The sequence below is a fragment of the Lucilia sericata genome, unplaced genomic scaffold (genome assembly GCF_015586225.1).
Source record: "Lucilia sericata isolate MDLA Ls3-8-SP2 unplaced genomic scaffold, ASM1558622v1 Contig001403F_arrow, whole genome shotgun sequence".
In the NCBI taxonomy this organism is placed as follows: domain Eukaryota; kingdom Metazoa; phylum Arthropoda; class Insecta; order Diptera; family Calliphoridae; genus Lucilia; species Lucilia sericata.
Genome location: NW_023995339.1, coordinates 1 through 72089, shown reverse-complemented (window position 1 = coordinate 72089; position 72089 = coordinate 1). Strand labels below are relative to the sequence as shown.

General features: G+C 27.2%; 1 protein-coding gene across 3 annotated transcripts; it reads left to right on the top strand.

Moving 5' to 3' along the window:
- Positions 1 to 19800: 19800 nt before the first annotated feature.
- Positions 19801 to 66674, top strand: LOC119611269 (sex-determining region Y protein-like). Of its 3 annotated transcripts, none has more exons than XM_037966797.1 (4): positions 19801 to 20132; positions 28557 to 28747; positions 64449 to 64902; positions 66415 to 66674. In XM_037966797.1, exons 3-4 carry the CDS (start codon positions 64602 to 64604, stop codon positions 66567 to 66569), a joined length of 456 nt encoding a protein of 151 aa, XP_037822725.1. In that variant the 5' UTR covers positions 19801 to 20132; positions 28557 to 28747; positions 64449 to 64601; the 3' UTR covers positions 66570 to 66674. The 3 variants fall into 3 exon arrangements, with proteins under 3 accessions (XP_037822725.1, XP_037822723.1, XP_037822724.1); XM_037966795.1 differs by having other exon boundaries at positions 66325 to 66674; XM_037966796.1 differs by having other exon boundaries at positions 19801 to 20146; positions 66325 to 66674.
- Positions 66675 to 72089: the final 5415 nt, after the last annotated feature.

The following is a 72089-nucleotide window of genomic DNA, read 5'->3' as shown; positions in this document are numbered from 1 at the left end:
AAATTTTCGAGAAATTTTCTTTTTATAGAAAATTTTCGAGAAATTTTCTTTTTATAGAAAATTTTCGAGAAATTTCTTTTTATAGAAAATTTTCGAGAAATTTTCTTTTTATAGAAAATTTTCGAGAAATTTTCTTTTTATAGAAAATTTTCGAGAAATTTTCTTTTTATAGAAAATTTTCGAGAAATTTTCTTTTTATAGAAAATTTTCGAGAAATTTTCTTTTTATAGAAAATTTTCGAGAAATTTTCTTTTTATAGAAAATTTTCGAGAAATTTTCTTTTTATAGAAAATTTTCGAGAAATTTTCTCTTTATACAAAATTTTCGAGAAATTTTCTCTTTATACAAAATTTTCGAGAAATTTTCTCTTTATACAAAATTTTCGAGAATTTTTCTTTTTTTATACAAAATTTTCTTTTATAGAAAATTTTCGAGAAATTTTCTTTTTATAGAAAATTATCGTTAACTTTTCTTTTTATACAAAATTTTCGAGAAATTTTCTTTTTTTATACAAAATTTTCTTTTATAGAAAATTTTCGAGAAGTTTTCTTTTTATAGAAAATTTTCGAGATATTTATTTTTATAGGAAATTTTCGCTAATTTTTCATTTTATAGAAAATGTTTTTTATTGAATTTTTTTATACAAAATTTTCGAATATTATGCTTTTATCTATATTGCCCAATTTCCATTAAAAGTCGCGTTAATTGATTAAAACTTTTATTAATAAACTCCCCAAATAAATCTGAAACAATAAACCTTAACATAAAAAATCATGCTTATTAAACTGTGTTAAAATTGTTTATTTTCCCACATAAAAAAAATTACACAACCCCCCACTTCATAATGAGTAGAAAATGTTTTACAAATTGTAACCATAAGTCACGCAATTATGGTGTCCAGCTTTTTTTCTGTTCTTTTGGGTAGAGGACGAGGCAGAGCCTAAAATGGAACATGTTGACCATTTTTCTTTTAACAAAAAAAAAAAAAAAAAAGAGCTTTATAAAAAGATTTTTGCTAGTATTTAGCTTCATAATTATTGTTTGGTGTGTGAGGGATTTTTTTTTGTAAATGAATTTGATTATGGCAGTGCTGCTCTTTCCGCTTTGTTGTTTAATGTGTTTAAGGTGTTTGTTATGACTTTTTAAATGAGTGTTGAACAGGAAATGTTTTATGACGCTTTTTGCTCTTTATAACATAGATTTAATGTTGTTTTTTTTATTATAATTAGTTGAAAGTGTTAATGGTTATTTTAATAGGAAATTCTAATTGCAAAAGAAATTACTTTAAAAATATTGAAAAAATTCAATATATTTAAAATGACCTTTAAATTCTGTCTGCGCAATTAATATTTAACTTGACATTATAAATCACGTTATCGTTTTGTGCATACACTTAACGTATGTGTAATATTAATATTTCCATATTAATCATACGTAAAAATGTCGTCAACCCTTTTTACCCTTTCCACATTACAAGCTTCCAAAACACATGTTTTAAATTGATAACCAACAACAACAATAACAATAATTTAAAAATAACAAAAAAAAAAAAAATATTTAACTAATCGACTCTATTTCCATTGAATTCACTCACCAGTGAAAATCGATTAATCTTTTAAAATTGATTTTCATTCAATCAGACATAATTTGTCTATTCAATTGAAATAAATAACAACAACAGGAACGAACAACACAAAACAACAACCAAAACAAAGTTCGTTTTTTGTATATCTTGCTCCGCTCAACACACACGACACGATTTAGCATTAACAATTGATTACAGTCATACTCAAACACACTCATGTGCAAAAAAAAAAAGTATCATTGGAAATAGAAGTCTATTAAATATGCAACGCACACACATGCAACAGACATAGAATAATAAAAAGAGCGAAAAATGCTTTTCTTCCTGTTGAAATTGGTTGTTGTTCTTGTTGTTGCTCTTGTTTATCGTTTCGTTTTCATGAAAATTGAGTAGATTTTTACCGTTAAGTGTTTTGTTTAGTTGTTGAGAAGAAAAAAAAAACAAGGACAACAAATCAATAGATTTGCAAATAAAAAAAAGAATATAATGCTGAATATGAAAATTGTTTAGAGAGATTAAGGATTTTCTTTTAACAAGTGAGTGAAAATGTTTTTGGGTATTTTAGTAAGCTGGTATTTTTGTTTAAATTGTTGTAGTGGAAATTAAATTAGCATTTATACAGATATTTTGCTGTTAAAGTGGTTTAAATAAATTTATATTTTAGGAATTTTATACAACTTTCAATAGTTTTACACAATTTTGAAAATATTTACTACACAGAAAAAACTGAAAATGCGTTTTGATTATTAAATTAATTGTATCAGTCAAGTTTTTCATTAACTGAATACATTAAATATTTAATGAAATAAAACTTAAATTTTATTTAGTTTATTAAGCAAATGTATTAAATAGTTTGTTTAGAAATTTATTAAAAATCAATTAAGTCGATGAATGAAATAATCAAAGTATTATTTAAATGCTCACAATGTTAAAGGATTACTTTACCTTTATTATTATGTTCTGTCTGTCTATCTATCTGTCTGTCTGTCTGTCTGTCTGTCTGTCTGTCTGTCTGTCTGTCTATCTATTTGTCTGCCTATCTGTCTATCCACCTGTTGAAAACTTTAATTTTCAACAAATATTCTCTACTGACTGAGAATGAGAAATTTACCCACATTTTATTCCCCTCAGGGGAATAAGAGCTATCCGGGGGGGGAAAGAGCTATCACAAGTAGCTCTAGTCTGCCGGGAATATAAACTAATGGTGTCAAATGTATCGTTGGTCTTTCCTTCGACTGACTTGACCTGAAGCTGATAACCTATCTTATCACGTACCACGGTAAATGTTATCCCGCAGGGCAGAGTTTCGGACATTGTCTTGTCCCGTTTATTTGAGAGGTCCATTCGGGGTGCACGTGGTGGCTATGATTTAAACCCAAAATTACAGTAAGAAAATGTTGGTTGAAAGACAGATACACGGTGAAATCTATATTTCTGGATAAGTTCGGCGATGTTGTCGAAAAGAAAACAGATAGAACTTTAGGGCTAAGGCTTGGGAATGGGTTGGTGTCAAACGAATAATATACGGAATAGATGAAGGGGTATGCGGGCCTCACTCCACCCTTATACCCAGAATGATGTTGTTGGCTGTTTTTCTGAATGAATGTTTCGTATAAATGAGAAGTGCGCTGGGTTGAATGGTCACGGTATCTTATACAAGTAACACCATTGAATTCCCCTTCCTTGCCAGGGTATGTTCATGGTTTAGGCTGATGTCAGAGTGCCTGCTACAAGCAATGCGAAGCTTTACTTGTGTTTTCCTATGTGTCATGTCAGAGTGAAAGCGAAGCTTGATGCGAGAAAACACAAGCAAAAGTTTGTAGCGCAAAGCTTCGCATCGCTTGTAGCAGGCACTCTGACATCAGCCTTACTCTTACCAAACCTTGGCTTTGAATTATTTAATGGATATATATTTCGGTCCACCGATTACTTTTCTAGAAGCCGTCGCCGAATCAACAAACATCATTCGATCTGCATGGTTATAAATGGAAGTTATGTTAAGTTAAACCGTCAGAGGGGCAGTTGCGTGTTTTTTGCAAGGCTCAAAGGGGCGGTGGTGAGTTGTCTCTAGCTCAACTTGTGGTTGAAAAAGTACCAACATGAAATAGACAGTTTGGCAGAAGTTCATGTACCTAAAGCACTAGACTTGTGTACACATTTAAAAGTTACTTAAAACAGGAACCAAAATCTCTCAATCTAATTTCATAAGGATCTATCCATAATTGACCCTATAAACCCATCTTAAACAAAATCCATTTGTTATCAATAAACTGTTTATATATAAATATATCTCCCGGTTGGAAATTTACATTATCAACGATAAAAAGGTTTCTTAAGAAAACCTTCCTGATGCTCATGTCATATTAAGATTCATCTAGGTCTGCAGCATCCCTCGTACTTGTTCATAATTTCAATTGCCATAACTTTAAATTTTAAATATTTCACATTTTACTACCATTATCACAGTTAATAATATGAGTTTTAAATATTTATTTCACCATCATTGAATTCATTTAGGCATTAAATGAAATATTTGCAGCAACTCATTTGCATTGTACAATGAATGTCAATATTTTTATATTGAAAACGAAATGTGAATATCAATTGTTAAGTACAGACAAGTATAAAAATATTCGGTCATTATCGAACATATTATAAGCTGCATTATTAGTTACTGGAATTCTTAATATGATGACTAAGTTCCATAATAAGTCGATGCCAATAGAATACAGAAAATCTTAATATTTAAATAATTTTGTTATATTTTGACATAAATCATAAATTTTGATGATATTTTGTTGAAATATTCATATCTGGTGTAGGGCTTTATATAGTCGTATAATGCTAGTTTATGTTTAACATTTATGTTATGCACACAACTACAGCTATTGTTTTATATGGTTTAAAACTATTTAATATGAATAATATTAAAGTGGTTGGCAAAATACTTATGCCTGCATATAATAAAAAACTTTTATTTCGAATACGAACAAATATATACAGTGTTCAAAAGAATGAAATAATGCATCAAAACTTCGTCAATAATTATTATTTGTTATTTTGTAGCTACAACACATTGATATCTAGCAACTGAAACTGGGTTTTTTATGATGTTAAGCAGTTAAAAGAATCAATTCCTTTACATTCATTTTTTTATATCCCGTTATGTACTGAAATGTTTTCTGTTATTGATCTTTGATTTTATTAACCATTTAACATATTATTTACATTGTAAACATATTTGAGTATTTTTTACTTTTTATTTGTAGTATTCACGCACAATGTGGAAAAATGTTTAAGTACGTTTTTTATTGGAGTGACTATTTAAATAATTTCTTTAACAAACTCGTTTACAAAAGGGAAGAATTTTAACGCTTAAATGTATCGATTTCAAATAGTTTAATAGGGGTCATTATGTTATTTCAATTGTTTATGGTTCAAGTAGTCTTACGTATAAATAACAAACGAAACAAATTAACTTGTTTAATTTGATGTCAAAAAGAAAGCTACATACTGTGCGTATGAGTAATAAATTTGTGTTAAAATTTTATATTTCTTAATACCCTACGATAAAGGTTTTGATGACAAGAAATATTAATACTATTCACTGAAATCAAAATTTTGTAAAACCTAATTTTGTAAAACCCATTATTCTTTAAATTTCCTAACTAAAAAAATCAAAGCTTTAAATTGTATCTACTTTTAACTTCCTTTTTTGCACTATTTTTAAAGGGTACTTAAAAACTGCACAAAGAATGCACCACTCCATTTATCAGTCTGTTTCCGAAAAATGCACAGATACATTTACCAATATACACATATACAAATACATACATTTGATATAAGCTTAAAAGCACGTAATATGCACATATTACATGAAAATGTGTGGCGAAACCTATAAATCTGAACAAGAATTTTTTCCTACTGTTGTTGTATGGACTAGTAGCAGTCGTTACTACAAACATTAGTTCTATGAACTTTGCACTTTATACCAATACTAACAAGCCAACACACACAAGTATACATTTATAAAAGTATTAATTTTTCACTTTTCTAAAGTACATGGATGAATGAAAACTCTACATAAATGAATGAACGTATCAAAACACAAACTAAAAGATATTTAAAAGAAAACAGAATGCAAAACAAAAAGTGAAACAATATTAAAACCACAACAAACATTTGCAACTTAAGAGAGAATTTAAAAAGGCATTTAATGTAACGATACAACGCGAACACAATAGAAATAAAAAAACAAAAAACGAAATTATAGAAAAAATGAAGAATATTTTAGACAACAAGACAAACTCAACAAACAACTTTAATACCAGCACTTTAACAGTTAAAAAAAAAAACAACAACAAAAAAATATGAACGAAAGCAAAGTAAATGAATGCATGCTTGAGCATTTTAAGTACTTCCGACTTTAAAAGCATGTCACATCCGCTTTTTTCGGTTGCTCATTTTTTGTGCTCTTCTTCCTTCACATAAGTATACTTCCATCCCACTATCCAAGTTTCCTTGTTCATGTTATAAGTATTTGTTGTATTTTATCAAACATTTGAAGCATGTAATTTGATGTGAAATATATTAGAAAAAGAGTTGAGTTCAATTAAGAAAATAGTCGATTTTCTTAGGAAATATGTTGTAAAGAAAGTATGTAGTACGAAGATGAAAATAAAAGAAAGCCTACAGTAAAGCTTTTTCTAAGAACTAGAGAAAATTAATATATAACTAGACTTAAATTAGAATAAGGGCTAGACTATAGACTAGACTACAGACTAGACTATAGACTGGATTATAGAATAGACTATAGACTAGATTATAAACTAGACTATAGACTAGATTATAAACTAGACCATAGACTAGACTATAGACTAGACTAGACTATAGACTAGACTAGACTATAGACTAGACTATCGATTAGACTATAGACTAGACTAGAGGCTAGACTATATACTAGACTATAGACTAGATTATAAACTAGACTATAGACTAGATTATAAACTATACTATAGAGAAGATTATAGACTAGACCATAGACTAGACTATAGACTAGACTAGACTAGACTATAGACTAGACTATAGACTAGACTATAGACTAGACTATAGACTAGACTATAGACTAGACTATAGACTAGACTATAGACTAGACTATAGGACTAGACTATAGACTAGACTATAGACTAGACTATAGACTAGACTATAGACTAGACTTAGATAGACTAAGACAGACTATAGACTAGACTATAGACTAGACTATAGACTAGACTTAGACTAGACTATAGACTAGACTATAGACTAGACTATAGACTAGACTATAGACTAGACTATAGACTAGACTATAGGACTAGACTATAGACTAGACTATAGACTAGACTATAGACTAGACTATAGACTAGACTATAGACTAGACCTATAGACTAGACTATAGACTAGACTATAGACTAGACTATAGACTAGACTATAGACTAGACTATAGACTAGACTATAGACTAGACTATAGACTAGACTATAGACTAGACTATAGACTAGACTATAGACTAGACTATAGACTAGACTATAGACTAGACTATAGACTAGACTATAGACTAGACTATAGACTAGACTATAGACTAGACTATAGACTAGACTATAGACTAGACTATAGACTAGACTAGACTATAGACTAGACTATAGACTAGACTATAGACTAGACTATAGACTAGACTATAGACTAGACTATAGACTAGACTATAGACTAGACTATAGACTAGACTATAGACTAGACTATAGACTAGACTAGACTAGACTATAGACTAGACTATAGACTAGACTATAGACTAGACTATAGACTAGACTATAGACTAGACTATAGACTAGACTATAGACTAGACTATAGACTAGACTATAGACTAGACTATAGACTAGACTATAGACTAGACTATAGACTAGACTATAGACTAGACTATAGACTAGACTATAGACTAGACTATAGACTAGACTATAGACTAGACTATAGACTAGACTATAGACTAGACTATAGACTAGACTATAGACTAGACTAGACTATAGACTAGACTATAGACTAGACTATAGACTAGACTAGACTACTATAGAAACTAGACTGACATACTAGACTATAGACTAGACAATATAGGACTAGGACTATAGGACTAGACCTAGACTAGACTATAGACTAGACTTAGACTAGACTATAAACTAGGACTATAGACAGACTATAGACTAGACAATAGACTAGACTATAGAATGTACTAGAGACAAGACTATAGACTGGACTATACACAGGACCTAGACTATAGCTTTTTGACATTTAAAATGTAAAGAATTTAAAATGATTTATCAACCACTGTCGTCGGCTTCATTATTATTATAACTATGTCCTGTTTCGTTTACATTTTAATCATTAAAACTGTAACTCTTGCAGTATAAGTCTATGAGTGATTGTTTTGCAGCAAATTGAAATTTTGCTCCATATATCCGTATCATCGTATGTGTGTATTTCTTTATTATTCACATGACATAATCATTCATATGAAAGGACAGTTATTTTTTAACAAATAACAACTTTCACTTAAACAATAGAAAACGAAAAATAAAACAGAAACATATGTATATAAAACAGAAGTCAACTCATTCAGTTGACTCAGTATTCCTATGGAATTGGAAGTTAAAAAAATAACAATGCTCAATGCCTAAAGGTTTCATTTTTTCCTAATGCTTCTAACAACAATTCACAACAAATCCACACAACAAGTAGAAATCAGATACCAGGAATCATATGTATAGTATATGGCCATACATGGATTCATAGTAGTATGTATAAGTGCATAGAGGAGCGGAAATGATTATAATTTATAAAAACGTATAAACGTTTGAATTGCAAGAGAGTACGGAAGAAACTTAGGTAAATAATGGTAAAGAAATACCGTACTGAGAAATTAAAGTAGATATGGGATGAGAGCTCTTCTTTTGAGTTATATCTTCTTTTTTCTCGTCTTTCATATGTTCGTAGGCTTACATATGTATGTATAAGAAACAAACAAGGCTAGTCAGTTCTTTCGTCCCATTTGGTCTGCAGACAGCAAAACTTTAAATGAGATTGTTATGTATTTAAAGTTTAAGAGAGAACGTAGTGGTATATTTCGAAAACATGTTATTAATTGTTTGATTTTTATTGAAAGAGATTTAGGAATTGATCGCGTTTCTAAACCTTTTAATAAACCAAGTATAACCGTTTCATGTCTAGGCCTTTAAAATTCTAGGATTATAAAATTTTTTTCTTTGTGTAAAACTGAATGAATGACAAAAGGAAACACTGGTTTAAACAGAGAATAACTCTTAGTATTTGATGATGTTGATGACGATGATGAATTGTAATAATAATAGAAACGAACTGTTATAGTTTTGTGGAAATGTCAGGAAAACCACAAATATTTTTTTTTTATTAAATGCAAACAACTGAAAACAATAGAACCAACAATAGAATAATAAAAAAATAGATGAATGCAAACAATATACATATAACAATAAAAATATGAGGGAGAACAAACGACAATTAATGCAAAATAATGACAGTATGCAGTCAGTGTAGGTTGGTTTCCTATTTTTATTCGAATTTCTCATTTGATAAAAAGAATATACCGATGATGAGGAAAATTCTAGTCTAGCAATTAAATATAACAAGAAATAAGAATTCTATATTCGGCTGTACCGAATTTTAAATACTCCTCAGCATTGATTTTCTTATCATATACAATCATTCATCCATGACTCTAACATTGGCTTTAGCAATAATGAGACAATATATAACATATGAACATATATATGTTGTAAACTAGACTATAGATTGACTAGTCTATAGACTTGACTATAGACTAGACTGTAGACTATACTATAGACTTGCTATAGACTGGACTATAGACTAGACTAGACTAGACAAGACTAGATTGTAGACTAGACTATAGACTATACTATAGACTAGACTATGGACTATACTATAGACTATACTATAAACATGACTATAGACTATACTATAAACTTGACTATAGACTAGACTATAGACTAGACTATAGACTAGGCTAGATTATAGACTAGACTATAGACTAGACTATGGACTAGACTATAGACTAGACTATAGACTAGACTATAGACTAGACTATAGACTAGACTATAGACTAGACTATAGACTAGACTATAGACTAGACTATAGACTAGACTATAGACTAGACTATAGACTAGACTATAGACTAGACTATAGACTAGACTATAGACTAGACTATAGACTAGACTATAAACTAGACTATAGACTAGACTATAGACTAGACTATAGACTAGACTATAGACTAGACTATAGACTAGACTATAGACTAGACTATAGACTAGACTATAGACTAGACTATAGACTAGACTATAGACTAGACTATAGACTAGACTATAGACTAGACTATAGACTAGACTAGACTATAGACTGGACTATAGACTAGACTATAGACTAGACTATAGACTAAACTATAGACTAGACTATAGACTATACACTAGACTATACACTAGATTATAGACTAGACTATAGACTAGACTATAGACTAGACTATAGACTAGACTATAGACTAGACTATAGACTAGACTATAGACTAGACTATAGACTAGACTATAGACTAGACTATAGACTAGACTATAGACTAGACTATAGACTAGACTATAGACTAGACTATAGACTAGACTATAGACTAGACTATAGACTAGACTATAGACCAGACTATAGACTAGACTATAGACTAGACTATAGACTAGACTATAGACTAGACTATAGACTAGACTATAGACTAGACTATAGACTAGACTATACACTAGACTATAGACTAGACTATAGACTAGACTATAGACTAGACTATAGACTAGACTATAGACTAGACTATAGACTAGACTATAGTCTAGACTATAGACTAGACTATAGACTAGATTATAGACTAGACTATAGACTAGACTATAGACTAGACTATAGTCTAGACTATAGACTAGACTATAGACTAGACTATAGACTAGACTACAGACTAGACTATAGACTAGACTATAGACTAGACTATAGACTAGACTATAGACTAGACTATAGACTAGACTATAGACTTGACTATAGACTAGACTATAGACTAGACTATAGACTAGACTATAGACTAGACTATAGACTAGACTATAGACTAGACTATAGACTAGACTATAGACTAGACTATAGACTAGACTATAGACTAGACTATAGACTAGACTATAGACTAGACTATAGACTAGACTATAGACTAGACTATAGACTAGACTATAGACTAGACTATAGACTAGACTATAGACTAGACTATAGACTAGACTATAGACTAGACTATAGACTAGACTATAGACTAGACTATAGACTAGACTATAGACTAGACTATAGACTAGACTATAGACTAGACTATAGACTAGACTATAGACTAGACTATAGACTAGACTATAGACTAGACTATATAGACTATAGACTAGGCTATAGACTAGACTATAGACTAAACTATAGACTAGACTATTGACTGGACTATAGACTAGACTATATACTATACTATAGAGTAGAACATAATCTACTATGAGGACTATTTATTAAAAGATTATAGACTATAAAAAGCACCGAAAATGTACTGAATTTCCATGCCAGATATCAGCCAAACAATATTTAAAATATCTCTATTTGTAACGATTTTGAACAAGATAAACTCTAAGGTTTACGTTTATTGAAAATTCTTTAAACAATTTTAAAATATTCAAATATTGTAAAAAATTTTTTGTTAATATTTTCGCTTTGTGCTATGAAAAAAAAAGAAGACAAGAACCATTAAAATTATAATTGGCTCAGTTAAAGATCTTCATTACATTTAATATTCGTTACTATTTGTAAAATAAAAGACCTAAAATAAAAGAAGTTTTCTGTAATATCTACTTGCATCGTAATATCTACTTACGTTATTAATAACGTGTAATAAAAAGAAAAGAAATAAGAATAAAAATAAAAAGTAGAACTTTATAAAATTTAAATTTACAAACCATTAAGAATAATTGAGTAACTTCTTTTGTATATAAATTCACTTCATTCTATGTATCTGAAAGATACATACGAAAAAAAAATACAAATAAGACTTCATGTAAGGAAACAAACTCAAACATAGTTTGGTTTATATGGATGTATGTGTGTATGAGTAACTGTGTGTAAGGTATAACAAGCAATTGTTTAATTTTATTCTTACAATTGTTACAATTTCTGTAATATTACTCCTACGCTACTCGCGAAAACTCAGTCAATATAAAGTTGAGAACAATAAAATAAAGAAAATACAACAAAAATAGAAAGAATGAAAGAACAATTATGCTACAATAACAGCAACAAAAAGTAATAATCATATTTTCTGTTTTTCGCATAAAACGTTGAAAAGAAAAAAATGGTTAAAAACAATGAAAATATTTTAAAGGTTTTTAGTTGGGTTTTTATTTTGAAAAAAGTATTAAACGAATAATATTCAAAACAAAAATTTAAAATAGTTTTACTTTACAAAAATACCTACTAGTTTTAGCTCCAAAAACAATCTATTTAAATTATATTTAAAGCAAACTTTTTGAAATTATCTTCCTTTAATTATTATCCAAAAACCTTCATTTCCATCAAATATATGTATATAGAATTAAAAAAAACATAAATTTTAATGTGAGCAAATAAAAATAAATAAAATTTATTGTTAATAAAATTTTATAGTTAAAAACATAAAAACAAATTTAACTATTTTTGTTAAACAATACATCCTTTTTGACAAAACTATTTGTTTAGAAAAATTTTTTATAATTTTATTTTTATCACACATCCAAAAACCAACTTAAAATTAATGAGTCATTTAATAAGAGAAACCTAAAAAATTTTTAGATAAATTTGATTTGAAACAAATTGTTGTTGGAAATTTACCTTTATATAATAACAATTTATAAATGAGTTGAAATATACATAAACACAAACAGCCTACACACATGCAAATTTATGTGTATTTCTTTGTAAAATTACACCCGTTAGATCTGGGTGCGCAATTTAAGTAAAATTAGTGAATATTTTAAAAGGGTACTTTTTCGGAAAATATTTAAAAACTATTTATCATCATACCAGAAAATTAGACCAAATTTACTAAAATTCTTTTAACATTTCTACACGCAGATATAAAACATTATTCGAAATGTTTTCCGTAACTATACAATGTTCTTGGTAACAATATATTGTTGTTGTTAACAAATAAATGTTATTTGAATATGATAGTTACTGTAAACATTTCTAAGTTTATGGCAATTATAAATTTCAATATTATTCATTAAATCATAAATATTGTTTCAACAACTAAAGAATGATAACTATGCAAACATTAGTCATTTACAACTATTTTAACTTACAAAGAACGATTAAATCTGGATTAGAATTCAATTTATATTTTTAAACAAAATTAGTATCGAGTACTTGAAGTCATTTATATGATTATTATGGATCATAATATAATCATGTATGCCAAAGTTAGGATTATTATAAACATATTATGATGAAATATTGCAATTATATTTAATCATAATATGGTATTTTATAATAGTAACAATAACCATAATATGTTTAAGCTATAATTATAAATCTGACCATAATATGTTGCTCCTACACCAACATATCCTTTGAGGACAAAAAGTTAAAATTTTGCCGTCTTATAACTACCTAGCAAAAATAAAAAGGAAGTACTTCCAAAACAACAACATTTATCGCCACTTCAACAGTAGCACTTTGTGATTTTTTTACCTTCCGAAGAAGCGAAAATAATTCAAGTTTTTCAATGATGAAGATACATTTTTTGTTCTTACATTTTTATGAGATAAAAAATGCTATTTTTGGGCTTTTGTATTAAATGAGTCTATTACCCTAATGTCTGTTAATATTATTTAAGTCAAATAAGTTGTATTCTATAATACTACAATTTCACTTCCGAATAACTTCCAAAATAAAGAGCATACAAATTACTTCTTGAGAATGACATTAGAAGTAGTGAAGTTAGAATCAGATAAAAAGTACATCCCTCCTATGACAAGTCTGTGTTAAAATTATTACTTCTTCAGGTCTTTTTCAGTACTTCTACGGAGTAAACTGTACTTCTTTTTCGCTTATTTGGAAGTTCTAACAAAAGGACCAAGAGGACTAAAGAACTAGCGGGTGAGTCGATTTTATAAAACATATAGAACTGTTTTTAAACCTTTAGTCATATATAAGAGTCTTTTTTGGAAACCTCTTATAATCATGTTAAAAGCAAGACAATAATTTTACCTTTCTCTTCTTGCGTTAAAGACAAAAAGAACAATTTGCAGTCGTGTAAGCGAGTGCACAATGGGTAAATGACAATGAAATATGAAATATTTAAGCTTTATTGCACCATTCGTCAAATGATTTTTTTGTATGTTTTTTGACTGTGGACGGACAGACATTTTGTTACAAAACACTTTTAATTAAAAAATAATTGTGAAAAATTTCTACAAAGTTTCTTCTCTGAGCTCTATTTATGAAATATATGTATAGACGAACATATATAGATAGTCTTCAATATAACAGGAATCCTCAATATAAGTATATACTTTATGGAGTCTACGATTGAGTTTAAATTAAATGGAAAATACAAATTTTATAATCTTCGCCTTTATTGTCATTCTGCTTAAAATTTCAACAGTATAGTTATTCGACCATATAAAGTGTATATAATCTGTAACCCTACAGATAGCAGAGTTGATTAAATTATGTCTGTCTGTCCGTCACTCCGTCTGTATTTTTATTGAAATAAACTTTCAAGAAATTTGTTATTAAAATCAATAAAATCGGTCAATAAATAAAGGATATATTTCTCCATTGAGGAGAAATAAACAAAGACTTTGGTAGCAATCGAATCCTCAGACATATTGAACAGGTGCACTGCGATATAGAACTCATGGGGAAACTATTATTTCCCGTAGGGACTAATAATTCCAAAAATCTAAATTTTCTTTCCTTTTTTAGAATAGATCTAGTTCTACACAGAAAAAAATGGAATTCAAAATCAAACAAAAAATTCATAAAGTCAAGTATTTTTTTTACTAAAATAGGACCTATCACGAAATTCGTAAAATCAAGTACTCAAATTCGTAAATTCTTTATTGAAAAAATTTCAGGATTTTTCTTATTAAAATAATATACTATTTACGAAAAACATTAATAAATAATCGCAACATTTCCAAACAATTATTTTTCTGAAACAATAACACAAGTTATTAGTATTTGTACTGAAATTCAAGCAAATAGGTTATCTGAAACAGTTAAATTATTTATTGTATTTTGGCAATAATAATAAGCAAAATTTTTTATTGAATCTATAAAAATTTTGTTAAAAAATATATACTAAGTTTTAACAAAAAGTTTACAAAAAATATTTAAAACTAAAAGTAGTAAAAAAATTACATATATACTTACAACATTTTTAAGAAAACGTTTCTAATTCTAGAAACTATTATTTTGTACTGTGAAAACTGAAACACTTATACATTAAATGTTATAAACCAAATAAGAATTATATCAATTCATATTACTATATTCCAAAACTGGTTTTATTTTTGTATTCCATATGCTGACATAAAAATAAAACTCAAACAAAAACATTTATTGAATCAGTAAAAATATTTACTGAAAATTAAATTTATTTCAATAAAGTGTTTGTTAGAAAATATTTTCCTTCTGTGTGAACATCAAACAAATTCGTTATAAACCCAAATAAAAATATTTATAAAAATCGAAATTAAATTTAAGCAAACGATTGTTAAGAAAAAAATTGTGCATATTTTTTTCTGTGTATATTAGTAGATTATCAAGAGTATTAAAAACCCTACAACCTCCTATCAAACCACTTGAAATCTGCTTAAAACTTTAACATTTCTATAACCTATATTTTACCATCCTCCCCATTGTGTTATATTACTTTGACACAAACAAACATTTGTATTTTTTGTGTATTTAAATTAAAAGAAAATCTTTATCAAAAGTAATATAAATTTCTAACATCAACACACAACACTTAAGCAACAACATACATAAGTGAGTATTTTTTTTTAGCAATCTCACTTTCAAAAATTCATTTCAATTTCTATTCATTTAGTTAAAAAGGTTTCAGACGAGTGCTGCTTCATCTACTTTTTAAGGATCTTTTTTTACATCTTCTTTTGCCATATAAAATTATCAAAAAAGGATTTCTATTGTTTCAACTCAAACTCGCAACTCTCTTGTTTAACCCACACTACGATACACGAAGACAAAAAAAACAAACAGGAGCAAATGTTTCATGTTGTTGTACACATATGACAGTAATAAACATTTCAAAGTTATTGTTATTGGTGGATGTTGTCGATGTTGATGTCATTACTGTCATTTCATTAAAAGTGTCGAAAATACTTACAAACATACAAATGTATATTCAAGAGTGTTCTGTCTGTCCTTCTGTGTGTATGTTTTTATATCACTTTGTCACCTTATTGTCACCTTTTACTTTATATATCAACCCATCTTTCAACTCTTAAACAAATTGTTTCTTTTTCTCTTGTTGTTGCTGATGATGATGACGGTTTGTTGTTCTTGTTTTTCTATATTAAAACGATGCCACATTTGCTTGCAACAAAAGTGTAGAAAAAATCATTTAGAAAAGTGTGTTAGTTGTGGGGGAGGATATAATGGCAACGATAAGTGGAACATATATTTTTCTTTATTGTTTTATTTCTTTCTTTTTAGTTCTTTTTTCTTTACTACGTTTTTGGTGTAATGTATCAGTTTAAAAATTCATTACTTTTAGTTGTAATATGTTGGTTATTTGTTTGCTGTTACTATTGTTGATAAAAAAAAACTGGTTAAGAGATTTTTCAAAATCAAATACTCAATATCAAGATTAAAAGCGATAACAATTTTTGTAAAATAAAAATTTCAATATATTTGGGATTGCACGATATTCTTTGCTGCTGATTTGATGTCAATTTTAATTTATTAAGTGAATATGGTTCAGAATGTAATGTATTAAGTTTTTTGACCGGTTACAATTGCAACATATTTTTGTTAATAAACGACCTTGTAACAATAATATGAAGAAAAGTTAATAACGAAAAGTGTAACAATAATAAAGTGAAGCTAAGTATTTTATTGTAATTGTAATGTAGGATTTCGAGGAATGTGAACCTCAATAATGTGAATAGCAATAATGGCACAGGAGTCCAAAAATATGATCAGGACTACCACGAAACTAGATGGAACGAACTAACTAACTAACTAACTAACTAACTAACTAACTAACTAACTAACTAACTAACTAACTAACTAACTAACTAACTAACTAACTAACTAACTAACTAACTAACTAACTACTAACTAACTAACTAACTAACTAACTAACTAACTAACTACTAACTAACTAACTAACTAACTAACTAACTAACTAACTAACTAACTAACTAACTAACTAACTAACTAACTAACTAACTAACTAACTAACTAACTAACTAACTAACTAACTAACTACTAACTAACTACTAACTAACTAACTAACTAACTAACTAACTAACTAACTAACTAACTAACTAACTAACTAACTAACTAACTAACTAACTAACTAACTAACTAACTAACTAACTAACTAACTAACTAACTAACTACTAACTAACTAACTACTAACTAACTACTAACTAACTAACTAACTAACTAACTAACTAACTAACTAACTAACTACTAACTAACTAACTAACTAACTAACTAACTAACTAACTAACTAACTAACTAACTAACTAACTAACTAACTAACTACACTACTAACTAACTAACTAACTAACTAACTAACTACTACTAACTAACTAACTAACTAACTAACTAACTAACTAACTAACTAACTAACTAACTAACTAACTAACTAACTAACTAACTAACTAACTACTAACTAACTAACTAACTAACTACTAACTAACTAACTAACTACTAACTAACTAACTAACTAACTAACTAACTAACTAACTAACTAACTAACTAACTAACTAACTACTAACTAACTACTAACTAACTAACTAACTAACTAACTAACTAACTAACTAACTAACTAACTAACTAACTAACTAACTAACTAACTAACTAACTAACTAACTAACTAACTAACTACTAACTAACTAACTAACTAACTAACTAACTAACTAACTAACTAACTAACTAACTAACTACTAACTAACTACTAACTAACTAACTAACTAACTAACTAACTAACTAACTAACTAACTAACTAACTACTAACTAACTAACTAACTAACTAACTAACTAACTAACTACTACTAACTAACTAACTAACTAACTAACTAACTAACTAACTAACTAACTAACTAACTAACTAACTAACTAACTAACTACTAACTAACTAACTAACTAACTAACTAACTAACTAACTAACTAACTAACTAACTAACTAACTAACTAACTAACTAACTAACTAACCTAACTAACTAACTAACTAACTAACTAACTAACTAACTACTAACTAACTACTAACTAACTAACTAACTAACTAACTAACTAACTAACTAACTAACTAACTAACTAACTAACTAACTAACTAACTACTACTAACTAACTAACTAACTAACTAACTAACTAACTAACTAACTACTAACTAACTAATAACTAACTAACTAACTAACTAACTAACTAACTAACTAACTAACTAACTAACTAACTACTAACTAACTAACTAACTAACTACTAACTAACTAACTAACTAACTAACTAACTACTAACTAACTAACTAACTAACTAACTAACTACTAACTAACTAACTAACTAACTAACTAACTACTAACTAACTAACTAACTAACTAACTAACTAACTAACTAACTAACTAACTAACTAACTAACTAACTAACTAACTAACTAACTAACTAACTAACTACTAACTAACTAACTAACTAACTAACTAACTAACTACTAACTAACTAACTAACTAACTAACTAACTAACTAACTAACTAACTAACTAACTAACTAACTAACTAACTAACTAACTAACTAACTAACTAACTAACTAACTAACTAACTAACTAACTACTACTAACTAACTAACTACTAACTAACTAACTAACTAACTAACTAACTAACTAACTAACTACCTACCTACCTACCTAACTAACTAACTAACTAACTAACTAACTACTAACTAACTGACTGACTAACTACTAACAACTAACTAACTAACTAACTAACTAACTACTAACTAACTAACTAACTAACTAACTAACTACTAACTAACTAACTAACTAACTAACTAACTACTAACTAACTAACTAACTAACTAACTAACTAACTAACTAACTAACTACTAACTAACTAACTAACTACTACTAACTAACTAACTAACTAACTAACTAACTAACTAACTAACTAACTAACTAACTACTAACTAACTAACTAACTAACTAACTAACTAACTAACTAACTAACTACTAACTAACTAACTAACTAACTAACTACTACTAACTAACTAACTAACTAACTAACTAACTAACTAACTAACTAACTAACTAACTACTAACTAACTAACTAACTAACTAACTAACTAACTAACTAACTAACTAACTAACTAACTAACTAACTACTACTAACTAACTAACTAACTAACTACCTACTAACTAACTACCTACCTACCTACCTAACTAACTAACTAACTAACTAACTAACTAACTAACTAACTAACTGACTGACTAACTAACTAACTAACTAACTAACTAACTAACTGACTAACTAACTAACTAACTAACTTACTAATTACCTAACAACAGTTGCAACACAACAACCTTAATTCTATTTACATTAACCCATCCAAACATTTCTCATGTTTACAACATGTGGACAAACCTCCACAAACAAAAATGTTACTAACATTAGCAACATTGCTGCTATCAACATTTGCTAAATTATCGAAACATCGACCAGTTTTCGTAGCAGTGTTTATAAGTATGTAGAAGGTTTAACGAAGCACGAAGACGTCGTATTTCGACGAAATGTTATGATTTGTCCCGAGGATTTTCAGGACCTTAGAGTTGCTGTTAATAAACGAAACAATTTAGTTGTCGTGCAACCACTTAACGTAACGTTAATGTTTTTGAACTCGTGCTCGTTTTAAAAAAGAATAAATAATAATAAAAAAAGAAAATAAATTTAAAAAAAAAAATATATTATTAAAGTGCAAGCTAAAGAAATAAAAAAAAGTATATTAAATAATTTACAAATATTAGCAAAAAATTGTGAAAAAATAAAAAAAAAAATAATATATAATTTAAGCATTGAAGTGTGCAAGAAATTAAACAAGTGTAAATAATTGTTATGATAAAAAAAAGTTTTACAAATATAAAAATTAAAAAATAAAAACCAACAAAAGTGCAACAAAACAAGTGAATTTTAATACAATATCCGCTTCCGTTTAAGCCAACTTCCGTATGTCATATTTGGTTTGTTACCATTTCTTTTTTTTTTTTGTAATATTTACTACCATTTATATTACTACTACTACTACCGCATACTACAAATAGTTATTTTTCCTTTCATAGTTGTATACCATTGACATTTCAAAAGTTTTTAGTTTAAATAAAAATTTATTGTAGTTATTTTTACTATTGTTACATTGTATTGTTAAATACATATACATTTTTCTTTTGTACTTTTTGTTGTTAACCTTTTTGTTCTGCATATGTAATTTACAATTTATATTTACATATACACAAAACTATATTTATACCTACTATATTTATATGCGTTTGTATATAATTTCATTATTTACATTTACAACTTGTATATTATTGCAACAAGCGCAACAACATGCAACTACGGTACCATTAATGTATATATCTGCATTGTTGTTGTCATCGTTAAACTGGTGTTACTTTTATGACTCCAACAAAAAAAATTTATATATTTTTGGCTAGAGGTTAAGGGAAGTTTTTGTATAAAAAGGAAACCGCGGAATTTTATATGTTGCTTTCCTCCTTATGACTCTATTACTCAATTTTATAATGAATATTTTGTTAACTTTTTTACTGACACATTAAGTACATCACATGCAACATCTTTATAATTCTTTGTCTTTAACGTATGAATTTATATATAAAATATGACATGTCATAAATGAGGAAAAAATATAATGCATTAAAAAGTTTTTGGGAAAAGTATGGCTTAAGATACATTTTGTTAACCCCTATGTGTTAAGGGGGGAACTTTCATAAAGGTTCAAGTAGTAAAATATCAAACAGTAATCGGAATCGGAAAAACTATTTCATACAAAAAAGTGCCACCACCTTTCCCGTCAAATATTTGATCAATGTTACTCAAGGTTTGATCATGCAGGTTTGATTATGCACTCAAAATGTAATATAGGCTCTAAAAAACTCGACATATAAGTTAAATATGCTTTTAAAATCAAATCATGCAAAATTATGCTCTTATGGGTAAAATAATGTTTTTGCATGTGCTAACGAAACGATGCCAAAATTGTTAAATTGGTCTGAAAGGTTTAAATATCTTATCCATGAGTTCATACTGTGCACCATAAAAAACATGCATTTGCATATTTTTCTCTCGTTTATGAGTTTGTTTAAAACGTGATTTATTATACCCTTCAAATTCGTGAGAAGGGTATATACATATATATAAGTTTGTCATTTCGTTTGTAATTTCCACAATGTAATTATCCGACCCTATAAAGATAGCGGAGTCGATGAAGCCATGTCCTTCTGTCTGTCTGTCCGTCCATCCGTCCGTCTGTATGTCTGTAGAAATCAATTTTATGAAGACCTCAGATATCTTCGGTATTTAAATCTTACTTAATTCTGTCAGATATACTTTCGAAAAGTTTGCTATTATATATGATCCGGTAAATGCGAATCTGAATGAATTTAGATACTCATAAATAAAAAATTTATTGATAGAAAAAAACCGAATTTCTGAAAGAGACCTTAATTGGGGGCTAGAGTCATCTATAAGGGACCTAGAGTTAAATGAGGATCGATTTATATGAAAATAAAACATATTCTTGCCGATTTGTTTTAAATGTAGTACTATATTTGACATAATTAGTTACAAATTTCAAATGGAGAGATTCAGTTAAGAAAAATAATCGACCGATTCTTTTCTTACCGAATTATCTTGCAGTTTGATTACAAAGTTTACATGGACAGAAGTACAAGGTCATGGATTAATCAACTCAGAAAATTATTAGAATTTGTAAATATTATTTTTAATAAATTTACAAGCAAACTGTTTAATTCATAAACACAATTAATTTGAGTAATTAAATTAATTAATTTTTGTTTTATTACAGACATTAGTTTATAAATATAATTTTTGTTTTTCTCGATCACTTGATTAATTTTATAGCAAAATTATTAAGAACGATATTCATGAAGTAATCAAATTCAAAAAAAATATAGGATGAGTTTTGAACCGATTAATATTCTATACCTGCAAAAAAAACTTCCAGAAGCGAAAAAGAAGTAGAAGAAGTACTGAAAAAGACTTGCAGAAGTGATGATTTTAACACAGGCTTGTCATAGAAGGGATGTCCTTTTCATTTGATTCTAAATTCACTACTTCTGAAGTCGTTGTCTAGAAGTAATTTGTATGTTCTTATTTTGGAAGTTCAATAGTAGTATTTTAGAAAACAACTACTTCGATTAATAGTATTAACAAAAATAAAGGAATTACACAAATTTAACATAAAACCCCAAAATAAATTTTTTTAAATAAAAAAAATTATCTTCAGTTAAAAAAAATATATCTTTGATGTGGTGATAAATGTGATTTTTTTTGGAAATACTTAGATTTTTTTGCTTAAAGATATAAAGATACTCCTTTTAAAAAAGTTTAGTTTTTAGTAAAATGATGTGATTCATGTGACCAATAGAGTGATCACGAGAAAGTCATGTAGGAATAGCTCTCAGTGCACGGGAAAAATAAAAAAATAAACAAAATTCGAAAAAAGTCGAAACCCTGAAAAAGAAACGCTATTTTTGAGACGTTATAACAGCTCAAAGACAATTGTTTTGTTTATAAAATGTCGTATGCAACATTAAAATAAAAGCTTAACATTTGACATATTTTCTTTCTTTTTTGAGATATCTTTACCTAAAGTTTCAAAACTCATGGTCTACGGAATATTCATTGTATTTATACCCTACACTACTATAGTGCGTAGGATATTATGTTTTGAAAATATTGTTTATTGTTTATAAGGAACAAAACTACTGGATCTATATCGATTTGAGGATGTTGCAATCGACTGAAAATCGTTTTCTGATTCAACTTAACGATGTCTGTCCGTCCGTCAACTTCAATGGATGATATCTAAGTAATTACAGAAGATTTTTAAACTATTCAAAATCTTATTTTATAGGAAAAAATTAAAAATTGGAATATATAAAATTTTTATCAAATAAAGGCGAAATTTGAGAAAAAATACAGTTTTTGTTAATTTATTGCTGTATTATGCTTATGGTGAATATATCTCGAAGAAGAAAGAAGATATTCAGATGTCTTCAGCCTTCATTTTAAAGCTGACATCAAGGACTTTTAGATGACATTCAACATTTTATAAAGTTGCCTTGGCCCTGTTATAACATCTCAACAAGGGCCAAAAATTACGTTTTTCGAACTTCAGAACACGATATCTTGAATACCAGATGTGATGGGATAACATTGAAAGATTTTCACGCTAATGGAGGATAAAAGAGGACATTAATTTGTCATCAAAATATATTTAAATTTTTTATATGTCAAATTTAAAAAATTTTTTGGTCTTAATTTTAGACTAGTTTTAGTTATGCAAATATTCAATACTTTTAAAATTATCAATAATATTCTTAATAAAAAATTCTTTTTAAATATTGAAGTATCCGCAGCGTATACATGCATACGTGTTATAAATAACCCATATCACTCATACGCCTAAATGTACATATATTTTAGTGATAATACTGATCTAAAAAAATGTTTTTTTGCCCCTTTGAATTTAAGTGATAGACAGATTACTATAGCTCAAGTGCTTTTGAATCGAGATATGGTTTTAAAATAATGGGAACTTGAGCCGCGAAGCTGGTCCTGTTAATTATTTTCCTTTTAATTTTTTTGTATTCTTAAGTGATATGTATCGTATCATTTATTAAAAGAAAATATATATACTTTTGGATTTTTATAGTTTTTTTACAATCAAAGCGTATACAAGAACTTTTTTTATCTTTAATTTTTTCAAAATTTTCAACTTTGAGTGCTTACATCTTACAGATGGAACCATACTTAGTTATGAATTTTTTATTTGATTTTTTTTTTTTTTTTTTTAATTTTTTACTTCTAAAATTCTACGTGATAGAATGTTAATAAAATCATAAAAGAATTCTTACTTCAAAATTGTACTACAACAACGTCTATATGAATAGAACTGTAGGGTATTTAAAATTTACAGTACTTGTCTTAAATCCCCATTATTTACAATTTTTAAATTCAACAACAAAATTGTGTAATAGTAAAATTTATATTTTTCTTTTGGGTCTTTAAAATCATAGTTGCTTTTCACAGATAATGTGCCAAAAAATAACTGAAGAACTAAAGAAAAAGTAAAATAAAACTTTTATTTCTTTTTACCTGAGAATATGAAAATAATGTTATTTTAACGTTTTGAAAGGAACCAAGCAGGAGTAACTAAAAGCAACCTTTATCTCATAATCTTTCGGTGCTTATATATGTATGATTGTGCTATTACAAAATCCCAGCTAGAAGAAACTCTGACAGCCAGTCTTTGTTGAAGAATAGTGTGTATAGTTATGTTTGCAAAAAATTAAAAAAAAAATCAACAAAAAATATTCTTTACTATTACTTGCAAAAATTTTCAGTGTTTTTCCTATGAAAAAAGAAACTGAAAAAATTCACAAACAAGTTTTTATTTTTTAACAACAAACAGATAAAGAAAATCCGAAACAAAATTTCTTAAACAGTTTCGTTTTTTACAACTACTAAAGGATTTTCCTATGCTTTAAAAAACTGCAGATACAAATTTAAAATCAGTTACGTTTGCTTTTTTTGTGAACAGGCATAAGAGAAGCAAAGTCTCGTATAAGTTTAAATAAATTAAGATTTTTATCTAAAGATAAGACATTATTTTAATTGGACTAGGAAGACGTCGCGCCGTTAAAAATACTGCAGAGTATAAATGGAAACTGTTTTAAATTACCTTGTTTTTCATAGAACATTTTGGTTTTTTTATATGTATTTAAATACATAAATTTAATTCGCTAAAAAATTTATGTTTTCCAATTGTAGACAAAGATTATTTAAAATGTTTCATTCTTTAAGGCGCATCGTTATAGAGAATATAAAAGGTACCATTTGAAGAATGGAAAAGTACCAAAGAGTTCCCACTTATAGAATATTATTCAGTTAAGACCCTGTATGTTAAAATTTATGTTCCTATTTTAGAAAATTCAAAAAGTACCATTTATGAGATAAAAAGTACTAAAAAGTTCCCTCATAAAGAATATTATTCAATGAGGACCGTGTATGTTTAATAATCATGTGTTTTGAATTCATATTATAGAACATTCAAAGAGTATCATTTGAAGAAATAAAAAGTACCAAATGTAGAATAAATTCTACCTTAGTGGAAAGTACTAATAAAAAGAGCACAATTTTTTCCCTTTTCTCTTAGAAACATACTTTCTTGAGAATTAAGTTTACAAAATGTTCCGTATTTAAATCTATATATCACAGATAAAACTCATACGTTTCAAATCTGCATTCATTTGTTCCAGAAAAATTGGGCTTTCAAAAAGTACCAACCAATTTACTCGAATTTGGTCCTATATAGGCCTTAGTACTCGAATTCCAAAATAATATACCAATAGCTTATTTTGTGAGAGTAAATAAACACTATTTCAAATTTTATAAAAATTGGCTCAATGAGTTTGAATAAAATTAAATTTCCCGTTTTTCCCCTTTTTGGTACTTTTATCCCCAGTGAAATAGCAAAAATTTTGTTTCAACAAATATTACAGAGTTAGTCCATAATTTAATAGGAATACTTCAATAAATCGAAAAAGTTTTCTTAATGTGCTAAAAAAAGTAGCAAAAATACAGTTTTCTCCCTTTTACACCCAAAAAGGAATGAATTTTAAAAAAGTACGAAACAGGTGTCTCCTAATTTTGACAGATATATTCAAAATATTTACAAAAATGTTATTATGTTTATTAGTTAAAAAGTTACAAATAGCCAAAAAGGTACCAAAATCGCCTTTGTTAGACATTCCCCCCCTTAAAAGTACGAATTTTAAAAAAGTACCAGACACCCATCTACTTAACTTAAGAGTAGATACAGGTGCATTTAAAATTTTTCTTGTATCACTAATATTGGGTAAGATAATAAAGAAAAGCTGTTTTACCCGTTTTTCCCTTTTTTACCCCAAAATGTACAAATTTCCAAAAATCCCTCCTTAGTGGATCTACATAACCAAAAGCACATCTACTGTCAAAATTTCATGATTCTAGGTTCAGCCGTTTGGGCTGTGCGATGATGAATCAATCAGTCAGTAACGCTACTCTTTTATATATCTAGATTAATTTTTTCAAAAAATTATAGAGTGATTAGAAAGGCAAGGATTTTCATGCACTAAAAAACTAAAAATATAAAAAGGGAAAATATGCAATAAAAATGTGGAAAATATGCACAATATTTCCTTGTGAAATTTATTTGTTTCCACTAATTTTTCTTTTATGGTATTTTAAAAAATTTTTATAGATATTTAGAACTTAAGTTTTTGATAACATATATATAGGTTCTTGATGACAGAATTACCGCTTTATGTACTCTAATACCAATTTAACAGAATCACGATATCGAGAATTACAATAATTATAAAGCCTATGGAACACTTTTAAATAATAAACATACATATGGGCAATTTCGTGTCAAACTCAAAAAATCGATTTGGATGAAATTTGCACCAAGGTTAGTACTACTGGATAATAGTTCAGATTCATCGTTCTAGAACTGCTGGAGTTAGGGGGGTCAAAGTTAGACACTTTGGTCATACAGAGTTTTTTCAAATGAGTGTAACTTTTCACCTATTGATCCTAACAAAAATTGCCCAAAGGAGTTTAGATTAGATAGATATTTCATTACTGTTTAAATATTTTTTTTAAATTTTATTTTTTATTTTTTTAAATATTTTTTTATTGTAATACATATTTTTACAATAAAAAAATAAATAAAACAAAACATAATTGTTTTCGAAAAAATTAAAAAATATGCTAAATATGCCATAAAAATGTTAGAAATATGCAAAATATATGCAATTTAAAGCAAAATATGCAATTTATGCATTTATAACAAAATATGCAAAAATATGCAACAACAAATCGATGCCATTTTGTTGCATATTCTTTGATTCGTAAAGAAAACTAGTTAAAAGTTATTTTAAGTTACTGACTACAAACCTTCATTTGCATACAAATCCTTGCCCTGGTGATTAGTTATATTAAAATTTTAAATAGTAAAATATTTTTTATAACGTAAGAATGACAAAAAATAGGCTAATACTTAAGAACGTACACATTACGAGTGTCCCGAGGAACTGCCTTTTGTATTAGCATGCAGGAATACCTCTCAATCGATGCGTATTAATGTTTTGAACAAGACAAATATAAAAAGTATTTTTATAACCACCATCAAAAAAGATGGGAGGTACATTAAATCATTCCGTTTGTAGCATATCGAAATATTGATCATAGACCCACACAAGTATATTATATTCTAAGATGATCTAGCCATGTATGTATGTCCGTCCGTCTGTTCGTCCGTACGTCCATCCGTCCGTCCGTCTGTCCGTCTGTCTGTCTGTCTGTCTGTCTGTCTGTCTGTCTCTCCGTCTTTCTGTCTGTCTGTCTGTCAGTCTGTCTGTTGAAAGCACGATAGAGTCCGAACGGAAAGAGGTAGGGAGTTGAAATTTTCCACAAATATTTCTTATAGGTAAGGTTTGTTTGGTATTGGAAATGGGCAATATCGGTCCACGTTTTTGCATAGCCCCCATACAAGTGGCCCTTCGAAAAACCGCTTTAGCAGTCATAACTGTTTTAAGGATATGAGTATAGCGATAAAATTCAACATAAATAAGTTTTATATGAGCCAAATTTTCTCTACTAAATTTTACGAATATGCCTCAAAAAAAAATGACTTAAACGTCCATTACTGGCTTAAATCGGACTTCTTATTATCCGATAGATTTTTCTCAATATCATGTATCTATGCCAAAATTTGATCTTCCTCCTAGACTATTTAAATATAGAGATGGATGGACAGATTTGCAAATATTTTATCGATCTAAACATATCACATACACACATACTTTTGATGGTCTACAATACAATATCGTTTATTTTCGCTATATTAAATATTAAATATCGTTATGTAACATATTATTAAACTATTTTTTTCCTTATCAAGTATCAAGTTTGTTTATGAAGCGTATTTTTATTTGAATTTTTAAAATATTTTCTTTATCTGCATTAATAAATCAAACACACCCCTTCTTCCCTTTTTATAAATAATGTTGCAGCATTAAAAAAACATAATTTATTAAATATCATTAGTACAAGAAGCAAAAAATTAATAAACTTTGTTTAATAGGTTAAAGTATATTTATTCTTCATTAAGAAAAATCCCTTTCCAAAAAGATTACAAGCTTAAACCGGAAATTAAAGGAATAAACCTATAAGATAACATTTTTTTCTTAAAAAGAATTTAATTTTCTTGTTAAAGTAATTAGAACACTTTCTTTGCCCATAAATTATGTTTATCATTTTTTTTCCTTTTTTTCTTTACAGAATTTTATAATTTTTACTCGTTAAAAGAAGTACAACACACAGATTTCCACAAAAAAAGAAGCGGGAAAGGACATTGAACAAATTAATAAATCATATTTAACTGGACGCCATAGAGAAAAGGCAAAAGAGGAAAGACGAAGGTAGAAAAAGGATTTTAATATTAAAAGTTGCTTGTTGCAAATTAAAAGCAGGTAATTAAATGTTCATTTTATTAAAATATTAAATATTTAAAATTTTCACACAGCAGCGTTAGCTTGAGTTGTTGTTATTGTGTAATAAAGTCATGCATTTCAATTGAACTTCATGTACGAGATTTAATTTAATTGGGGCTATTAAAAACAATCAATACACAAATTTGTCAAGCCAGGCAGAGTAATGGAAATACACAGTATTTATGGCTAAAGACATTAATTAATCTTTAAAATTTTAACAGCAGACAAACATATAGACAGACTGACATTGATTACTTTTACTGATTATTTAATTATTTATTTATGTACGTTTTTTCTCTCACTCTCTCTGATAAATTTTAATAATGACCTCAAAGTTGCCGCACGTTTTATACAGATGAAGGATATTTAACCTTTTTCTATAAATTTAAATTTTTTGCCAAAAATAAATAAATATTTACTATGATTTTTAAATTAAACGAAATGAAATCCTGATTTCTATATTGATTTATTAACTCTCGATGTTTTCGTTTTAGATTTGTTGGTGTGAGTTTTCAATATTTATTTTGTGGTATTAAGCCTTCAGGAAATTTCTTTGAAAAATATTTTTTATTACTTTTGTCCTTAAATTGTCATCCGGTTTATTTTCTTTGTTTGTTAGTATTTTGTGAAATTAGGACACGTCTATTTCTTATATTTATTGTCAATCGTAAAACTTAGATAAAATGGGCTTTAAAACAGTGTGAAACTTTAACTCAAATAAATAATATCAATCATACGTACAGTTGTTTTATTTTAAAGACATTGAATTAAATATTGCTCATACGCATAGTACCACAGTTTGGAATGGTATTTGTAAATCTTACCTGCAAGAAAAGAATAAAAAAAAGAATATTAGACTTATATTTAAATTCATTAATTCTTATTATAGAAAAATTTGTTAAAGAAATTTTACGTTAAGTGCATTTTTCTTCTATAGAAAACCACTTTATCTCCTCAAAAATTTAATTAAAGTTTAACAGAACTTCTCTCAAACCCCAGTAGCAAAACATAAAAATATTCATATTACGCTTACAATTTTTAAACTCAAATAATATTTTTTCACCCCCCCTCATCTTGATAAAAAAACATACAAATTATTGCGGCTACAGTTTTTTCCCTATTACAAGACATTTAAACAAATAAATTAACTAATTTCAACATATTTATGTAAATTGTTTATTATTCTTGTTTATTGCTAACGCCTTTGTTGCCTTTGTTTGCCAACACCTTTTGGCTAAAAAAAAAACAAAATAAACTTTTAAAGCAGCAAGAAAAAATATTACGCTTTATACATTTTGTCTGTTTTTTCGGGGTTGATTTCTTTTGGTGGACCATAAAATTTTTAAATAAGTGGCAATGACTTCAAAGAGTCAGAGTATTTTTTTCTAAATATTTTTTTATCATCTTGAAAACAGGTGGACTATTATGTTGAAAATAATGATACTTTTTAGCTGTAGATTCGTTTTTATTTAAGTTACACCATTTTAAGACTGAAATTGGATACATTTAGAGAAAATTGTTTATAAACTAGAACTGAACTAGAACTGAACTAGCACTGAACTAGCACTGAACTAGCACTGAACTAGCACTGAACTAGCACTGAACTAGCACTGAACTAGCACTGAACTAGCACTGAACTAGAACTGACTAGAACTGACTAGAACTGAACTAGAACTGAACTAGAACTGAACTAGAACTGAACTAGAACTGAACTAGAACTGAACTAGAACTGAACTAGAACTGAACTAGAACTGAACTAGAACTGAACTAGAACTGAACTAGAACTGAACTAGAACTGAACTAGAACTGAACTAGAACTGAACTAGAACTGAACTAGAACTGAACTAGAACTGACTAGAACTGAACTAGAACTGAACTAGAACTGAACTAGAACTGAACTAGAACTGAACTAGAACTGAACTAGAACTGACTAGAACTGAACTAGAACTGAACTAGAACTGAACTAGAACTGAACTAGAACTGAACTAGAACTGAACTAGAACTGAACTAGAACTGAACTAGAACTGAACTAGAACTGAACTAGAACTGAACTAGAACTGAACTAGAACTGAACTAGAACTGAACAAGAACTGAACTAGAACTGAACTAGACTGAACTAGAACTGAACTATAACTGAACTAGAACTGAACTAGAACTGAACTAGAACTGAACTAGACTAACTGAACTAGAATACGAACTAGAACTGAACTAGAACTGAACTAGAACTGAACTAGAACTGAACTAGAACTGAACTAGAACTGAAACTAGAACTGAACTAGAACTGAACTAGAACTGAACTAGCAAACTGAACTAGAACTGAACTAGAACTGAACTAGAATGAACTATAACTGAACTAGAACTGAACTAGAACTGAACTAGAACTGAACTAGAACTGAAACTAGAACTGAACTAGAACTGAACTAGAACTGAACTAGAACTGAACTAGAACTGAACTAGAACTGAACTAGAACTGAACTAGAACTGAACTAGAACTGAACTAGAACTGAAACTAGAACTGAACTAGAACTGAACTAGAACATGAACTAGAACTGAACTAGAACTGAACTAGAACTGAACTAGAACTGAACTAGAACTGAACTAGAACTGAACTAGAACTGAACTAGAACTGAACTAGAACTGAACTAGAACTGAACTAGAACTGAACTAGAACTGAACTAGAACTGAACTAGAACTGAACTAGAACTGAACTAGAACTGAACTAGAACTGACTAGAACTGAACTAGAACTGAACTAGAACTGAACTAGAACTGAACTAGAACTGAACTAGAACTGAACTAGAACTGAACTAGAACTGAACTAGAACTGAACTAGAACTGAACTAGAACTGAACTAGAACTGAACTAGAACTGAACTAGAACTGAACTAGAACTGAACTAGAACTGAACTAGAACTGAACTAGAACTGAACTAGAACTGAACTAGAACTGAACTAGAACTGAACTAGAACTGAACTAGAACTGAACTAGAACTGAACTAGAACTGAACTAGAACTGAACTAGAACTGAACTAGAACTGAACTAGAACTGAACTAGAACTGAACTAGAACTGAACTAGAACTGAACTAGAACTGAACTAGAACTGAACTAGAACTGAACTAGAACTGAACTAGAACTGAACTAGAACTGAACTAGAACTGAACTAGAACTGAACTAGAACTGAACTAGAACTGAACTAGAACTGAACTAGAACTGAACTAGAACTGAACTAGAACTGAACTAGAACTGAACTAGAACTGAACTAGAACTGAACTAGAACTGAACTAGAACTGAACTAGAACTGAACTAGAACTGAACTAGAACTGAACTAGAACTGAACTAGAACTGAACTAGAACTGAACTAGAACTGAACTAGAACTGAACTAGAACTGAACTAGAACTGAACTAGAACTGAACTAGAACTGAACTAGAACTGAACTTAAACTAGAATTGTTGAGAATATATATTGTTAGAAATGGTGTTTGTTATAAAAAAGTGTTTTGACTTTTTAGGGGAAGAATAGAAGAAGATTTCAATGAAATGTGTAGTAAATTCTGTAATGAACAAAAAGTTAATTTTATTCTAATCATGTATTGTAATTACTCCTATAAATGTCATTTAAACATGATTTATGACATAATGACCATATAATTATGTATTAAAAGATTTAATGAACTTTAAACTTTACTACAAGAAGAGTGCAATCATGTTGCAAGTATCTATGAGGTTTGCAATATACGTTAATATTAATATTAATTACTGGCAACACCCCACACTCAAAAAATCAACTTCCGCTTTACAGACTGTGAAAATTTCATAATATTAAATTTAATTACAAACTGTAAAGAGATTAAAGTGAACTTGAATAATGTCTGGAAAAATAATTTCACTAAATTAATATTAAAAAAAAATTTTATTTAAATTTATATATTACCTTAACCCATCTACAGAATAATCATTCATTTTAGAATAATTGCTAAAAGAAAAAAAGAAACTTGAAATGTCATGGTAACATGAAAAATCTACATAATTAAAAATGCATCAGACCATGTATTTGTTATTGTTGTTCAACAATATAAATTTAAAATGTATGACTTTAACTAGAGATGTGCATGTGGTGGAAAATTAAAATAAAAGAAAATAAAAATATTTTAAAAATTTTACTTTAGAAATGGATGACAAGTAAGAATAATTATAGTTACTTTTTATTATTTCTGCCAATTGTAACAGACATCAGCAAAATAAAAAAAATACTTGATGTCCTTGTGGGTTTGGGAAAGTGTAACGAAAATAAAAGATTTATCAAAAAATAAGAGATATTGTACACTTCAAGGTCAAAGGAAATTATTATTTAAAGACAAAAACAAAAATTTAAATTAAAAAATTAAATTAAATTTTCGTTAAATTTTCTTTTTATAGAAAATTTTTGTTAAATTTTCTTTATAGAAAATTTTTGTTAATTTTTTTTATAGAAGATTTTCGTTATATTTTCTTTTTATAGAAAATTGTCCATAAATTTTCTTTTTATAGAATATTTTCGTTAAACTTTCCTTTTATAGAAAATTTCCGTTATATTTTCTTTTTATAGAAAATCTTCGTTAAATTTTCTTTTATAGAAAATTTTCGTTAAACTTTCTTTTTATAGAAAATTTGTCGTTAAATTTTCTTTTTATAGAAAATTTTCGTTAAATTTTCTTTTTATAGAAAATCTTCGTTAAATTTTCTTTTATAGAAAATTTTCGTTAAACTTTCTTTTTATAGAAAATTTGTCGTTAAATTTTCTTTTTATAGAAAATTTTCGTTAAATTTTCTTTTTATAGAAAATTTTCGTTAAATTTTCTTTTTATAGAAAATTTTCGTTAAATTTTCTTTTTATAGAAAATTTTCGTTAAATTTTCTTTTTATAAAAAAAAATTTCGTTAAATTTTCTTTTTATAAAAAAATTTTTCGTTAAACTTTCTTTTTATATAAAATTTTCGTTAAATTTTCTTTTTATAGAGAATTTTCGTTAAATTTTCTTTTTATAGAAAATTTTCGTTAAATTTTCTTTTTATAGAAAATTTTCAATAAATTTTCTTTTTATAGAAAATTTTCGTTAAATTTTCTTTTTATAGAAAATTTTCGTAAAAATATCTTTTTATAGAAAATTTTCGTTAAATTTTCTTTTTATAGAAAATTTTCGTTAAATTTTCTTTTATAGAAAAATTTCGTTAATTTTTCTTTTTATAAAAAATTTTCGTTAAATTTTCTTTTTATAAAAAATTTTCGTTAAATTTTCTTTTTATAGAAAATTTTTGTCAAATTTTCTTCTTATAGAAAATGTTCGTTTGATTTTCTTTTTATAGAAAATGTTCGTCAAGTTTCCTTTTTATGGAAAATTTACGTAAAATGTTCATTAAATTTTCTTTTTATAGAAAATTTTCGTTAAATTTTCTTTTTAAAGAAAATTTTCGTTAAATTTTCATTTTATAGAAAATTTTGGTTAATCTTTTATTATAAGAAGTTTTCTTTTTATTGAAAATTTTCGTAAAACTTTGGTGAATATTTTATTTAAAAAACTAATTTAGTAATTTTTCATAAAGAAGCAAAAGCCTTTGACTTCTGTCGTATGCGAAAGAAACACAAACACTTTAAATTAATTGAAATAAAAATGAATAAAATACTACATCCTCATAATTGTTAATCCTACTACATAGTTTTTTCTCCTCTGAAACATAAAAACCAAATACAAAATAACAAAAAACACAAAAAAATATTTTACATACAAATATTTATGCACTCAAACATATAAACAGAAAAAATAAATGTATGAATTTTATTTAACCAAAATATTACTGCAGATCCTGAGGTCAGCAGTTGTGCTCCTAAAGCAAAATGGAAAACAAAACAGGATTTTTTTTCTACATTTCCATAAAACCAAAATATATCTGACAACATACATATATTCGGCTTTTGGACTTCCTAAAGCAATAGGAATATGTGTAAAAAAAATCTAAAAAAAAATCTTATTTACAAAACAAACTACACAAATATTTAAAGAAAATTTAACAAACTAAATTCTTTATGATCTTTTATTTTATTTAATTCTTGTTTAAATTTATAAAGAAAACATTTAATTTAAAAATCAAATAAACAACAAATTTAAATTATTTATTAATGCATGAAACATACACACAAGAATTTATTTCATTGTCACAAAACTTGTCACTTCCGGTTTTAGTTTTTTTCTCCCCTTTATAAATTTATCTGTTTTTGGGGAAAAAATTGTTTATGTATTTGAAACTTGTTTTTGTTTTTGTGTCAATTCTAATTTTTTCTTGCAGTTTATTTTGTCGGTTTTAATATTGTTAAAATATTCCAAATTTCTTGTAGTGCAAAAATCTAAATATTTCTTCAGACTCTTATTTATAAATTCTCGTAAAATATACACAATATTTGAATGTATGTATTTTGGTTTTTATTGTTATTTTTTGTTCCTGATGTGATACATGAAAAAGGATGTGTTGTTGTTTTGGTAGCAGCATCAGTAGAATAACCACATATCACCACTAGTTTATGGAATGGAACCAATATTATACAATTGGAATTTGTCTAGGAGAAGGGTTCATTTATTTCTATAATTATAGCATATTTACTTTCCTTTTTAATGACTTTTGTCGAAATAACTTCAAATTCGTTTTACTCTAACTTATCATATTCATCTAATCACATTTTTTTTCGAAATAATTCAAGAATAAAAAATACTGCCCTTGTTTATAAACATTGATTTTTTTGTTATGAATCAATGTTTAAATGCTGGTCCCATCAAGCATGATGATTTGATTACTTATTTTAAACAGTTCAACATTTTCGGGATGCCGACTTAAAATTCGTTTACTCTAAACAATGTTTTGTTGCCATTACAATTCCTTGCATATATAAGTATGTAAATATATCTACGATTCTTTATATGCAGTTCAGACTATGTTGTAGTACATACTATTCTTCGAGTACTATTTATGTTTGTATCATGTTCACATTTAACCACTATAAAAATTTGTTCTAAAATTTTACCACATTAGTACATGACATATTAAAATATACACGAATCACTAATAAATAATTAACAAAAAAATTTGAATTTCCAGGCTAAAGGCAAGACACTGGATTAAAAACTATTTTATAGACACGATTATACTAGATTATAGACTATAGACTAGACTATATAGACTACACTATATAGACTAGACTATAGACTTGACTATAGACTAGACTATATAGACTAGACTATAGACTTGACTATAGAATAGACTATATAGACTATACTATAGACTAGACTATAGACTAGACTATAGACTAGACTATAGACTAGACTATAGACTAGACTATAGACTAGACTATAGACTAGACTATAGACTAGACTATAGACTAGACTATAGACTAGACTATAGACTAGACTATAGACTAGACTATAGACTAGACTATAGACTAGGACTATAGACTAGACTATAGACTAGAGTACTAGACTATAGACATAGACTAGACTAGACTATAGACTAGACTATAGACTAGACTATAGACTAGACTATAGACTAGACTATAGACTAGACTATAGACTAGACTATAGACTAGACTATAGACTAGACTATAGACTAGACTATAGACTAGACTATAGGACTATAGACTAGACTATAGACTAGACTATAGACTAGACTATAGACTAGACTATAGACTAGACTATAGACTAACTATCGACTAGACTATAGCCTAGACTACTAGACTAGACTATAGACTAGACTATAGACTAGACTATAGACTAGACTATAGACTAGACTATAGACTAGACTATAGGACTAGACTACTAGAACTAGACTATAGACTAGACTATAGACTAGACTATAGACTAGACTATAGACTAGACTATAGACTAGACTATAGACTAGACTATAGACTAGACTATAGACTAGACTATAGACTAGACTATAGACTAGACTATAGACTAGACTATAGACTAGACTATAGACTAGACTATAGACTAGACTATAGACTAGACTAGACTAGACTATAGACTAGACTATAAACTAGACTATAGACTAGACTATAGACTAGACTATAGACTACACTATAGACTAGACTATAGACTAGACTATAGACTAGACTATAGACTACACTATAGACTAGACTATAGACTAGACTATAGACTAGACTATAGACTAGACTATAGACTAGACTATAGACTAGACTGTAGACTAGACTATAGACTAGACTATAGACTAGACTATAGACTAGACTATAGACTAGACTATAGACTAGACTATAGACTAGACTATAGACTAGACTATAGACTAGACTATAGACTAGACTATAGACTAGACTAGACTATAGACTAGACTATAGACTAGACTATAGACTAGACTATAGACTAGACTATAGACTAGACTATAGACTAGACTATAGACTAGACTATAGACTAGACTATAGACTAGACTATAGACTAGACTATAGACTAGACTATAGACTAGACTATAGACTAGACTATAGACTAGACTATAGACTAGACTATAGACTAGACTATAGACTAGACTATAGACTAGACTATAGACTAGACTATAGACTAGACTATAGACTAGACTATAGACTAGACTATAGACTAGACTATAGACTAGACTATAGACTAGACTATAGACTAGACTATAGACTAGACTATAGACTAGACTATAGACTAGACTATAGACTAGACTATAGACTAGACTATAGACTAGACTATAGACTAGACTATAGACTAGACTATAGACTAGACTATAGACTAGACTATAGACTAGACTATAGACTAGACTATAGACTAGACTATAGACTAGACTATAGACTAGACTATAGACTAGACTATAGACTAGACTATAGACTAGACTATAGACTAGACTATAGACTAGACTATAGACTAGACTAGACTAGACTATAGACTAGACTATAGACTAGACTATAGACTAGACTATAGACTAGACTATAGACTAGACTATAGACTAGACTATAGACTAGACTATAGACTAGACTATAGACTAGACTATAGACCTAGACTATAGGGGACTAGACTATAGACTAGACTATAGACTAGACTATAGACTAGACTATAGACTAGACTATAGACTAGACTATAGACTAGACTATAGACTAGATAGACTAGACTATAGACTAGACTATAGACTAGACTATAGACTAGACTATAGACTAGACTATAGACGACTATAGACTAGACTATAGACTAGACTATAGACTAGACTATAGACTAGACTATAGACTAGACTATAGACTAGACTATAGACTAGACTATAGACAAGACCATATCTTAAGTCCATGATGATGACATTAAAATGCTTAATATTTTTTGAAAGAAAACCTGTTTTTAATATAATTGGAAACTGTAAAGTTTTGCTGGGTAATACATATTAGATACAAAAAAGCTTTTAGTTTAACTATTGCATTTGTATTTACCATTACACATATTTACGTTGTATATATGTATATACAACTATAAAAATATGTAAACACGCACATAAACACTTCGGAAACCCCAGCAGTCGTTGAAACCATTTTAAACAGTATTTCTGCTTTGACTTGATTTCCTATATGTTTAGTTCGCATGTAGGTAATTTTTTAATGCAGATAAAAAAATCAATCGCCACTATAGTATATCTACCTAATCAAAAGACAAGTCTGCTCAAGTCCGTCCCTAGTAAGGAACAAACATCCCGAACTGCAAGGAAGTACATGTGTATGTAAGTGTGTAATTGGTAAGTTACACTTTCAACACACATGCACGTTCATTCTACATTCATTCATTTTCCTAAAATCAACTAAAAATTGCTTTATATTCATTTTTTCTTCCTTAAATAACGATGGAAAAACAACTACTACAATTCTATGTACTCAGTGTCATAATGAATTCTATAGATTTTTTCGTTTCTTGTTGAACTTCCGTCCAAGTTCCGGTTTATATTGCAGACATGGTCGGTCATCTGTAACATTTTGTTAAAACATTTATGCAACAAAATGAATAAAGTTTTTTCTGTTTGTACTACTTGTCTTCATTTATTTACCCCCACTTTCTGGCTCCCTCCCTCGTCTGTGTTGTCATGACAAAAATGCTGTTGCATTGTACTGTTACGTTTTTATTCCTACTTGTCAACGTAAAGTGTTACTTTCATTCTGTTTGTCTTTCAATGAACAATATTTCTTTTTTTCTCAGTATTTTTTGTTAGTTTGTCGTCTTGATTTGTTGCAAAAATAAGGAAAAACGAATTATGTGAGAGGAAGAAAAAAAAAAACAGAAAAGAAAACTCAAACTTAAGTCAGTTATAAAACATTTCAAAAATTTGTTAATGTGTTTTATGGTCTTCATAAATGAGAAACTATAAAAATGAATTAAATCAACTCGAAGAGTCTGTTGACATCTAATGATGCACAATGGGGAAGAATACAAATAAAAATAAGTGCTATTACATTCGCTAAATTCCTTTATAAAGAATTTTCTTTTTATAGAAAATTTTCGCTAAATTTTCCTTTTATAGAAAATGTTCGTTAAATTTTCTTTTTATAGAAAATTTTCCTTAAATTTTCTTTTTATAGAAAATGTTCGTTAAATTTTCTTTTGATAGAAAATGTTCGTTAAATTTTCTTTTGATAGAAAATGTTCGTTAAATTTTCTTTTGATAGAAAATGTTCGTTAAATTTTCTTTTGATAGAAAATTTTCGTTAAATTTTCTTTTTATAGAAAATTTTCGTTAAATTTTCTTTTGATAGAAAATTTTCGTTAAATTTTCTTTTGATAGGGAATTTTCGTAAAATTTTCTTTTTATAGAAAATTTTCGCTAAATTTTCTTTTTTTAGAAAATTTACTTTTTATAGAAAATTTTCGTTAAATTTTCTTTTTATAGAGAATTTTCGTAAAATTTTCTTTTTATAGAGAATTTTCTTAAATTTTTTTTTATATACAATTTTCGTTAAATTTTTTTTTAGACAATTTTTGTTAAATTTTCTTTTTTTAGACAATTTTTGTTAAATTTTCTTCTTATAGACAATTTTCGTTAATTTTTTTTTTTAGACACTTTTCGTTAAATTTTAATTTTTTTTACAATTAAAATTTTAATTTTTTAGATAATTTTAGTTAAAATTTCTTTTTAAGACAATTTTCATTAAATTTTTTTTTTTTTTTTTTAGACAACAAAATTTTCTTTTTACAGATAATATTCATTAAATTTTCCCTTTATAGAAAATTTTAGTTAGATTTTTACAGAAAATTTTTGTTAAATTTTCTTTTTATAAGAGATTTCTATAAATTTTCTTTTTTAGACAATTTTCGTTAAATTTTTTCTTTATATAAATATTTTTATTGGATTTTCTATTAATAGAAAAATTCTTGTAGAAGAATTTTGTTAGATTTTTTTATAGAATTCGGGACATTATTTAGTTTAAATAAATTTTTCTTTCTATTGATTTCAGGCCCACTGTGCAGTTGAATATATGGTATTTTGTACTAAATTAGAAACTAGTGATGATTCAAAATTTTGTTATAGTTTGCTTTTCAGTGTCAATATTTAAGAACAAGTATAGAATTTGATTAAAAACAATGGTATTGTTTCAATAAAAGAATTTAGAGCATTTAAATTAAATAAAAAAGTTATGGTTACATAATTGCTGTTTATTTAAAAATGTGAAACAACTTTTCTGGAATTATGACTCAAATATATGTATTAGCTAAAATCTAAATTCATTTAATGTTTTAAAAGAATTTAACTTCAATTCGTAATCTCTTTACAGTAAAATATGTTAAAGAAGCAAAAAAATACTTTTAGTCACATTCACATTTTTGCAACATATTTGTTTATCTCTGTTATAAAATTCTAAACATTTTTCTAAAAACTAATTATGATAATGGCTTTAATGTCTAACTACAAAAACATTTCTTTGCATTTCTAAAGCTTATTTGATCATGTACTCGTATGACACACAGAAATATTTATTTTCCCAAAACAAAAAGAAAAAAAAAAACAAAAATTTTCTAAATGTCACAAATAAGAATAAATTATGAGAATGATACAAACTGTATGAGACAAAAAAAAACAACAAAAATAAACATAAATAGAAAATATGTCACTGAGCAATTAAATGTTGACATTTTGTGGTAAAATAAAAGCTTAAATAACTTTGCAGCATTTTGACAAATAAAAAAAGAAGTCACTTTTCATTTACACACATACATGAAGAATTTAATAAGTTGTTACTAAAAATAAGTAACAAAAGTTTTCAAAAAAATCTTATAAATTTGATCCTAATCATTTTAATTGACCGAAAATCTTTCCTCCCTTTAACTCCTTAACTAATCATATCAAATCACCTGTAATAAACCAAAACTTGGTTACAGTACAAAAGAAGAACAAAAAAAAAGGTGTTGAAATCATATACTTTGTTATTTTGTGGTAGTAGGTGTAAAATTCCCTCAAGCAAATATTTATTTTATGGCAATAAGACAGTAAAACAGAAGTGTACACAATAAAAAATCATAACAATTGTCTATAAAAAGAAATGACATATTATACTGCTGATACACCAGAAAAGAATTGGAGAAAAATGGAAAAAGGACAACATACAATGCCCTAAGGAATGCGTACCGATAAAAGGACACATACACATACACACAATTAAACCAACAAGGTGTAACGAAAGAACATGGCAGGATAAGACAAGAACATGTGTAAGATATAAAATATATACAATCTACAATTAACTGTGACAGCAACAACAACAAAAAAAGAAAACGAACAAGACAAATGAAGCATGAAGTATGACTGGGAAACCAGCAGAAGGAAAATTTACTTTAAAGAAGAATTAAACAATTTTTAACTTAACTTTCATTAAATATTAGTCTCTTTTTTGATAATTTTTTTATAAAATGAAAAGTGATAAAGCAGAAAAATTTTAATAAATTTTCTTTTTATAAAAAATTTTTGATAAATTTTCTTTTTATAGAAAATTTTTCATAAATTTTATTTTTATAGAAAATATTTGATAAATTTTCTTTTTATAGAAAATTTTTGAAAAATTTTCTTTTTATAGAAATTTTTCCATAAATTTTCTTTTTATAGAAAAATTTCCATAAATTTTCTTTTTATAGAAAAATTTTCCATCAATATTCTTTTTTTTTAGAAAATTTTCCATAAATTTTCTTTTTATAGAAAATTTTCCAAAAATTTCGTTTTTTTAGAAAATTTTCCATAAATTTTCTTTTTTTAGAAAATTTTCCATAAATTTTCTTTTTTTAGAAAATTTTCCATAAATTTTCTTTTTTTAGAAAATTTTCCATAAATTTTCTTTTTTTAGAAAATTTTCCATAAATTTTCTTTTTTCTAGAAAATTTTGCATAAATTTTGTTTTTGTTTTCCATAAATTTTATTTTAAAAGAAAATTTGTCATAAATTTTCTTTTATAGAAAATTTTCTATAAATTTTCTTTTATAGAAAATTTTCCATAAATTTTCTTTTACAGAAAATTTTCCATAAATTTTCTTTTATAGAAAATTTTCTTTTTTCTAGAAAATTTTCCATAAATTTTATTTTTTCTAGAAAATTTTCCATAAATTTTCTTTTGATAGAAAATTTTCCATAAATTTTCTTTTGATAGAAAATTTTCCATAAATTTTCTTTATTTAGAAAATTTTCCATAAATTTTCTTCTTATAGAAAATGTTCAATATTTTCTTTTTATAGACAATTTTCCTTTGATTCTCTTTAAAAAAAATTATATACATTTTCTTTTTACAGAATCTTTTCTATAAATTTTGTTTTCATAAAATATTTTTTTTTTATACAAAAACTTTCTATAAATATCCCTTTTTTAAAGAAAAATTTCAATTGAAAACATTTAAAGATTTAAGTCCTTTAAACATTTGCTACATTTTGCCTAAAAAACATAAAAAAAATCTTAACAAAAATAATCACAAAACATGATGACAATGTCCTTTTGTTTTTTTTTTCTACAATCATACCAACCGACCCACCCAATATTTAAGCATCGCACACGCCTTCTAATAATCCCAACAATGTTTTACAGTTCAAATGTCTGACTTAAGGTTACAAATTTTTGAGATTTTTCTTCTTTATACTTATAACGAAAAACCAAATAATTCACACATTGTTGTATGAATGAGTCTACATTTATCTCGTAAAATCATTCAGTTTGTAACCCAAGCCAAAGGATAGACACCCATACAACCACACACTTACCTACATATACATATATGTTTGTATATAGAAAGATTAGATTTTATATAAATTAAGTGAATTTAACTCCTGCTGGAGGATTCTATGAATTCTGTTGTGTATTTTTAACTAAAATGCGGTAGCAGCCAGACATCATAAAAACTGCTGACTATAATGTTTCACTTCTTTGTTTTTGTTTTAATGTAAGTGTTTTATAGTAATTTTATTTTATTTGTCTTGGTTCCCTTGGAGTGTGTGTCACTAGAAATTACTATCCTGGGAATGTGTCTATTTTTAGTAGTTTACTTTTTTGTAGGAAATGAAAGTATAAAAAATTAAAATAGCTAAAGGGCAAAATTATATTTATTTAAACAATTGTAATGATATTTCGTTGGATAGGTTTTTTTCGAGTAGGCAAGGGCGAATGAAATAAGTGTGACAATACAAAATATGTATGTTCATCAGCAGCTAAGTGTAGGTTTAAAAATATAATCGATTTTTTTTAGACTGTCAAGGCAGTCATTTTATTCTTTTAAGACTAAAAGGGAAAATTTTCTAAAACTTATTATTTATAAAAAATTTCAAAAAATTTTCTTTTATAGATAGTGATCGACAAAATTGTAATTTTATAGAAAGCTCGACAAATTTTCTTTTGAGAGAAAATTTTTAATTTTTTTTTATAGAAAAATTTCCTTTTATAGAACATGTTCGTCAAATTTTCTTTTTATATAAAAATTTTGAATAATTTTCTTTTTATGGAAAGTTTTCGATAAATTTTCTCTTTATAGAAAAATTAACTATAAATTTACTTTTTATAGAAAATTGACGATACATTTTATTTTCATAGGAAATTTACGATAAATTTTATTATTATGGAAAATTTACGATAAATTTTCTTTTTATAGGAAATTTTCGATAAATTTACTTAATATAAATTTTCTTTTTGTGGAAAATTTTCGATAAATTTTCTTTTTATAGAATATTTACGATAAATTTTCTTTTTATAGAAAATACGATAAATTTTCTTTTTATAGAAAATTTTCAATAAATTTTCTTTTTATAGAAAATTTTCAATAAATTTTCTTTTTATAGAATATTTACAATAAATTTACTTATTATAGAAAATTTTCGATAAATTTACTTATTATAGAAAATTTCCGATAAATTTACTTATTATAGAAAATTTTCGATAAATTTAATTTTTATAGAAAATTTTCGATAAATTTACTTTTTATAGAAAATTTTCGATAAATTTACATTTTTTAGCAAATTTACGATAAATTTACTTTTTATAGAAAATTTATGAAAAATTTACTTTTTAAAGAAAATTTTCAATAAATTTTCTTTTTATAGAAAATTTTCAATAAATTTTTACAGAAAATTTACGATAAATTTTCTTTTTATAGAAAATTTACGATAAATTTTCATTTTATAGAAAATTTACTATAAATTTTCTTTTTATAGAAAATTTACGATAAAATTTCTTTTTATAGAAAATTTTCAATAAATTTTTACAGAAAATTTACGATAAATTTTCTTTTTATAGAAAATTTACGATAAATTTTCTTTTTATAGAAAATTTACGATAAATTTTCTTTTTATAGAAAATTTACTATAAATTTTCTTTTTATAGAAAATTTACGATAAATTTTCTTTTTATAGAAAATTTACGATAAATTTTCTTTTTATAGAAAATTTTCGATAAATTTACTTTTTATAGAAAATTTTCGATAAATTTACTTTTTATAGAAAATTTTCGATAAATTTACATTTTTTTAGCAAATTTACGATAAATTTACTTTTTATAGAAAATTTATGAAAAATTTACTTTTTAAAGAAAATTTTCAATAAATTTTCTTTTTATAGAAAATTTTCAATAAATTTTTACAGAAAATTTTCAATAAATTTTTACAGAAAATTTACGATAAATTTTCTTTTTATAGAAAATTTACGATAAATTTTCTTTTTATAGAAAATTTACTATAAATTATCTTTTTATAGAAAATTTACGATAAATTTTCTTTTTATAGAAAATTTTCAATAAATTTTTACAGAAAATTTACGATAAATTTTCTTTTTATAGAAAATTTACGATAAATTTTCTTTTTATAGAAAATTTACGATAAATTTTCTTTTTATAGAAAATTTACGATAAATTTTCTTTTTATAGAAAATTTACTATAAATTTTCTTTTTATAGAAAATTTACGATAAATTTTCTTTTTATAGAAAATTTACGATAAATTTTCTTTTTATAGAAAATTTACGATAAATTTTCTTTTTATAGAAAATTTACTATAAATTTTCTTTTTATAAAAAATTTACGATAAATTTTCTTTTTATAGAAAATTTACGATAAATTTTCTTTTTGTAGAAAATTTACGATAAATTTTCTTTTTGTAGAAAATTTACGATAAATTTTCTTTTTAAAGAAAATCTACGATAAATTTTCCCTTTAAAGAAAATCTACGATAAATTTTCTTTTTATAGAAAATTTACGATAAATTTTTTTTAAATAGAAAATTTACGATAAATTTTTTTTAAATAGAAAATTTTATTAAATTGAAAATTTATCGTAAATTTTCCATAAAAAGAAAACTTATTTAAAGAAAATTTACGATAAATTTTCTTTAAATAGAAAATTTACGATTTTCTTTTTATAAAAATTTTCGATATATATTCTTTTTATACAAAATTTTCTTTTAATACAAAATTTTCTTTTTATACAAAATGTTCGATAAATTTTCTTTTTATAGAAAATGTTCGATAAATTTTCTTTTTATAGAAAATGTTCGATAAATTTTGTTTTTATCGAAAATTTTAAATAAATTTTATAGAAAAACTAAATAAATGTATCGAGGTTGAATTAAATTAAAACCAAAAATTCATTTTTTTTAATAAATTTAAAAATAAATAACATTTAAATATTTAATCATTGCAATTAAAACTAAAAACCATATATATAGGTTACATTTTCCATTTGCAATCTATACTATTTAGCTCCGATGCACGTCTGTCAACAAGAATTTATTTAAATGAATTTAAATGAAACAACTTTAACTTCACTTGAAATTCAACTCAGAAAGTCAATATTCATGTTATTTAAAACTTAAAATGCATACACGATGAGACAACGACGACAGACAGACAGACTTCATGCTTCACTCGTAGTCAAACGAATGAAAAAATCGAGATGAAATCAATAAAAGCTTTGCCATTTGAAGAGTATGGATAAAACGTCATCAAGTAGAGTGTTGTTTTAAAAACGTTGCCAGAAAATATTTTAACAAAAACACAAAAACAACCAAACAAATATCCTTCTAACTAATATTAAATATTTGTAACATAAAGGTTACCTGTCGATTTTCACTTATTATATTTGACTGAGAAAAAAAAAAAGAAAAACGTAAAAGAGCTGCTGCATTTACTACAACAGACATAATCATTGATTTCTGTTGCCAGTTTAAAACGGTTGTGCATAAGTATGTAAACAAAATGATGGTGGCTTGCAACGTTTATGGAACCAAAAGTAAATTTTCTAAACTAACCTAAAAAGAAACACAAAAAAAAAAATTTCATCATGTAATGCAAAGTAAAGTTAAGCAATCTAAAGCAGTATGCAACAACTACGGCAACATCTAAAGTTGAATTCACTTTGCCGTCTTTCTTTTATTGCAACTGCAAAGAGGCAACAGTAGAATGTATCCTTCCCCAGAGAAAGGAATATACACAAACTTATACAAACACTGGAACATACAAATAACCAAGATGAAAGTTCAAGTTACAGCTTATAAATGTTGCAAATAGATTTTTTTTCAATTTCTTTCCCTGGCTTTAGAGTGTTGAAAGTATTTCTATATATTGCAGCAATGTGTGTCGTTGTTTGGAGTACTTTTTAGTATAATGAAAAGACGCGCCAATATTATTATGAGTATTTATTAGAAACGTGCTGTATCTCGATAAATATGCATTTATTATTATGATTATTATTAAACATATTTCAGTTGAGTTTCTTTACATTTTTTTTTACATACAAGTATAGTGTGCTTTTTTTGATGTCAATGATCGCTATCTGTAGAATATTGTATACAAGGATGTGGCTGCTACGTGTTATTTTCTGAATATGACTACAATGGTGGCAGTTTTACAAAAAAAAAGCGAAAAATCTTATATAATTGGCAATTTGTGTATGAATAAAATCGCCTTGTTGATTGCAGTTACTAAATAGAAAAAAATATATATTTTTTATATTTGTAAAAAAATTTGTCAGTTTATTAAATGTGTATTTAATTTAATTTTTTCCAAGGAAGTTAAAAAAGATCACGGTTTTAAAACAGAACAGTTTAAGTGAGAAAAAAAAAACAATTTAAATGAAGTAGAATCGATAAACAAAGCTTTTTGTCAAAACTCGTTGAAAGTTAATAAACTAGAGTTTAAAAAAAACATAATGTTAGGAATAGATAAACAAAGCTTTTTCCACAATTCAAATCGGAAATCAAAAAGTTTAAAATTTTATAGATCCCTGATTAATCAATGTTTTTCTAAATGTTCGATTAAAGTTTTTTTTGGATTAAACTGTTATTTCAGTTACAAAACGGAGCTTTCATTAAGCCACTATTGCAGTCAATAAACAAAGGTTTAATAAAACTTAGGCAAAAGCCCACAAACTGAGGTTTAGTTAAACATGAACTGATATGAACTAAAGTTCTTAATAAAACGACAGTTAAAGTTCATAAAGTAAAAGTTTACCAAAACTCTTATTAAAAAAACTTTTACAAATACAAGATTTGAAACAGCTTTAAAACACGACTAAACTTTTGTAAAAGCTCGATGTAAATAGAAAAACGAATAAAGCTTAAATATTAAAGCCGCAATGAAGTTGAATAAAAGAACTTTTAAAAAATACATATTAAATTCAATAAAATAGAAACCATTAAACAAAAGCACTAAATAATTTTTTTAACTAAAATTGAAACTAAACATCTTAAAAATTTCTACAACAGAGAGTTTACAAGATTACTCTTTTTAAGCTTTTATAAATTACAGTTAAAGTCAACAAACTGAACTTTTAGCATACCATATTAAAAATGTTTTGAGATTACTTCGAACAATGAAAAAATTGTGAATAACGACAACAAACTGAGCTTTCCAAAGCCTTAAATAACTTTTAAAACAATGTTATCTAAATTTCTAAAACTCATATAAGTTATGCCAAAGCTCGATAATAAACTATGCTTTTAAAAATAACATGACTCAAGTTAACAAACTGAGTTTTTCTAATGCCTCGACTTAACTACTTTTAGATCGATTAGATCTTAAAAGTCTTTTAAAGTTCACCTAAGCTTTTTAAAGTCCACGATTATAAAGTCTATTACAGTAATGATCTAGGAAGAAGACGAGCCATTAAGACAACACATGATAACTCTGATTCAGCTTAAATAAATGTATTCCCTTAAATTTAAACACAGATTCTCTCACATCCATTTTAAACTCTTTAAAAATAATTTTACTTAAACTAATAAAACACACAAGTTAAACAAACTCTTTTTATCTGATCATCTAAAATCAACCGAAAAACGTTCTCATCAAAGTATATTTACATTTTTTGTTGTCATTTTATCTTTCCCCTTTTTTATTCTCTATCCATAACCAAGTTAAGTGAGTGAGTGTAGTTAAAGTCTCACGGACTATTCATAACAAAACATACATTCCTTTCAAAGGACATTCCATTAAAAGTCAGTCCAAAAAAAAACATCCACATACAACATTTTTATGTCTTTCCATCTCTCTGTGAGTCTCATCGTCAGTACGACCAACAAACAACTGTCTGTTTGTTTTACAACCCTACTGAACTGAAATAATATTGCAAGTAAAAACAAATAAATAACAAATTCGTATTTTCAACTTGCATTCGTATTCGCACTTTTGTTTGAACAGAATTCACATTCAGTTTCGTAATGTTGTGTTTTTTTTTGTTGCTGTAATAAAAACGGAAGGATATGATAGTAAATAAAATACGGTTTGGCGCCTTCAACCTCTATGCAAATAAACTAGACAACGACGACTGACAAACTACATTTTCACAAACAGAGAAAGACACTCATACTTATATACTATAAGTTAAAAATATATCTACAAGTTTATTTTTATTTTAAACGTAACGTAGTAAAGTGCAAAATTGAACGTCACAAAGAGTTTAAGGGTAAATTCCATCTCTGTTACTGATAAAACTTTGAACTTAAATAAAAATAAAAAGTGTAGTGAAAAAAAAAATAGAATGGAAAAACTGTTTTTTAAAAAAAGTTTAAACACTATAAATGCGTGGCAATAAAGTAGTGAACTTAATAAATGCAACATGTTGTAAATGTCTAGTAAATGTACTCTCTCTCCGTAGTTGTGAAAAAAGGGATAAAATGATGTAAACAAATACTTTAGCAAATAGGGAATTTGCATGTCATGGAAATAGAACATACATTTTTCAAATATGAGCAGTATTTATTTTTAAAAGTAAAAAGTATTTAAAATTAAGTTCAGTTCTAGTTCAGTGCTAGTTCGGTTCTAGTTCAGTTCTAGTTCAGTGCTAGTTCAGTGCTAGTTCAGTTCTAGATCAGTTCTAGTTCAGTTCTAGTTCAGTTCTAGTTCAGTTCTAGTTCAGTTCTAGTTCAGTTCTAGTTCAGTTCTAGTTCAGTTCTAGTTCAGTTCTAGTTCAGTTCTAGTTAGTTCTAGTTCAGTTCTAGTTCAGTTCTAGTTCAGTTCTAGTTCAGTTCTAGTTCAGTTCTAGTTCAGTTCTAGTTCAGTTCTAGTTCAGTTCTAGTTCAGTTCTAGTTCAGTTCTAGTTCAGTTCTAGTTCAGTTCTAGTTCAGTTCTAGTTCAGTTCAGTTCTAGTTCAGTTCTAGTTCAGTTCTAGTTCAGTTCTAGTTCAGTTCTAGTTCAGTTCTAGTTCAGTTCTAGTTCAGTTCTAGTTCAGTTCTAGTTCAGTTCTAGTTCAGTTCTAGTTCAGTTCTAGTTCAGTTCTAGTTCAGTTCTAGTTCAGTTCTAGTTCAGTTCTAGTTCAGTTCTAGTTCAGTTCTAGTTCAGTTCTAGTTCAGTTCTAGTTCAGTTCTAGTTCAGTTCTAGTTCAGTTCTAGTTCAGTTCTAGTTCAGTTCTAGTTCAGTTCTAGTTCAGTTCTAGTTCAGTTCTAGTTCAGTTCTAGTTCAGTTCTAGTTCAGTTCTAGTTCAGTTCTAGTTCAGTTCTAGTTCAGTTCTAGTTCAGTTCTAGTTCAGTTCTAGTTCAGTTCTAGTTCAGTTCTAGTTCAGTTCTAGTTCAGTTCTAGTTCAGTTCTAGTTCAGTTCTAGTTCAGTTCTAGTTCAGTTCTAGTTCAGTTCTAGTTCAGTTCTAGTTCAGTTCTAGTTCAGTTCTAGTTCAGTTCTAGTTCAGTTCTAGTTCAGTTCTAGTTCAGTTCTAGTTCAGTTCTAGTTCAGTTCTAGTTCAGTTCTAGTTCAGGTTCTAGTTCAGTTCTAGTTCAGTTCTAGTTAATTATTCAGTTCTAGTTCAGTTCTAGTCTTCTAATATTTACACTTTCTATTACATTCTACATTTCACTTTTTTAAACAAATTTTTCGTTTACAAAACGAGACTTGGAAATGCGTGAGCTCGTAAAATGTCAAGGTATTTATGTTTGTGACTCAAAATAGTACGTGTCCTTTTTCACAACATTTTCTAAAGTTTGTATTGGTTGTATTTCAGTAGATATCACATTTTTTTTTTTTTTTTTTTTTTTTTTTTGTGTCACTTTTCTGTTACAATTTCGAATTTCGAATTGTTAGAATATAAATAAACAGATTTGTCAAGTTATTTTCTTGTATTTACTTTTCTTAAGCCAATCGTCTGCTTATTTGCTAGATCCCTTTAAGTTTATTTCCGCTGCGTTTGTGTAACTTCTAGGGGTCATACAGTGCCAAAGCACGTTTTATTAAGATTGATATAATTTAGTTTTTTTTATACATTTTACATATAACTATATATTTATTTTTTTTACAGAGTATATTTGTTATTTGCCAAAGTGAACTTGAAAATGTTACTTATTGAATTCAGTTAAGATATTTGTATTTTTGTAGGGGTTAAAGATACATAAGTACGTGTTAACTGATATTGCAAATGTCGTAGAAGAAGTACCAAAGTCTAGTTGTCTGTTGAAGTTTTTTGTTGCTTACACACAAATTAAATTCAAAGTTAGCTGTTGGAAGTAGATTTATATATAGAGGTATAGGTTTAAACATTAATAAATAATTTTGTTTAGGAAATTTTTAAAGGTTACTTGGGGCTATGTTTAAAGCAAAAACTATAAAATATATATAATTTCAACATTATTCAAAAATAAAAAACCTTTCTGAAATAATAAATATTTATCCCATTGACTAACAAAAAACAATTAATAACAAAATGCCAGTAAAATTAAACATTTAATTACAAAAAAAATTCAATAATTCCCCATTTAAATATATGTATGTATATATTGATATTTATCTACAAACACTACTATTTTACACAGTAGTAGAGTAGTGATATAGTTGTAGTTCAAAGTAATCATTAAAAATAATTATAAAATTTTACCCCTCCTGCATTTTTTGTTCAAGTTATTTAAAAACATTTCATTTTCATTAGTTTCAATCAGCACAATAACCGGGAAAAAAAGTTTTCTCTCTTTTTTTCAAATAAATAAATTAAGCTGAAATATTTAGTTAAAACGGAAATTCCGACAAACATAAAATTCCTCTGCAGCAGACAAAAATAAATTCAATTTGCTAATATGCCTGCAGACAAAAAAAAAACGAAGTAGAATTGTTGATTCCACATCGTGTGCCATATCTACTATAAATGAAACGATACTACTGCCATCAATACTAAAAATTGCTTTTTTTCCAACTACTCCATAGCGTTGTACATTTGTGCAACATCTATTCATATCCCATATAGAAACATATATTTTTAATGAAAAGCTCTATAAGGCTTTTATTAAAACCCAAACAAACAAATGAATGTTTGTTTGTATGAGAAATTTAAAGAGAGGGAAACATTTTTCGTTTTTATGTATACAAAACAAAATAATATTTAACATACATATAGAAAAGTATCTAGATAAGGATGGTTCTGAAAATATCAGTCATATTTCTGAGTTTTTCTAATTATGCTTATAACACAATTTTCTAATTAACCACTTTTCGCTAGTAATTACACTAGCCAGTTTGGCTCATATAATCAGTTTTCCGGTTTATATGATTACCTTTTTCACTTCAAATAAAAAGAAAAACATATAGAAATATTTAGGAGCTTTTTGATAATAATGTCAAATTAAAAATGTTTCTTTTAGTAAGTAGAGCCAAACTATTAAACACGTTTTCATACTTATGTACTTAACTGTACATAAAACATTGAAAGCATTCGAATGTTTGATTAAATAGTTGGAAATGGCAACCGATTCTTTTAGACATGTCGGCAATATGCAACAAATGTTTCAAATGATGTAATAAATTTACACAAAATAGCAAGTAAGAGTTCTATATTTGGCTGTGGCGACCGGTAAGAATTTTATTACAAAAACGTAAAAAATACCAGTTGTAAAACAAAAAAGTACTGAAAGTCCTCTTTTATAGATTTTTATTCAATCAGGGTGTTGCTTGTGTGCAGAAAAACCAAAAAGTACCATAGATTGCACGGACTCTACATGCTTTATTTTACATATGTTTCTAGGTTAAATTTTATAGAAATTTCAATAAGTACCTTTTGAAGAACGAAAAAGTACCAACAAGTACCCTTTTATAGGTTCTTACCTAATCAAGGCCCTACATGCTAAATTTCATGTTTCTAGGTTCAATATTATAGAAAATTCAAAAAGTACCTTTTGTAGAACGAAAAAGTACCAAAAAGACCCTTTTTATGTGTTCTGACCTAATCCGGGCTCTACATACTTAATTTCATGTTTCTAGGTCCAATATTATAGAAAATTCAAAAAGTACCTTTTGTAGAACGAAAAATTCCCCTTTTATAGGTTCTCTTCTCGCCTAATCCGGGCTCTATGTATTTAATTTCACGTTTCTAGGTTCAATATTATAGAAAATTTGTAGAACGAAAAACTACCAAAAAGTCCCCTTTTATATGTTCTTACCTAATCAAGGCCCTACATGCAAAATTTCATGTTTCAATGTCTAATTTTAAGGAAAATTCAAAAAGTACCTTTTGTAGAACGAAAAAGTACCAAAAAGTTCCCTTTTATGTGTTCTCGCCTAATCCGCGATCTACATACTTAATTTCATGTTTCTAGGTTCAATATTATAGAAAAATCAAAAAGTACCTTTTGTAGAACGAAAAAGAACCAAAAAGTCCCCTTTTATAGGTTCTTACCTAATCAAGGCCCTACATGCTAAATTTCATGTTTCTAGGTTCAATATTATAGAGAATTAAAAAAGTACCTTTTGTAGAACGAAAAGGTATAAAAAAGTCCCCTTTAATGTATTCTCGCCTAATCCAGGCTCTATATATTTAATTTCATGTTTCTAGGTTCAATATTATAGAAAATTCAAAAAGTACCTTTTGTAGAACGAGTACCAAAAAGTTCCCTTTAATCTATTCTCTTCTAATCCAGGCTCTACATACTTAATTTCATGTTTCTAGCCAATAACAACGTAACGTAACGTTTGCTTTGTGTTTATAAACAAGAAATTACAATAACAAAAAAATGTACCGTTTGATACTGTGTTTTGTTTGTTTATTGTTTCTGTATAAGCATGCACGAAAAATGTAAATTTTTGATGAAATTTTCAGAGGTGGATTTTTACTCATATCTTCCTTATTTATGGGCCGATTGAGCTGAAAATTCTGATCTCGCAGATATCTGGGGTCTTCTGAAAACTGATTTCAACATACACACAGACAGACGGACAGAGGGACAGACGGACATGGCTAAATCGACTACGCTATCTATAAGGATCCAGAATATATATATGTACTTTATAGGGACATAAAATTACATATATTATAGAAATTTCAAACGGAATGACAAACTTATATATACCCTTCTCACGAAGGTAAAAGGTTTAAAAAGTGATTTTCTAAGAGGGATTTTAAATTTTGGCAGAGGGATTTACTTCTACATTAAATTTATTAATGAAGAATTTCATAGTGATATTAGTATTTATAAGTGAATTTTGACCATCTAATGGTTTTCGGAAGGGGACGTTTTAAGGGGGCTAAAGTGAAATGAAACCCGTTCATTACGAAAATAAAAAGAATCATTCAGTCTTAATAAAACTAAGCTTTGTCCATTATAAGCTCAAAAGCCGTAATCGGAGGAAGGCTGTGTGGAGACTAGTCAAAATAATGTACCAATTTTAACCATTTTCCTTAAACTTCATCCTTGGGACAAAGGAAGAGCATGTCCCATGAAAACTACGACCTTTGGGGTGGGCACAAGGTTTACATGGACACACAGAAGGACAGACCGATGGACAGACCGACGGATGGACAGACAGACGGTCATAGATAAATAGACTCAGAAAGTGATTCTGAGCCGATTAGAAACTTTAAGGATCTACTGGCGCTACATATGTATACAATTTCATTAATAACACTAATAACCCAGCAAAAACTCCGTAGTGACTAGTGTACTTACTGAACTCCTTACATTTAAAGAACAGCTTAATACCATCTGCAATATTTATGTATTTATTCTAGCGATAACTGTACTGATGATTACTTCATCTACCTTATATTAGTGATAATGATATTTTTGCTTATTCACATAGGTAACGAAAACCAACAGAGAATAGGATTTTAACTTTTAATCTTTTTATTCAAACACTTTATTTTCATTGAGATGAAATCTAATAGGATTACTACAGCATATTCAAAAATAATTTATTTCAAGGAACACCCTATTGTACAGAAATCATATAGACAAATCAATAAACAAACAAGCATGTGCAAGATCTACAATTTTTTTTTTCAAATACTTCCCAAAAATTGCAACAAACTGTTCAAAAAATTCTCTCAACTAAATTTAGCTGAGAGGCAATTAAAATTATATTGAGTAATTTTTTAGTTGTTAATTTAAACTTTTTACTGATATCACATTATAATTACTTAAATTTGAACATACAAATTAGTCAATGATTGAATTTATTTTTTATTAGTGTAAACTCTCACTAGTTTAATTAGAGTGTAATTAAATTTCAAATATAAACTCACCTTTCTCTCAGCAGTAAATCATGTCATGACATGCTCTTCAATTTGATCAACACTTTTTGCATATTATTTACACTAACACTTACAATATTTATTAAAACACCAAAAAAATATGGGTAATGAAATGTTGAAACTTTATAACTAACAGGATTTTATCTAATGAGATGAAGATGCCAATCGATCTCATTATAATATAAGAAAAAATGGCATTATCATATCATATACCAATAAAATATGTTAGTTATGTAGTATCATAAGTTTGTTTTTTTAGAAGGGTATATATAAGTTTGTTTTTCAGTTCATAATTTAAAAATATTAATTTTGTGACCTAATATATATATATTTTAAAACACACAAACACTTATTTATTTACTTTAACACATAATTTAATGTTGACCTTTGTTTTTTGAAAATATACATATTAATTATTTAGTACATTTTTATTAAAACACAATTAAATAATTTAAATATTATATTCAAAACTTTTTTCAATTCACTTAAAAACGTCTTTTACATACCGATGTTTAATTCTTACTGATTGAATGAAAAGAAGTAATAAAATTAAAACGGTAAAAAATTATTTATTTCTTTTGTTTTGTAATGTAAAAGAGAGACGAAAGGAACAATAACAACACATTGAACAATGATTGATACGTACTTGCAGACGCATGTAAATATTATGACGTCACATATTGATCAGCAATGAGTGGAGTTAAAAAAGGAAAAAAGCATTGGTCGCTGAGAATTAAATGTTAAGAGTGTAAGCAATAGAAATAAAAGGAGAGTAGGAATTAAGCAGTGATATCACTCTGCAAGCACTTGTTTTAATAAAACCTCTGAAAATTTCATCAAAAATTGGTGCATGCTTAGACAAACATATTTAATTAACAACAACAACACACAGCGTAATACGAAAAAATTTGTTTTTGTACTTTTTTGTTTAAGGGGCCTTTACACGATCACACTTTTTCTAATGAAAAAGAAATATGCAAGTTTACACGATGAGTATAAAACAATAACAAAGTAAGATGGAAACTACTGTTTCATTTTTTTTGGTATGTGTTTAGAAGGGTATATATAAGTTTGTTTTTCAGTTCATAATTTAAAAATATTAATTTTGTGACCTAATAAGGAACAAATACAATTTGTAACTCCGTATAGGTATAGAAGTCGGTTTAGCGATGTCCGTCTGTCTGTTTCTCTGTCTGTCTGTCCGTCTGTATGTTTGTTGAAATCAATTTTCTGAAAACCCCAGATATCTTCGGGATCCCAATCTTCAAAAATTCTGTCAGACATGCTTTCGAGAAGTTTGCTATTTAAAATCAGCAAAATCGGCGATATGAGCAAAAATCCGAGACAACCTCCAAAAATTTCATAAAAAATTTAGAATTTTCATGCATGCTGCGGCAGAGATTATAAACAAACAACAACAAAACACGTAATCATACGGTAAATTTTGTTATTGGAATTACTTGTTTACAAAAACAATGCAAAGAAAGAACAACAATTACGAATGAAGCAGTATGTTGTTATTGATTGGAAACATGAAATTAAGTATGTAAAGTATGTAAGTGAGAACACATAAAGGGGAACTTTTTGGTACTTTTTCGTTGTACAAAAGGTACTTTTTCAATAATATTGAACCTAGAATCATGAAATTAAGTATGTACTTTTTGAATTTTCAAAATGTACTTTTTGAATTTTCTATAATATTTAACCTATAGACTAAATAATTGCAGCATGTAGGGCACGGAGTAAGTGAGAACATATAAAAGGGGACTTTTTGGCACTTTTTCGTTCTTTAAAAGGTGTTTTTTGAATTTTCTTATAATATTGAACCTAGAAGCAAGAAAATAAGCATGTAAATGCTAAAATATAAAAGGGGATGTTTTGGTACTTTTTCCTTCTTAAAAATGTACTTTTTAAATTTTCTATAATATTGAACCTAGAAGCATGAAATTAAGCATGTAGGGCCCGGAGTAAGTGATAAAATATGAAAGGGGATGTTTTGGTACTTTTTCGTTATTCGAAAGATACTTTTTGAATTTTCTATAATATGTTTTGGTACTTTTTCGTTCTTCAAAAAGTACTTTTTGAAATTTCTATAATATTGAACCTAAAAACATTAAATTAAGCATGTAGGGCCTGGAGTAAGAGGGAACATATAAAAGGGGACTTTTTGGTACTTTTCCATCCTTCAAAAGGTATTTATTGAATTTTTTATAATATCGAAACTAGAACCATGACATTCATTATGTAGAGCTTGGAGTAAATGAGAATTTATAAAAGGAGACTTTTGGTACTTTTTCGTTATCCAAAGGAACTTTTTGAATTTTCTATAATATTAAACCTAGAAACATAAAATAAGCTTGTAAATCCCCTATAAAAGAGGTTGTTTAGTACTTTTTTGTTCTTTAATCTTATTTATAGAAAATTTTCGAAAAATTCTGTTTTTCATAGAAAAATTTCAAAAAATTTTCTTTTTCATAATAGACAGTTTTCGAAAAATTCTATTTTTCATAGAAAACTTTAGAAAAATTCTAATTTTTAATCCAAATTTGAGAAAAATTCTCTAATATTTTTAGAAAAATTCCCTTTTTCCCTTTCTCATAAAAATTTTTCGAAAAATTCACTTGTTCATAGAAATTTTTCAATAAGTTCTTTTTTTCAGAGAAAAATATGGAATAATTCAGTTTTGCACAGAATTTTAGAAAATTTATTTTTTTCATAAAAATTTCCATTTTTCATAGAAAATTTTCTTTTTAATAGAAAAATTTCGAAAAATTATATTTTTCATAGAAAATTTTCGAAAAATTATATTTTAGCAAAAAATTTTCGAAAAATTATTTTTTTAGTAGAAAATTTTCGAAAAATTATTTTTTTAGCAGAAAATTTTCGAAAAATTCTTTTTTTAGCAGAAAATTTTCGAAAAATTCTTTTTTTTATAGAAAATTTTTGAAAATTAAAAAAATTCCATATTCGAAAAATTCTCTTTTTCATAGAAAATTTTCGAAAAATTCTCTGTTTCATGGAAAATTTGTTAAAATACTCTTTTTCATAGAACATTTTTGAAAAAATCTCTTCTTCATAGAAAATTTTTAAAAAATTCTCTTTTTTCACAAAAAATTTTTCAAAAATTCTCGTTTTCACATTAAATTTTTGAAAACTTATCTTTTTCACAAAAAAAAAAAAAAAAAAAAAATTTTTAATTCTCTTTCTTTTCACAAAAAATGTTTGAAAATTTATCTTTTCTTAGAAAATTCTCTATATTTAGTTAATAATATTTTTCATGCAAAATGTTATCTGATTATAATTATATGTTTAATAGCAATCGTAATATTGTTGCACACTGTGTAGTCGAATATGCAATAAGCATACCATTTAATTCAGAAAAGAAACATTAATGAAATTACAGCTATATGCTACATACAAAAGTACATATGTATGTACATGATATTGTTTTAGTTTTTCCCTTTAAATTGTTATTTAAATATTCCTCATAGAGATGAAAGTAGTATGTGGGATGATATGTAACTATTTGTTTAAATTTAACAGTTTAAGCTTATTTTAGTTTAATTAACTTTAATATGTTTTTAAGTAGTCTACACATTCACAAACTCATTTACTCGTTTAAAAAATACTACACAAAAAATAAAGGTAAATATTTTACTATAAAGTGAATGTGTTTTTGCAAATATGGCAAGTGAATGTTGCTTTTGAGTTTCACACTGAAATTAAAATTGCAAAAAAAAAGAAAAATAAATACATGTATGTACAGGTACAAACATGCTTTAATACAGATTCGCATCAACCTTATAGTATAAATATGCACTAGTATATGAAAACTGGTTAAAGTTTAATAGAACTAAGTAAAATGCAAACTAAATATTTGTAAAATTCTTTGAGCATTAGAAAAAGTAAAGTCTTTCGAGATGCTAAGAAAAAATTCTCAGTTTTTTTTTATAAACAATATTTCCGCCATTAAGAGATTTCACTGTAAACTACCTTTGTGCAATGTTATTTTTGCATACGAAAAGCTTTAGCTTTTATATTTAAAATTAACATTAATGTAACTAAACTATACAACAAAAATTATATCAGGATAATACTTGGATTCCTTTGCATTTCATTTATTCATTCATTAAAGAAATTAAATGTATGTTTTCTCTTTTTACTTGTTTGCAACTATAATATTCTAAAGTTAACTTTTGACATCATCAAAATTCTGCGTACTGCAAAAAGCTACAGAAAGGATAGGTAGCACAGAAATTAACTTTTTACAAAAAATTCGTTTTATAGACAAGTTTTTATAGAAAAAAGTTTTTATAGAAAATTTTCGAAACATTTTGTTTTTATAGAAAATGTCCTTTTTATAGATAATTTTCGATAAGTTTAGATTGCCTTGTTATACAAACTTTTCTATAAATTTTCCTTTCAATAGAAAATTTTTCATAAATAAAAAAAATTCACAATTTATAAAAAATGGTCTTTGGTTTATCAAAAATGTTCGCAACTAAATCAAAGTAAAAATATTCAAATTTAATTGCTACAATCTATAGCTTTCTCATTACTAGTCCGGCCACAATTTTAACAACTAACTGCAAGCATAAACAAAAACATTTCAATGCATTGTTAAATCTTGTTTGGCGAGGTTGTTGCAAGTAAATTTTTCCTCAACTCAAAATACATTCTAACATCAAAACGCATACTCACATAAACTCATACACACACATATATTTACATACACATATACAGTATAAGCTTAATTTGACCACATTTTAAAACATAACCATGACATTTAGGGTCATGTTAATGTTTTGCAAACGTTTGTTTGTTCCTTTACACATAAGCGTACGGTTGTGTGTGACATGCATCTTTCTATCCCTACATATTCCCTTTAGCTTTACTCTGCTACAAACATTAGTTACTCTGCATATATCCATGTGTTTTACTTACACGTATATTGAATGTTGCATGTTTTTGTTTCCGTGTTTCCTTCTGGTATTTTACCATCTACATTACGTTAGATGTGTCCGTATGTGTGTTTTGTTTAAGTAAATTGTATATGCATGTATTTATATGTGTATATGTATGTTGCAAGTAAGTTTTTCTGCTTACATTTAAGTAAAGGAATGGTATTTTGTATTTGCTAAGAGCCAGCTTAATATTGTAAAAGGTCAGTTAAGAGCAGTGGAAATAGTAGCTGTAGTAACTAGTTGTTTGGACTGTTATGTGACCAAGAACTATAAATGTTGATATATGTATTGTTTTTGCATGTTTTTAAGGAGGTTGTATTAATAAAAATTCACCAAAAACTAAGTATTTGCCCGTATTGTGGACTCGACTGCAGAAAAAACTATAGATTATGGACCAAATCGTAGACCAGACTATAGACTAGAGTATAGACCAGACTATAGACTAGACTATAGACTAGACTATAGACTAGACTATAGACTAGACTATAGACTATAGACTAGACTATAGACTAGACTATAGACTAGACTATAGACTAGACTATAGACTAGACTATAGACTAGACTATAGACTAGACTATAGACTAGACTATAGACTAGACTATAGACTAGACTATAGACTAGACTATAGACTAGACTATAGACTAGACTATAGACTAGACTATAGACTAGACTATAGACTAGACTATAGACTAGACTATAGACTAGACTATAGACTAGACTATAGACTAGACTATAGACTAGACTATAGACTAGACTATAGACTAGACTATAGACTAGACTATAGACTAGACTATAGACTAGACTATAGACTAGACTATAGACTAGACTATAGACTAGACTATAGACTAGACTATAGACTAGACTATAGACTAGACTATAGACTAGACTATAGACTAGACTATAGACTAGACTATAGACTAGACTATAGACTAGACTATAGACTAGACTATAGACTAGACTATAGACTAGACTATAGACTAGACTATAGACTAGACTATAGACTAGACTATAGACTAGACTATAGACTAGACTATAGACTAGACTATAGACTAGACTATAGACTAGACTATAGACTAGACTATAGACTAGACTATAGACTAGACTATAGACTAGACTATAGACTAGACTATAGACTAGACTATAGACTAGACTATAGACTAGACTATAGACTAGACTATAGACTAGACTATAGACTAGACTATAGACTAGACTATAGACTAGACTATAGACTAGACTATAGACTAGACTATAGACTAGACTATAGACTAGACTATAGACTAGACTATAGACTAGACTATAGACTAGACTATAGACTAGACTATAGACTAGACTATAGACTAGACTATAGACTAGACTATAGACTAGACTATAGACTAGACTATAGACTAGACTATAGACTATAGACTAGACTATAGACTAGACTATAGACTAGACTATAGACTAGACTATAGACTAGACTATAGACTAGACTATAGACTAGACTATAGACTAGACTATAGACTAGACTATAGACTAGACTATAGACTAGACTATAGACTAGACTATAGACTAGACTATAGACTAGACTATAGACTAGACTATAGACTAGACTATAGACTAGACTATAGACTAGACTATAGACTAGACTATAGACTAGACTATAGACTAGACTATAGACTAGACTATAGACTAGACTATAGACTAGACTATAGACTAGACTATAGACTAGACTATAGACTAGACTATAGACTAGACTATAGACTAGACTATAGACTAGACTATAGACTAGACTATAGACTAGACTATAGACTAGACTATAGACTAGACTATAGACTAGACTATAGACTAGACTATAGACTAGACTATAGACTAGACTATAGACTAGACTATAGACTAGACTATAGACTAGACTATAGACTAGACTATAGACTAGACTATAGACTAGACTAGACTAGACTATAGACTAGACTATAGACTAGACTATAGACTAGACTATAGACTAGACTATAGACTAGACTATAGACTACAGACTAGACTATAGACTAGACTATAGACTAGACTATAGACTAGACTATAGACTAGACTATAGACTAGACTATAGACTAGACTATAGACTAGACTATAGACTAGACTATAGACTACAGACTAGACTATAGACTAGACTATAGACTAGACTATAGACTAGACTATAGACTAGACTATAGACTAGACTATAGACTAGACTATAGACTAGACTATAGACTAGACTATAGACTAGACTATAGACTAGACTATAGACTAGACTATAGACTAGACTATATACTAGACTGTAGACTAGACTATAGACTAGACTATAGACTAGACTATAGACTAGACTATAGACTAGACTATAGACTAGACTATAGACTAGACTATAGACTAGACTATAGACTAGACTATACTAGACTATAGACTAGACTATAGACTAGACTATAGACTAGACTATAGACTAGACTATAGACTAGACTATAGACTAGACTATAGACTAGACTATAGACTAGACTATAGACTAGACTATAGACTAGACTATAGACTAGACTATAGACTAGACTATAGACTAGACTATAGACTAGACTATAGACTAGACTATAGACTAGACTATAGACTAGACTATAGACTAGACTATAGACTAGACTATAGACTAGACTATAGACTAGACTATAGACTAGACTATAGACTAGACTATAGACTAGAATATAGACTAGACTATAGACTAGACTATAGACTAGACTATAGACTAGACTATAGACTAGACTATAGACTAGACTATAGACTAGACTATAGACTAGACTATAGACTAGACTATAGACTAGACTATAGACTAGACTATAGACTAGACTATAGACTAGACTATAGACTAGACTATAGACTAGACTATAGACTAGACTATAGACTAGACTATAGACTAGACTATAGACTAGACTAGACTAGACTATAGACTAGACTATAGACTAGACTATAGACTAGACTATAGACTAGACTATAGACTAGACTATAGACTAGACTATAGACTAGACTATAGACTAGACTATAGACTAGACTATAGACTAGACTATAGACTAGACTATAGACTAGACTATAGACTAGACTATAGACTAGACTATAGACTAGACTATAGACTAGACTATAGACTAGACTATAGACTAGACTATAGACTAGACTATAGACTAGACTATAGACTAGACTATAGACTAGACTATAGACTAGACTATAGACTAGACTATAGACTAGACTATAGACTAGACTATAGACTAGACTATAGACTAGACTATAGACTAGACTATAGACTAGACTATAGACTAGACTATAGACTAGACTATAGACTAGACTAGACTAGACTATAGACTAGACTATAGACTAGACTATAGACTAGACTATAGACTAACTATAGACTAGACTATAGACTAGACTATAGACTAGACTATAGACTAGACTATAGACTAGACTATAGACTAGACTATAGACTAAGCTACTGACTAGACTATAGACTAGACTATAGACTAGACTATAGACTAGACTATAGACTAGACTATAGACTAGACTATAGACTAGACTATAGACTAGACTATAGACTAGACTATAGACTAGACTATAGACTAGACTATAGACTAGACTATAGACTAGACTATAGACTAGACTATAGACTAAGCTACTGACTAGCTGTAGGTTGGTCACCTTAATAGTTTTTACATGTGTATAGAGCTAATCGCAATACCGCATACACATGTACATATTTCTATTTAAAAATGTACATATGTATGTGTGGTTATGAAAAGACTCATTCAACCGCAAGTACAGTTTTAACAATAATGTTTTTATGCAAACATTTTTAATTTTTTTTCCGACAACTATATATGTTTTTTTTACATACTAACACATTTGACATGAAAACACACACACAATGAATAAATATGTTTGTATACGTAAACAAAACTTTGTCTTTTAACAAAAGGTTTTGTAAAAAAAAGGACAACAATAGAAATAAAATTTATTATTTTAACAACATTTTGTGGTAACAAATAAATGCAATTATTAAACAACTACAAAATGAAACAAACAAAAAAGAGCAATCTGCTCTGTATTCTAAAAAAAAAAAAAAAACTTTTTAAATGTCATACATTAATTAAGTGGAATGAAAACGATGAAAATTGAGTGCCACAAAAAATAATGAGAATGAAAATAACAACAAATTAAAGCAGCATTTAATTTAACAACAATTAAGTTTAACTAAATATTGTTTCCTTTTTATCTTTGCATTACAGCAATAATTTGCCAACCAAAAAGTTAAATTAAACTACAAAAACTACTGCTACAGCAGCTTAAAAGGCAGCAAAACTATTGCAACAACAACAATAATAATTGCTACAATAACAAGACATGCTCTTAAATTTAACAGCAGCAACAACAACAACAAGATGATAAATATACAACAACAAAAACCTATTAGCAAACAGCAACAGAAACAAAAGTATCAGCAACATTTTCAACATCCACATCCTCAACAACACCAGCAGCAAAAGCAGCGACATCTTTCCCATCATCAGCATCCTCAAAAATATTCCCACCATTACCACTATCATCATCCACATCATCAGGAGCAATTTTATCATTTTAGCAGCAAAGAAATTGTATTAATTTTTAAACAAATTTTACATTCACACACAAACATTCTGAGATGGAATTTATTGACGATATTTTTATTATGCAACTGTATAGGTGAGTGTTTCCTGTCTATTTCGTCTAAGTGTGTGTGTTTTATTTATTACTCTATATATAGATGTGTGTTGTTTTAAATTGTACTTTTTCGTTTTAATTTCAAATTATATTTTGTTGCTAAATTTATGTTTTTTTATTTAACATATAATTTTGCAACTTTTTAATTTGTTTTTTACTTTGTTTGGGGATTTGTTATTGGAATAAAAGGAGCAATTTCAGATCGATCGAATAATTTTCTAAAGAGAAAATTTGATCGATATGAATCGACCGAACAGGTTTCTAAAAAGAAAATTTGATCGATCTGATATCGAAAAATTTCCTAAAGAGAATTTGATCGATCTGAGATCGAAAAATGTTCTAAAAAGCAATTTGATCGATTTGAGATTGAAAAATTTTCTAAAGAGAAAATTGATCGATTTGAGATTGAAAAATTCCCTAAAGAGAAAATTTGATCGATCTGAGAACTAAAAATTTTCTCCAGAGAAAATTGATTGATCTGAGATCGAAAAATGTTCTAAGAAGAAAATTAATCGATCTGAGATCGAAAATTTTCTTAAAGAGAAAATTGATCGATCTGAGATCGAAAATTTTATTTAAGAGAAAGTTGATCGATCTGAGATCGAAAAATTTCCCAAAGAGAAAATTGATTGATCTGAGATCGAAAAATTTCCCAAAGAAAAAATTGATTGATCTGAAATCGAAAAATTTCCTAAAAAAAAAATTTGATCGATCTGAGATCGAAAAATTTCCTAAAGAGAACATTGATCGATCTGAGATCGAAAAATTTCCTAAAGAGAACATTGATCGATCTGAGATCGAAAAATTTCCTAAAGAGAAAATTGATCGATCTGAGATTGAAAAATTTCCTAAAGAGAAAATTGATCGATCTGAGATCGAAAAATTTCCTAAAGAGAAAATTGATCGATCTGAGATCGAAAAATTTCTTAAAGAGAAAATTGATCGATCTGAGATCGAAAAATTTCCAAAAGAGAAAATTGATCGATCTGAGATCGAAAAATTTCTTAAAGAGAAAATTGATCGATCTGAGATCGAAAAATTTCCTAAAGAGAAAATTGATCGATCTGAGATCGAAAAATTTCCTGAACAGGATATTGATCGATCTAAGATTTAAAAATTCCTAAAGGGAAAATTAATCGATCTGAAATCAAAACATTTCCTAAAGAGAAAATTTATCGATCTGACATCGAAAAATTTCCTAAAGAGATAGTTGACTTTGGTCGATCTGTCAAATTTTTCCTTTTTCACATTTCCCTACTTTTTAAATAAATAATTATTATTTCAATTTTTAAAAAAACAAATCTGCTTCAATTATAAAACTAAAAACTTTCGTTCTTGTTGTTCACTTTTTGTTATATTCATTACGAAAAAAAATTACCAAAATCAAAATGTATGAAATCAAAGATTTTTGCATTTCCAACAAAATTTCCTCTCACACATCATATTCAACTCTAAACACGGGATCATCATCGTCGTCATCATCATCATCATCAGTGAGTGCATTCGAGCCAGACTTTGTAATACCATTGGAAAATGTTACGGTGGCGCAAGGACGTGATGCCACATTTACGTGCGTGGTCAATAATTTGGGTGGTCATAGGGTGAGTGGAGATTCTGGAACACCAGCCAAGGTATGTAATCGGTTTTAAAAGGCGTAAAAATAAAATAAAATTTCTACTTTTTCTTTAAAATTTATTTTCAAATTTTATTTTAAACTTTAAAAGAAAGTAAAATTTTTTTATATTCACTAAAGCACCTGCACCAAATTGAAAGAGAGAATTTAAGAAAAATAAATAATATTTATTTAATTTATACTTTTTTGTTGTTTAAGAAAACAAAGTAGCCAACTTCTATCACAAATCAAGTAAAAAAAATTAATAATTTAAAAAGCACTACTGCACTTTTTGCACCAACTGCACCATCTACTACTCCAACACAACTTTGCACTTATTTTTGGTTTATTGAACCTGTCAATTGGAAAAGGAAAGAAACCAAAGCTTGCCATAACATTTGTTTCTCTTTCAAGGTTTCCCCAACTTTGCTTTTCTACAGCTCAAAGAGAAACAGATGTTGAACTTGTTAATAATTTCATTTTTTTTTATTTAATTTTATTTATGAAAATATATTTTTTTTAAACAGCTTTCAATTTAATTGCAATGATTTGTTATTGTGCAACATTATGTGTGTATATGTGTTTGTGACCAATAAATTACGGTCATAAACATTTTTATTATTGATTTTTAATATTTTATTATTTATTCAGTTTTTCATATTCATGATTCTTTAATGCACATACCACACTCGGAAACATGCATTAACATGCTGATTTTTATTTTGTTGATTTTAAACTCATTTAATTTGCAATTTAATTCAAACGAACAAAAAAAAACGAAAGGAAAAAACTTTTTACTTTAATGCAAAATTTATTGGTTTTGTATTTTATGTATATTTAATTTTTTGCTCCAACTTTATCCACTTTAAATACAAAATACAACATAATATGTGTATGAAATGTTTTTATTTTCATTTTTTATTTTGTGTTTTTTAATTAAATTATTACCTATTAATTAAATGTCATTAAAATATTCGTCATAAATTTTAAGCAGAGAATAAAAGTTAAAAATTTATGGCAATATACATACATACGTGGAGAAAGGATGTGATTTAAATTATGTGAAGCGTAATGAATCCTTTAAACCATTTTGATTTGAAAAAATTAATCTAAGAAAATTTAAGGAAAACTTTGATAAAGAGAAAATTTCCCATCAGCAATCGAAAATTTTCCTAAAGAAAAATGTTGTTGATCACATATCGTAAATTTCTCAAAAGATAAAGTTATTCGGTCAATTATGTGACACTGGATCAATAAATGACCAAATTATTCCGAAAGAGAATCGAAATTTTTAGTTGACTGGTCCGATAAGTGATCAACAAATGTACAATCATTGATCGTAATTTTTACCAAAGACAACGATAAAAACTGATCACAATTAATTAATGGAAATATAAAGGCTGAATTTCGCAAAGTTGTCCAAGTTAGTTAGTTATGTAGTTAGTTTGAAAGGAGGATGTCCGAAGAAATACATCTAGGCTTCTATCGGGCCTGTTGTGCACTCCTTAACCAGTGCACATAACAAAAGTTACTATAAAACTTATGGAATATTACTTACAACTATTTCAGCAAATTAAGTAAATAACATCTCTCGGCAAACTCACCTGAAAGTAAATAAGAAAAAATTATGAAATAAATTGAACCAAATATGTAAATTAGAAAGTAACAAAAACTTCTTAAAAATTTGAATTCTAAAATATTTTGGAAAATATTAGCGAAATGATACCGCATCATGCGGCAACAATATTGAACAACAATAACACGGAAGTGTTAATGCAATAAACGTATTTTAGGAAATTTAAATAAACATGTGAATGCATGAGCAAATTGAGTGTAAATGTGTGAGTAAACTCAAAACTATTATCACCCGGCAGTTCGAGAAAGAACTAACAGTTGCAACTCGAGTTCAGGTTCAACAGATTTTTCAAAACTTGAGCAATTATTGATCAAAAGAGAACATGCAATTAATGTGATCAGACATTTTATGAAAATCTTTTTCCAAATGACTAACTAACTAACTAACTAACTAACTAACTAACATAACTAACTAACTAACTAACTAACTAACTAACTAACTAACTAACTAACTAACTAACTAACTAACTAACTAACTAACTAACTAACTAACTAACTACTAACTAACTAACTAACTAACTACTAACTAACTAACTAACTAACTAACTAACTACTAACTAACTAACTACTAACTACTAACTAACTAACTAACTACTAACTAAATAACTACTAACTAACTAACTAACTAACTAACTACTAACTACTAACTAACTAACTAACTAACTAACTAACTAACTAACTAACTACTAACTAACTAACTAACTAACTAACTAACTAACTAACTAACTAACTAACAACTACTAACTACTACTAACTAACTAACTAACTAACTAACTAACTAACTAACTAACTAACTAACTAACTAACTAACTAACTAACTAACTACTAACTACTAACTAACTACTAACTAACTAACTAACTAACACTAACTAACTAACTAACTAACTAACTAATAACTAACTAACTAACTAACTAACTAACTAACTAACTAACTAACTAACTAACTAACTAACTAACTAACTAACTAACTAACTAACTAACTAACTACTAACTAACTAACTAACTAACTAACTAACTAACTAACTAACTAACTACTAACTAACTAACTAACTAACTAACTAACTAACTAACTAACTAACTAACTAACTAACTAACTAACTAACTAACTAACTAACTAACTAACTAACTAACTAACTACTAACTAACTAACTAACTACTAACTAACTAACTAACTACTAACTAACTAACTAACTAACTAACTAACTAACTAACTAACTAACTAACTAACTAACTAACTAACTAACTAACTAACTAACTAACTAACTAACTAACTAACTAACTACTAACTAACTAACTAACTAACTAACTAACTAACTAACTAACTAACTAACTAACTAACTACTAACTAACTAACTAACTACTAACTAACTAACTAACTAACTAACTAACTAACTAACTAACTAACTAACTAACTAACTAACTAACTAACTAACTAACTAACTAACTAACTAACTAACTAACTAACTAACTAACTAACTAACTAACTAACTAACTAACTAACTAACTAACTAACTAACTACTAACTAACTAACTAACTAACTAACTAACTAACTAACTAACTAACTACTAACTAACTAACTAACTAACTACTAACTAACTAACTAACTAACTAACTAACTACTAACTAACTAACTACTAACTAACTAACTAACTAACTAACTAACTAACTAACTAACTAACTAACTAACTAACTAACTAACTAACTAACTAACTACTAACTAACTAACTACTAACTAACTAACTAACTAACTACTAACTAACTAACTAACTACTAACTAACTACTAACTAACTAACTAACTAACTAACTAACTAACTAACTAACTAACTAACTAACTAACTAAATGTTAGTAAATGTTTATAAATTACAAAACTAAACTACGCACTGTTTCCGGTTAACTGTTAAACATTACGGAAAAATAGTTTTTCTATTTTGCGTGTTTATTTGTTGAGGCGTTATTGTTGAATTGTTTGTGAGTGTATGTGTGTGTGTGTATGAAATTGAATTTGTGTTAAAAGTTTTAACACACAATAAAATTAACATAAACTAAAAACACAATACAAAGGGCTTTTCCTAAACAAAACAATTTTATTTATTCATTTAGTCATTCATTCATTCATGTACGAATATTGTAAAACAACAATGCAAAAACTTTTAAATATTTTAACGAATTTTCTTTGCCAAACAAATATTGTGAAATAGCTATGGCTAAATGTAATATATATTGAAATGCCAAATATTCACTAAAGTTTTTAAAGAGCAAAAAGAGTTAAATGAAAGTTTTTAATTTCTTTAAAAGTTTGACTTTAATAAAGTTCTATACATATGCGAGGGTGACTATAAAAATGTTTTCATAATAAAATAAACATTTTCCTCTATGTATAGATGTATTTGCATATTAATTACTAAAATTGTTATTTGTGGCAAATATTAACATTTTCTTTTTTAAAATATTTGTTAATTTTCATGGCATTTTTATTTTCCAATTTTAACTGCATAATCATATTGTGTTGCTGTACATTTGCTATGAAACATTCACCTGAGAGTATTAAAATTTTGGAATTTGAAACAAATTTTTTAAACGACCATTAAACTTCTGGTCGTACAAAATGTTTTTGTACGTGCTGCAATGCCCACACATTATTAAATATACAGAACAGGATCACAAACAAGGAAGCATGCATGAAACCCAGCAAACTTTTGGCACTAAAATAAAAAAACTTTCCCAAATAATGTAAACCATTATATTTATCTAAATTATCTGTTTTTTTTTTCAATTCTACAACTTAAATATAAAATGTTTGCTGGGTTTACCTATGCATAAATAAAAATATACATGTGTGAATAGTTTTTGAGGCTGTGGCCGGACAGGCAGCAGGAACATGTGAATATTTATGCATTCCTCTTTTTTTTTCTTCCAACAAACATATTGTTTGTGTTATCAACAACAATAATAACAACAACAAAGATGCTTATAGTCAACGTCGTGCAAATAGCAAATAGAATAGGAAAAAAACTAAAAATGAATTTGCATTTATCATTGTTCACACAATACTGAAATTATGTATCAAACTGTGGTTCAAACATTCAAATGAACACATAATATAGATACACACATACATCAGCTAACAACACATCATAGATACAGTGTCCATACTTAACATTAACAACAAGATACAATACGATTGCTTTTGTGTGTGAATGCCTGGAAAACTTTAGGTTAAACGTAATTGTCGCAATACGAGTAGACTGTTTATAAGTGACACAATTTTTTGTCGAATATTTAAAAAAAAAGTATCGATAGAAAAAAAAAAACATTATAAACATTTAAGAATGGTTGCAGTTAGCTACTTTATAAAAGCATGCAGAAGCACCAAACAGTGGGTAAGAAAAATGTGAAAAAATAACAAACAAAAACAAAATAGCAAAAAATTTCCTAAAGAGACAATTTGATCGATCTGAGATCCAAAAATTTCCTAAAGAAAAAATTTGATCGATCTAAAATCCACAAATTTCCTGAAGACAAAATTTGATCGCTCTAAGAACGAAACATGTCCTAAAGAAAAAATTTAAACGATCTAAGATAGACAAATTTCTTAAAGAGAAAATTTAAACGAGATCAACTAATTTCCTAAAGAGAAAATTTGATCGATCTGAGATCGAAAAATTTCCTGAAGATAAAATTTGATCGCTCCAAAAACGAAAAATGTCCTAAAGAGAAGATTTGATAGATCTGAGAACGAAAAATTTCATAAAGAGAAACGATCTTAGAAAGACAAATTTCCTAAAGAGAAAATTTAAAACGATCAAAGATCGAAAAATTTCCTACATCGAAAATTGTATCGATCTAAGGTCGAAAAATTTCCTGAAGAGAAAATTTTATCTATCTAAGACCGCAAAAATTCCTAAAGAGAAAATTGATC

What these genes read in the sequence shown, in the direction of transcription:
- LOC119611269 (XM_037966795.1), top strand. Translation starts at nt 64,602, where the DNA reads ATGATAAATATACAACAACAAAAACCTATTAGCAAACAGCAACAGAAA. An exon ending in TTTATTATGCAACTGTATAG is followed by an intron (nt 64,903 to 66,324) that starts GTGAGTGTTTCC and finishes ATGAAATCAAAG; the next exon opens with ATTTTTGCATTTCCAACAAA.